The 72089-nt window shown below is 39.6% G+C and overlaps 2 protein-coding genes across 2 annotated transcripts; both read right to left on the bottom strand.

The window, feature by feature from the left end:
• Nucleotides 1-39910: 39910 nt before the first annotated feature.
• On the bottom strand, nucleotides 39911-49536 carry LOC148097922 (CD63 antigen-like). Its single transcript, XM_087831069.1, has 7 exons — nucleotides 49432-49536; nucleotides 49229-49303; nucleotides 42939-43034; nucleotides 41568-41669; nucleotides 41073-41105; nucleotides 40898-40981; nucleotides 39911-39997 (listed from the first exon to the last, which is right to left on the bottom strand). The coding sequence occupies exons 1-7, from the start codon at nucleotides 49534-49536 to the stop codon at nucleotides 39911-39913; spliced, it is 582 nt and encodes a 193-aa protein (XP_087687195.1).
• Nucleotides 47843-48696, bottom strand: LOC148097923 (uncharacterized). Its single transcript, XM_087831009.1, has 2 exons — nucleotides 48583-48696; nucleotides 47843-48448 (listed from the first exon to the last, which is right to left on the bottom strand). The coding sequence occupies exons 1-2, from the start codon at nucleotides 48694-48696 to the stop codon at nucleotides 47843-47845; spliced, it is 720 nt and encodes a 239-aa protein (XP_087687135.1).
• Nucleotides 49537-72089: the final 22553 nt, after the last annotated feature.

Genomic DNA, 72089 nt, shown 5'->3' with positions numbered 1-72089 from the left:
ACAATTTTGAGCTAAGTGTAAATAATGTTGTCACATACATCTTGTTGTTGGTGCGTGAAGAAATTACTATAAAAGCTCACAAACAACTGTGAAAGAAAGAAAACAGCAAAATTCAATTTGAAGTCTCTGGTCTTGAAAATAACAGCAGCCTCAACTTTACTTCTTCCTCTTGGCAAGAAGTTTTCATTCTACTTTGAAAAATGCGAAATGAACGGAGCAGTGGCGGTTTGTTGGATGTATTTCCTCTTTCCTTTTGAGTTTTGTACAGTAAAAATTGCAACAGGATCATCCCATATCGATCACCATGTCCTCGCTTCCCCTTATTTCTCCATCTTTCTCTTGGTGTTTCATCATGTCGACTTTGACGCTGACAGTAAGAAGACTGAACTGGATTTTAGATGACTGAACAGAAGACTGATGGAAAAGTTATTTAACACAAGATAAATAAGGTACTATTACCTTTGTGATACATAATGAGTCGTATAATTTTTCACAAAATGGCTCATGGCCTGGTTTCCCCTGGTGTTTTAATGATCCAGCTCCCTATAGATCCTGTGCTGAAACTGAACCAACAGCGAGGAGCCTCATTGATCACGGAGCTACGAGCCAGCAGCCCACTGAATTAACATATTCATTTCGGCTGGCATTTAGCTGGAGAGAGACAGATGGAGAGAGGGAGAGTGGACGGAGGGAGGGAGAATGGTTTTGAGTGAAAGCGATGGAGAAAGCAGTTGGAGAGTGCGTAGAGAGAAAGACAAGCAAGAAGTTTAATATTTCAGTGAAATTACATTTAATACAGTGGTGGAATTAAACGTTAAGAAGAACGACCCATTAAAACATTTTCATCTGCTGTCGTCCGTCTCTCTCTACACGGCTGAAACTGTAAAACCTTCAGCACTAATTCTACTACACGACTGTCAACACATAAAATTACACCGTTAAAAACTGCTGCCCCAACACATCCATCACAGGAGCTGCTACAGCTGCAAAAACAGAGGTCTGTTTTATTCATTGTATGGAAGAAAGATCTGTTATTCACTCTGAGCACTAGTTTTAACCACAGAGTGTTGACAGCGGTGCCTTCCTTATGTGAAGAGTGAAGCCAAAGCAGTGTATTAGCAAGCAGAGAGCATTCACATATCTGACTATTTGTACATACAAGTGTATTATGCTTTTTTTTTTTCCACTAGTACCTGCTCGACTCGAATCGACTCGTCTCGGTTTAGGTCATTTTCCGTTACAACTGGGTAACACCTCAATGTGCATTAGGTGATTATAGCAACACATCCAAAAGTCAGTGACATTCTTTGTATGTGACACAACACACAACAAAGGAGAAATTTGAGGTTATGATCTATTGGCTTTTTGTCAGACTTTTTGTGCAGTCATTTCACTCATTATAAGGTTTCAAAAATGGCGGTTTTGATTTTTGTGAAGGAGTCGACCTCATGACTCATCAAATGATGCCAGTGACTGGCCAATTGGTGGCATGCAGATCAACACAACCCCATCCAAGCAGGTATTAAAAAATTAGCAGGTAACAGGTACTACTACCTTATGGAAAACCCTAAACGCTGATTTAAGGTGAGGCGAGTAGGTTCTAGTGGAAATGAGGGATTAGAAAATAACAGCAGCATGTTCATGAAGACTTGTTACTTTCACATCTTCTTTAACACATCGTGATGTTTATTTTGTTGATAATGTTCCCATTTATGGTGAAATAGATCTAATTAAAGGGCTATGATTTGCCCACCTTAAATCATGGTATGATTTAGGCAAACAATACCTGTCTTGCCTTTGAACAATTCATGTCATATGATCCCACAGTGCCCTCTGTTTTCATACCACGGTAACGGAAGCTGTAGGATTATTATATATGTTTGTTTTTTTTTATCTGTAACCCATAGGCTATCATCCTTCCCAATTCAAACTGTGGATTTTACATTGTAGTTACATCTTAACCATTAAGCCTCTGGACCCCCCCCCCCCCCCCCCCAATCTGTGGTGATATTTAATGAAAAAATTATCTCTGGATAAATGGAGTGAGATGAGGTGACAGAGTGATGGATACAGTCTCATCACACCCCCTTCCAGGTTTTACCTCAAGCAAAGAAAAACAGAAAAAAGAACAGTCACTTAATGCTTATATTCACTCACTGTTGAAAACAAAGAATATTTTTAATTGCTAACAAATGAGCTCTGAGAACGAATCGGCAGTATGTTGTTTTGTCCCTCAGTGAGCAATAAAAATCTTGAATCCTTTGAGGATTCAAAGTTAATAAAGTTCAAAGGTCTACAAAAAATCCCCAATAACTACTGAAGAAGTTGTTTTTTTCCCTTTAAACACAACTCTGAATAAACAGCCAGAAAATGAATGGACGTTTTAAATGAAGCAATGCAGTTTCTTTTAGGAAGACACTGTTAATGAATCAGTATCGATAAGATCATATGAATTCCTGATTGGATGAATTTTACCCACAGGGATCAAGGAGAGACTTAGTTAGGCTCACTGCCTGTGTCACCAACATTAATCAAAGTTTTGTTTAAGGAGACTTTGAAGAAGGTTACTTTCACCTGCAAGGTAATTAATAAACACACACGGTGCTTACTCTTTCGTCTTCATAGCAACCATTCTGAAGGCAGCAGGTTTCTAGTATTGATTGTGTGTGCTTGTTAAGAGATATTTCTGTACAGTGACTCAATCCTCTGAAAATTATGAAACAACTTCCATGAATATCATTGATCTGACTGTAGGTGCTTTGTTATTAATCTTTTCCAATCCTTTTTTTCCAACAGGAAAAAAGATTTTACCTCCAAGCATGACTTGGAGGTAAAGCCAAGCAATTAGTAGATGGATTGGTTCTAGAATAATCCAGTTAGTTGTAGAATAAGTTCTAGAATAAAGAATAAAATAAAGTCACACCAAAATGTGTATTGGAAGAAAAGAAGTACATAACATGATGCAGATCCAAAAGTAGAGGAAATAGCTGTTTGGGCTATAGAGGATTACTATCAACCTGACCTGAAATGTTTGACCCTCCGATGTCGTTCCTGGGATGTTAGAGCCACTCGTCCAGCTTTCGGGGTCACTGCACCGAGTGCTCTGATTACCATTAGGCCCACGTGAAAAGTGAATTGCAATCATCAAAATGGGAGAAAAGTAAATTGTGCACTAAAAGTTCAAGTTGATTGAATATTTAATCATATCACTACAAAACAAAAATAACAATTTTCTTTCAGATAAATCTTTGATTCAGCCACTGTCTGCTTGCTGAGGAAGACAGTTATTGAGATGGGAAGTATGTGTTTTCATTAGGGTTGTTTGGTGGAATTCCATAACATCACCGACTGGATAAAAGCAAATATCTGACCAACTTCTGGTAATTGTGCACATGCATTTAGGGGCATAGGGCCATATACATAAATCAGTGACAGTTACTATAATTACATGTACAAAGCACAGCAAATCTGGTGGCTAAAGAGATACATTTGTCATATCAACATTATCCCTGCATTTCTTCTTACAATCCCCAGATCATAAAAAATACTTACCTCAATAAAAACTTTGCTATATTGTGAATCCCTGAGTGTGAAAATTTGAACATCTGCTTAGAGTTTAGGAGTGTGAAAAGTAGTCAGATTCAATGATCTGTTTACTCAGCCTGGACTTCCTGAATTGTATTTTATGTCTCACTGGTACCAAAAGCACAGCGGCTCCACCAACGCAGCATTGTTTTAATGGTGGTTTGATTTGGGTATGAATGCTGGCTTACTGGAGGATTTTGTAAATGGAGCACTGCACTGAGAGCTCATTTTCAGGAACTGCAGGGACCTCCTTCTTGCTGAGAGCAATGAGTGAATATTATTTGAAGTGTGCCAGGAACTCAGCACAGTTTTAGGCTCATTTTTTTTCTGAACCATTCATCTGAAGTCAAACTACTTCTTTCTCACCTCTGCAGTAGCTCCTATTTCAGACTACTGTTTTTACCTGCAGCCACTACTGACAGGATATTACAAAAAAAAAAAAAAGTTTTCCTGTGCTTTTTCAGTTCTTCCATATTGATGGAAGGTTTCCTGGTGGTTTTTATTCTAAATTCCTGGGAGTATTTATTTTAAAGTTTGAAACTTTTAAATTTAAGCTGTTTTGGAGAGTCCATTGTGAAACTTTGAGCAAATACAAAAGCAGAAAAAAAGTTAGATGTCACAAGCGAAAGAGAAAGGAAATGGATGATCTGCTGCCCCTGATCCAACATGGTTGTTTTCAAACTTTATCTGGCATCCCTCATCCCAGTAAGGATGCTTCAGGAAGTGGCTGCTTTCCGTTTGTGTCACTGGCTCGGCCAAAACGCTCACATTCAGGCATCAAACGGGACAGCACAAAGCACAGGTTCACATTATGTTTGACAGTAATAAACTGCAAATACATAACTCTGCACAGTGAGATAGCAATAAGGAAAACACAGTATCTGAGTGGTGGGACACTTCACTCCCTGCTCCTATTACCTGCGAAGAATACGTGGATAGATTAGCGTGAACAGCACAACTGGCAGATTCACACATATTCTTAAAAAATGTCTCTCAAGATAAAGCTGCAAACAGCAAGATGTTGGTTCTGCTCACGCCCACCTGCAGCAATTTGTTTCACACCTGCTGCTCCTTCTCCTGCTGGATGTCAGTTTAGAGAAATGAGTGTTGAAGTGAGAAATCTTGAAGGCGTAAGGTTCTCTAATCAACCTTCAACTGTTTATTCTGTCTATGGAGATTTTTTATTTTATTTTTGGGTTTCAAATTTAACGTTTTAACTTTTTTTTTCTCAAAATAAGAAAAAAACAAAAAGTAGACTGTTTAAAAAAAACTTCTGACATTTGACATCTGTTTGGCTAACAGCCCAGAAATGCTTAATGTGAACCCCCCCCCCCCCCCCCCCCAAAAAAAAAGGACAGAAATAAAAAATATATTAAAAAAGATCAGCAGTGAGAAACCAAGAGACTGATTCAATTACACCTAACCTCTTGTCTCTGAGGGTTGTCACGGTAACAAGGCCACTTGTTCATGAAAATTGCAGGCTAAACATGGATTCGTAACCCACACACACACATGCACACACATACACACACAAACACAGGCTTGGCACACACAAACACTCCCACTCAGGCTACTGTGAACAAAAGCTCAGGGGGAAGCAGCTGAGATGAAGCTTTCATGATTCCTGTGTGGGAAAAAAAATTGTAGTCTTTTTTGTGAGTGATATCCACACACACACACACACACATACACACACACACACACACACACAAAGCTATAACATATAACAAATACACACAGCGACATAAACACACACTCATAGAAGCCCAAACAGAACAGATCCTGTGGGCTTTTATTAGTAGACTATTGAAGGCTGAAGAGGCTGAAGGCTGATACACCCCTCCAGTGAATGGGGTGTGTCTGTGCACTCTTCTAAAACTACCTTTGTGAGGACCAGCTTTAGTTTTAAACCCTAATAGTGGGGACATTTTGGCCATTTCCCACTTTTTGGGGGGGCTTGTTTTCTACATGGATTAGAATGAGAGCCTGTCGCTCCCATGCTACGAGACTACTACAACATAGCAACTCAGTCTTTCAAAGTTATTTCAATTCATGAAATTCACACATAGGGAGTAGGCGGTACTTTTTAAGATGGCTGAAAACCCCAAATCTTAACTGTTCCAGATGTTCTCTGCTTGGAGAGGCATCACTCTTCAGCATCACTTTTTAACATACAGAGTCTGACATAGAGGCGATTAGACTGCAGCCAAAACTGCTTTGCCTGTGCCTTCATTGTCACAGGATGATTTAACCATGGCACCCAAGAAGCTAGACACAACTGAGAAAGTTTTAACTAGAGATGGACCGATCTGATATCACGTATCGGTATCAGTCCGATACTGACCTAAATTACTGGATCGGATATCGGAGAGAAATAAAAAATGTAATCCGATCCATTAAATATAAAAAAAGCACCTGACAAAACTAGCGACACAGCATAACCCAGCTCATGACCTTAGCACGTCGGAGCAGTGTGCGTCTCGTGATAGAGCGGCTGTGGCGTGCAAGACCTGTCAGTAGTCTGGTTGAGCATTTGGAGCCTCGCTACGTGCTTCCAAACCGGCATTTCATCTCGGAGAAAGCTATCCCAGAGAAGTAAAGCAAATGTGTAAGTTCATCTCTAAATGTTCGTAAAGCATTCCCACCTTAAGCTTAACAACCGATATATGGAGCGACTCTCTCTCTCTCCCTTCCTCTCCTGCTGTTACTTCAATCATGAAACTGATGTCGCGACTCTATTGTTTGTTTATCGCCCACTTTGCACCAGAAAGACGAAACCAGCAGATAAACAACAGCAGCACGTTTAAGTGTGATAAGCTGTTGTTAGAATTTATTTAATATTACTTTCTACACCAGGATCCTTTTCTACGTAGCTGACAGCTGATAACTGTGCAGGGGTGGGTCTAACAAAGTTTTGCTAGGGGGCCAGGTAGGGCATTAACAGGGAAAGGGGGGCACAAAAACATACTTTTCTTTCTAATTGTCTCATGTCTAGCTTTTAATAAATAATTATCTGAATCTTACAACCAAAGTTTTCATCTGATGTAAAATGTATAGAAATCCATTATTGTATATAGTAACTATTAAGTCAAATTTATAACCTAGAAAGCTACAATACTTTTTCCTTTGCAATTCAGTTGAAGAAAGATGTTGAATCTATTTAATTATTGTAGAAAAATTATTGACTTCTGTGCATTTTTTTTTTACATGTGCTTTAAATTAAAGTTGATTACGTCAATTAAGCATTATGAGGGTGGGGGATGGTTCCCTATTTGTTTTTTGTTTTTCTGTTTTTTTTTCTGGGAGTTGGCAACCCTATTAGTTAGGTTGTTTAATATTTCCACTAAGTACTCTTTAAAATACCAGAATAAGGAGGATGGTGTAGGTTTAAGTTTATTAGATTGATCAGTATTGCTGAACTATGAAATATTTTGGGAGCAGTGCATTTTTGGCATACAGGTATAACAGAATAGCTTTAGTGTGTTTTTTTTTTTAACTTGAGTATAAACTTATACAAAATGCAGCAAGATATTTAATTTTTTTTTTTATTGATTATGAAATACCCTATATCGGATTCATATCGGTATCGGCAGATATCCAAATCTATGATATCGGCATCAGTATTGATATTGGATATAAAAAAGTGGTATTGTGCCATCCATCCATTCGCTTCCGCTTATCCTTTTCAGGGTCGCGGGGGGCGCTGGAGCCTATCCCAGCTGTCATAGGGCGAGAGGCAGGGTACACCCTGGACAGGTCGCCAGTCTGTCACAGGGCCAACACACAGGGACAGACAACCATTCGCACTCACACATTCACTCGCATACATTGAAAAATGCACTGGTATTCCCTGCACCGGTAATTAAATAAAACATGATGGTTCCCAAGTTGGGAGAGAAACAGTGTTGTTTGCACAAATGGAGTTTCTACTTTCCATTCAAGATGAAAGATGACTGACTAGAATTCAGTGACTGCTATGCACTCTGATGTCTCTAGCCCTTTAGCATTCTGCTCAACCAATTGGTAGAGCACATTTTCAGGCCCTATATCTAACTGGGGCTTTCACTGAAATTGACCTACATTGTTAGGTCTTTTCTACCAATTGGTTTACATCTGTAATCCCAAATAAATCCACCAGAAGGCACTGTGAATGGAAACTGTTGGCTCTTCTTATACCTCTCCCAACCAGGAAGCCAGAAACAAAAAACCATCCAACATATTTTGAGTGTTTTTGATTAAACTAAGTTAGGAAGATATCATTTTTTGATATATGATAGTGTTAGAGGACTTACTAAACAGTTGTATGTCACTTGACAGCATTAAAAAAGTGGTCAACCAATTTGATTTGATTTGTCCCTTTATGGTGCTAATGCTAACATAACCTAAATGTTATTAAAATTGATTATTTGCCATAAAATCAGACCACTAGACCCATTTTCTTTATCCATTGCTGTTGATAAATCACATTAAGTGTTAGCACAGCAAGAATATGCTAAAATAATTTCCTCAGTAAGTCATTTCTGAGTTAATATTAGTAAATATTGTAAAAATCAAGAATAACACGTGGAAATCACAAATGTCACAACTGATTACCTTTTAACCAAATTACAGTAGCTGGTAAATTAATATTAATAATGATAATTTTATGTTTAACAAGTACTATATGGATGCTAAATAATTATATAGCTAAAAATCACATGGTCCTGTGGCATGATACTCATGATACCATTCATCTTTAACCGCAGTGTGTTTGAGGTCATGGTTTTATATGAAGCTACAAGGGCTGGCACTCTCCACTAGTATATTGCCAACAAACCAGATGAGTGGGGCTTTAAATTGTTCTGCCAAGCAAGTTCATCTGGCATCATCCACGACTTGCTGCTGTATCACTGAAGGGAGCATTCTTCATTCTTCTTGTTATTAATTTAATTATAATTTGGCACTATATTCAATTTTTTCAACTGTATTATCTATTGTACTTGTATTTGCATGACCTTTCATACTTTTACCATTAAGTGACATCTCAACTGTTTGGTAGAGATCAATATTTTAAAAACTACAAGGTCTACTGAAAAAAAATATATTGATTGTGGTTATTACTCACCCAAATAAATAAGAAATGCAAACAAAAAAAATTTTCATTGCTTGGTGTGGACCTCAAAGGGCTAGTGGCAAAGATGCAACATAAGGAAGTTTGCATTATTCATTAGATAGTTGTCTGATTTAGAATCAGAGGAGCAATGGTTGTGAATATTGCAAGTTTTTTATGTAAATAGCTTTTGATGCAGCCTGAAGCCAAAACAGAGGGGAATCTGTGCTCTTAGGAAGTTGGATCTAGAGAAATCTAAACAAAAAAGATCACAGCCATGTTAGAAAAAAAATAATAAACATATTTTTAAAAAATTAGTCATAGTGAAAGCACTGTGTTGACCAGTGTCCTCAGAAAGTTGAAAGTCTTTGCATACATACAAATCGTTTGTTTGATTGGATTGAGCAATACTCAGAAAAATGGGAAAGTCTAAGGAACTATGTGAAGATCTAAGGAGTATTTACATAAGGTGACAAGGTCTCTTGGGAGTCATGCAGATTTCAAGATTGCCAGTTCAAACAACTAAATGCAATTACAAGTTATTAAAATGTGTCACTTTACCAAGGTGTGGAAGAAGACCCAAACACTCACCCTCAGATAAGAGGAAACTAGTTAGGGTGTTTTTTTAACAACCTAGAACCACCAAGGCTCAGGCCTGCCATGATCTGGAAACTGCTGGAACAGTACCATTACTATGCATAGTGAAAAGAGTTTTAGATCATCATGGATTGAGAGGAAACTGACCAAGAAAAATCAACACCTTTGAGCTTGACTGAAGTTTGTAGCTGCTGACATGGAAAAGCTTTCTGAAGAAATATTTTACAGACAGAAAACACAGTCTGACTTATTTGGCCACAATGACAAGAGGTATATTTGGAGAAGTAAAGGTAAGGCTTTCAAACCTAAGAACACTGTATCGACTGTTAACCATGGTGGTGGTAGTATTATTTTTATTATTTTTTTCTATACAGGGGATGGAATATAGAAAGAGGAGGACTACCTCCAAATTCTTCACCTCAAATCAGGAACTAGATGGTTGAAAATTGGACACAGTTGGTGTTCCAACCAGACAATTATTCAAAACACATTAAAACGGTTTTTGGAATGGATAAAAGGGCTAACAGTAAGCTTCCTTTTCAAACCTCCAAGTTTAGGTGTACTGAAAATGTGTTGATTTTCTTCATAAGTCAGGTCAATGCCAAGAAGCCATCCAACTAAAATTAACTCTGACCATGCTACTAACAGAAGTGGTCAGATATCCAGCCAGAATTTTGCCAGAAGCTTGTTGATGAATACAAAAATTGTGTGGCTTAGCTTCAACTTGCTAAGGGATTTAATCAATTAATGGGGATTTGTGTATATATTTGAGCCTGTATTGTCATGGTCCAGGTGAGTGACTGTATTTTTTCATAGAGCTGGAGTTTCCACATCTGGGCGGAGCTACTCCATTCAGCTGTCTGTCCGCACCTGTCGGTAATTTGACTGCCAGTATTTAGGACCAGTCCACTCAACGAGTCCTCGCTAGAGCTTCAGCGAACCTGTGTTGGTGTTAGGCTGCCAAGTTCTCATGGTTTTTCATAGTTATTGTTCTCGCTTATCTTGTGTCTTCTTGGCAACTTCACAGGCATGGTTTATCTTTAAAAGGTAATTAAAAATATATGTTGTACCAACATTCCACCCTGGAAAGAAAAGCTTAAAGAAATCATTAAAAGCCCCAAATTACCATGACATTCACGTCCACGATGCTTTGATGGTAACTTGAGACCTCATCTGTAGATTTCTCTTTCCATTAAGAATGATCCAAAACAGATATGTCTTTTCAGAACTGTAACCCACTTATAGCAACAACGCTATAGCAATAAACATATTGGGGGATCTGCAGATACCACTGGAACCTGAATTTATAACCTAATATGGTGCATCCATACTGTTGCTATGGCTACCTACAGTTTAATAAACGCTTAGTGCTGATTTAGAAGAGTAGTTGAACTTCTGACCAGACCCTCCTGGGGGTCTCCACATCTTGATTTATCAGACAGTGAAATTCAGTGATATTACACTGTACATCCACCTGCTCCTGCATTTTACCGTCTGCCTGTAAGCTCTGATATCCATCAACTTCATTGCCATGTGGACAGAAAAAGGAAATCCAGACACAGATTATTGCCTTTTCCTCAAAGAAGGCAGGAAAATAACATGGTCAAAGTTATCAGTTTGTTCGTTTTCTCGTGCCAAAAAAAGAGACGGTCTTAGTTGTAACTCTCCTCAGACTGTAAACAAAGGCTCTGACTGGGTGATTGACACTCCTCATTCATCTCTGTAATTCTATTACACTACTGCCATTTAAAAAAAATTACTTTGCCTTAATCTTTTTGAGTGTGTGTTGTGGCTTCCAAAAGCAGAGCTTGCCTTGAGGTATTAACCAAGTCAGGCCTCATTACACACACACACACACACACACACACACACACACACACACACACACACACACTCACACACCTTTCCCCCCTCTCTCTTTTCTTTCACCTCTGATTCAATTTCTCATTCCGTCGTTCTCTCAACCATGAAATCTGTTCAGTCTTTGATTTTCAGTGTGTACAGTGAAAGTGTACACACCCCTTGAGATGGCAGTTTATTCGTATGGAAAACAGTTCTAAAGACATATTATATATAAACGTGAAAAACAAACAAGGGGAACCACCGGGAACAACCATGAGACTTCAGATAACTGACTGAGGACAAACAAAAACAACAGCATCGCCCACTCAGCATAGCCCACAGTACATGTCAAAAACAGTGGCCTCGGTTTAACAATGAAAGATTTATTGCACACAGGAGAATCAAACCAGACTACAAAACAATGAAAAGTCAAGCACAGTAATCCTGCTTTCAACACAAAAGGGAAAAGCCCTGTCATGTCTCAGCACGCGCATAGGAAGTTGGTTCCTGTCAGCCTCAGCAGGTTTTAACTTTAATGCAGAGACCAAGAAAACATCCGAAATGTCTCAAATCAACATAGATTTACACACACACAGCACTTCAGTGGCAGCAACTACATCTGCAGCAAAGGGGGCAGTTGGTGATGCGTTCCAAAGTTGAGTGCAATGATCACTGAAAATAACCTAGCCTTGGTGTCATTAGCTCTAAGGAAAATTGTAAAGGGATTTATGTCCCTGTAAGTTCATACATAAAATGTATACTCAATAGGTCTGTTTATTAGATCTCAGTTGAACTTCCCTTTCCATCAGAATAAAGAAGTTTAACTACAAATTAACTACCTTTTGTAAAAAAAAAAAAAAAAAAAAAAAAAAAAGGAAATTTCTATTGTAAATGAGAAAAACAGGAACTTTTCTTTCATACAATTTTTAAAACTTTGTTACTTGATTATTTTGGTGTAGAATGTATAGGCATGGGGGAAGTCTTCATCAGTTGTAAAACTTCTGAAAATACTGTTTAAAAGTCCAATGTAAAGTCCAAAGTCCTTTACATTTTTCAATAACTGGAATCTTTGCTGGGCTAATTGACAACCCATTCTAGACTTTAAGGTGCCACATCACGATTCAAGTCTGTTTCGCCAAATAAAAAAGAAATTAGGAAAATATCTTCACTGTTAGGTAAACAATTTTCTCAGTTATTTTAATTAATTGAAAAGTATCACTGTATATTAGCACCACAGTGGCCACTGATGAAGATAGAAGAAGCTTTAAATGATTTGTGAGAGTAAAAATAGCCAAGACTTTTGTGGAACGAGAATTTGCAGATGCTCTTTTTTGCAGTTTATACATGAAAAACTGTTCAATAAAGTACAATGGACTGGCTGTGGCTCAGTTGGTAGAGCAGATCAGCTACTGTCTGGAAGGTTGGCTTCCCCAGTCTGCATGACAAGTATCCTTGGGCAAGATACTAACCCCAAGTTGCTCTCCGATGCGTCCATCGGAGTGTGAATGTGTGTGAATGTTGGTTAGATTGCAGTGGGTGTGAATGGGTGAATGAGGCATGTTGTATACAGCGCTTTGAGTACTCCGGGAGAGTAGAAAAGTGCTATATAAGAATCAGTCCATTTACCATGAACCAGAGACATTATCTCATCTTACTTGAGATAAGGAGAAATTAATTTGACTGATGCTCAGTGGTCCAAAGTCCTCTGTTCAGTTTATTGGAAATCAAGTTCCTAGAATCTTTAAGAAAAGGGCAGAGGTGCAGAATCCAAGGTGTTTGAAGTCCATTGTGAAGTTTCTCCAGTCAGTGATGATTTAAGGTGTCGTGCGATCTGCTAGTCTTGGTGGTAGAAGGTGGACTATGTCCAAAGTCAATGCAGTGTCCACCAGAAGATTTTCAATCAGAAACAAACACTTCATACTTCCATCTGTTGACAGTGTTTGTTGAGATTTCATTTTTGTTTCAGGACCTAACACATCAGGACTTGCAGCCCCAAAACTGTAGGTGATTTGTAGACATGCTAATACTGTGCTTGCCTGGCTAGCCAACTAGCCCTCTGAACACCACAGAGAAACAACCAACACAACAATACAGATGAGCTGAAGCCTAGAGCAGTGGTGGAAGCAGGCTAAGTGCAGTACTACTCATTCTCTCTCACTACTTCCCCCAGGGTCTCCCCTTGAGAATTCTGGAGTCTTCCTAGGCCCCATGAGATGTATAATCCCTCCAGTTGGTCATGCCTTAAATACATCCACAGGGAGGCATTTTTTTAATATAATGGCCCCACTTCCTACATTTTTGCCATTTTAATTATATTTACTTCAAACAATTTGTAAAAAGGAAAGTCATTTCAGTTAGTATATGTAGTATATAAATGATCCAGTATTTTGCTAATCTTCCTTGCATTATACATGCAATAAGCAAGTATAGCATTTTTTTTTTTAAAAAGTAACTCAAATGTGTTTACTCTTCTTCTCAGTGGTGCAGTTGTTTCCTCTTCCTGGATAAAATATCAAATAAGCTTAAGAACACAAATAATTAGATCTGCAGTGGCCTCTCTAAAGTGATCCCACAAACATATATTTTATGATATATGCAGGACAAAGACCCAAACACTAAAGGCCATCTCGGCTGACTGGAAGCACACTTTTAATTCAGTAAGTAGATAGTCCAAACCAGGGGCCACCAACCTTTTTGAAACTGAGAACTACTTCTTGGGTACTGAATAATGTGAAGGGCAGTTTGATACACACTTCTGAAATAACAAATTTCCTCAATTTACCTTTAATTAATAATTAATGACATTCATCTATATAAAGACACTGATTAACGTAATGACTTCTCGCCATAATTATAAACAATGCTTTAACAAGGTAGGAAATAGATACATTTCAATATGTAACTTTATGTCTATAAATCTCTGCAAGTATTTACATTTTCAAATGATAACATTTTCACTTGCCACTAACAATTTTTATCAAGTACATGTTTACACAGATTATCAATTATGTAACAAACAAAAATCAACTTTCAGATTTTACTGAACTTGTCACCAAAACTGCAGCATTTTAAAACAGATTATCATATGTTACATTTAACGAGGGGATCACACTCCTCAGCCTCCCCGGGAAAGTCTATGCCAGGGTGCTGGAAAGGAGAGTTCGTCCGCTAGTCGAACCTCTGATGCAGGAGGAACAATGCGGTTTTCGTCCTGGTCGCGGAACACTGGACCAGCTCTTTATCCTCTCGAGGATACTTGAGGGTGCATGGGAGTTTGCCCAACCAGTCTACATGTGTTTTGTGGACTTGGAGAAGGCATTCGACCGTGTCCCTCGGGGTGTCCTGTGGGAGGTGTTGCGGGAGTATGGGGTGTCTGGCCCATTGCTACGGGCCATTCGATCCCTATACAACCGTTGCAAGAGCTTGGTTCGCATTGCCGGCAATAAGTCGGACTCGTTCCCGGTGGGTGATGGGCTCCGCCAGGGCTGCCCTTTGTCACCGGTTCTGTTCATAATTTTTATGGACAGGATTTCTAGGCGCAGCCAAGTGGCGGAGGGCTTTCGCTTTGGTGGCCTCAGGATCTCATCTCTGATCTTTGCGGATGATGTGGTTCTGTTGGCTTCATCGGGTGAGGGCCTCCAGCTCGCACTGGAGCGGTTCGCAGCCGAGTGTGACGCAGCGGGAATGAGGATCAGCACCTCCAAATCTGAGGCCATGGTTCTCAGCCGGAAAAGGGTGGAGTGCCCACTCCGGGTCGGGGATGAGGTCCTGCCCCAAGTGGAGGAGTTCAAGTATCTCGGGGTCTTGTTCGCGAGTGATGGGAGAAGGGAGCCGGAGATCGACAGACGGATTGGGGCTGCAGCTGCAGTAATGCAGACGCTGCACCGGTCCGTCGTGGTGAAGAGGGAGCTGAGTGTAAAAGCGAAGCTCTCAATTTACCGGTCGATCTACGTCCCTACCCTCACCTATGGCCACGAGCTGTGGGTAGTGACCGAAAGGACGAGATCGCGGATACAAGCGGCGGAAATGAGCTTCCTCCGAAGGGTGGCTGGCATCTCCCTTAGAGATAGGGTGAGAAGTTCGGCCATCCGGGAGGGGCTCAGAGTAGAGCCGCTGCTGCTCCACATCGAAAGGAGCCAGCTGAGGTGGTTTGGGCATCTGGTAAGGATGCCCCCTGGGCGCCTCCTGGGTGAGGTGTTCCAGGCATGTCCCACCGGGAGGAGGCCCCGGGGCAGACCCAGGACACGCTGGAGAGATTATATCTCTCGGCTGGCCTGGGAACGCCTTGGTGTTCCCCCGGATGAGCTGGAGGAGGTGGCTGGGGAGAGGGAGGTCTGGGCCTCTTTGCTTAGGCTGCTGCCCCCGCGACCCGGCCCCGGACAAAGCGGATGAAGATGGATGGATGGATGGATGGATGGACATTTAACGAACACATTTGTTTTTCAATAATTATTTTCAGCTTTGCCATGACACTGCCATGTTGCCACTGAGAACATCTGATATTGCTTTCTTTGTCTGTTAGTGGGAACCCTGGTATTGCATGCTGTTCACCAGTGTGTTGTAATCTGGGGTATAATTTGACACTGCAGCTTTACTTACTGCAACACAACGATAGGTTGAACCAAACAGGCTGGCGACCTTTATACCTTCTGTGCATATACTACTACTTTTCTGTGTCAATGACACACCGAATGTTTGCTACACCCTGATAGGCTTTGAAGTGTAGGTCTTTTATCCAGTGTTACAATTTCCACTTGTCCAGTATCCAAGCTGAATATTGCACTTAGTTGCTCAGCAATGTATGTTGTGTCCATGTTAATGAAAAGATTGGAATTGAATGACACACATGCCTCATGCTGATCAAGATGACAAAACCTGTTCTCAAACTTGCCCAAGTCAATTTATGACTTGAGAGTAGTGATGTTCGTTCAATACTCAAGAATCTCTTTACTGACTCGTGAATCATAATTTACAAGACCAACTGACTCATTCACTGACTCATCCCTGTTACTGTTAGCAAACTCATTTCACTAGTAGAAATATATCTAGCTTATAATTAAAATTGTGGGAAAAAAACAACAGCCAGTTTCTTAGCAAAAATATATCTGCTCTAGACTGGAAGAAAAAACCCTGAGTAGAAAGTTCACATCAGGACAATTACTCATCAGTTCACAGTAGCATCGCTCTGCTAACATGCTAACAGCACATTTGAGTTACTCACCACCTCCCTTCCTGTGCTGAATCGTAGCATGCGTCGCTACCCAATCCGTACCAGAAACCCAATCAGTACCACGCATGCGCAAATCTTACGTCACTTCCTCTCTTTGCCAACATTGCGACAGTTATGTATTTGAATGACACGGTTAGCGCCCAGTTAGCTCCTAGCATTTCTCAACAGCTCTGCCTCCTTTTCGACTGCCCGGGACATTTAAACCATGGATAATATGTCTACAAACAAATTCATGCTTTTCTCCTCAACAGAGAGGTTTAAGGCCCGGATGGCTTGGGGATAGAAGCTCCTCTTGAGTCTCTCTGTCCTTGCTCGGATGATGCGGAACCTTCTACCGGATTGCAGAAGTTGGAACAGTTTGTTGCCAGGATGGGACGGGTCCTTCAGTATCTGCGCTGCTCTAGTCCAACATCTCCTGGTGTAGGTGACCTGAAGCGGGGGGGAGAACAATCTTGCAGCAGCGTTCTGCTGTACGGATCACTCTCTGGAGAGCTTTTTGGTCCTTAACACAGCTGTTTTCAAACCAGCATGTGATGTTCTGTGTGAGGATGCTCTCCACAGGACCTGTATAGAAAATCCCGAGGATCTCTGGAGAGACCCTGAACTTCCTCAGTTGTCGTAGGTGGTACAGGCGCTGCCTAGCCTTTTTGGTCTGGACCTGAATGTGGGCAGACCATGTCAGGTCTAAGGAGATGCGGACACCGAGATACTTGAAGGACTGCACCCTCTCCACTGGAGCTCCATTGATGATAATGGGCTTGTAGTCTCTGTGCTGACTCCTTCTGAAGTCCACCACCAGCTCCTTGGTCTTGCCGATGTTCAGCTGGAGATGGTTGTCCTGGCATCATGATGCCAGATTCTTCACTTCATCCATGTAGGCCGCCTCATTGTTGTTGGAGATGGCACCCAACACCACTGTGTTGTCAGCAAATTTCACAATGGTGTTGGAGCCATGGGTGGCCACACAGTCTGAAGTGTAGAGGGAGTAGAGCAGTGGCGAGAGGACACATCCCTGTGCTGCTCCTGTGTTGATGGTGATGCTGTTAGAGACGCATCTACCCACCCTCACCACCTGAGTTCTGCCAGTGAGCAAGTCCAACACCCATGCACACAGAAAGCTGTTGAGTCCCAGATCCCTCAGCTTTGTGATCAGTCTGCTGGTCACTATTGTGTTAAATGCTGAACTGTAATCAACAAACAGCATTCTCACATATCATCACTATTCCAACAATCCTCTCCACACAGATAAGCATAAACACACTCGACTATCACTAAATCAAATTTAACACACATTTGTAATGACGCTACTTCAGTTTGCAATAGGGTTCATTCGCTCGGTCAGCAGGTGGCAGTATCCTTGTACACTGGGGAGTAAACTGCCATTAAACGAAACAGAAGAAAGAGAAAACATCTGCACATGCGCGGTACAGATCGCGTAGACCCGATTTGTACAGTCCGACTTTGCACATGCGCAGTAAGGATCAGGGAGTCCTGATCCATAACTATCTTTTTATTTTTTGTTTTTGTCTACATTATATTGAAATGTTTCATTATTTTAAACATTTTAAGAGATACTTACTATTCTTAACATCTTAGCGGATACTCTGATCATCAACTATCATAAAATGCTTCAAGCAGAAGTAGTGGCCTTTTGCACATGTGTGGTACCGATCGGGTTTCTGGTACGGATCGGGTAGTGACCTAATGAACGAATCACTCACTCACTCACTCTTCCCCTCCCTCCTAGCTCACAGTTTCTTCTTCTTCGTCTTGGTTGGCAACCAATGTTGCATGTCGCATTACCGCCCCCTGGCACACAGCTAAGTGAACATTTAGATAAAAAAAATATAAATTTGACACATTTGAAGAAAATACTAATAAAGTAAAATAAAATAAAATAAATGTTTCCTTTAGAAATCTTAATTGTGTTGCTCTTTATTGCTCTATAAAAATAGTTGGGGTTTTTTTCAATCACTCATCTTAGCAGTAGGATATACATGAAAAGAGAAACAAATTAAGTTTGAGTGAAAATGCAAATTTTTTGCACTCTCTGGGCAACTGACTCAGTGACTCAAATGACTCAAACAAAACAAAGCGTTTTCTCTTCTCAATTTGTATTACTTCAGCGTTAAGTGTCTTTAACCTCTGACAAAAGCAACCCTTTAGCTGTCAGTAGCTGGTCGGTTGTTTCTGCTGTTAAAATGACTTTGTTCAGCGGCATTTCTACCGCGAGCAGAACTGCTTTTTTTTTTTTTTTTTTTGCTATTTAGTTATTTAAGTACTTAAATGGGCTCTCTTTGAAACAAAGTGCAATTGATTGATTATTGTTATGTGCTGCCTTGAATTCGGCTATGCTGTTTGTTAGACAGTTACTTTTTTTTGTTGCCGTTCTGTATATGTTTGTAGCAAATACCAATTAAATTATTTTACAGATGAAGCTATGTAGCTAACCAATTAACAATTTAAATATTGTACTGTTGTGAAATGTGATAATGCAATGATAATAATGATGATGATGATGATGATGAGATTCATACTGTTGTATAGAAATATAGAATAATTGATTTGTTTACCGGTAAACTGAATTGAAATTGATATACTAACTGACATTTTTCTGGGCTACAGGTCAGGGTTTTTTTTGTTACACTGAAAACTGATCTTCTTCATATTCAGGTGGCAAGCTGGTAGGACCCTTCTTTCTTTTCTCTTTTCCCCCCTTTTGACATTTTTGGATTACGGACATAATTTTTCTTACCCCTCATGCAACTGAACCCTAAGGAGGAATAAAAGAAGCTTCAAAAAAGGACTAAAAGGACTCTGAACAAAAGACTCTTGTATAGAGAATTCAAGCATTAATTCATTCATTAATTGTGGTGGATTTATTCATGCTGTGTTTTGTATTTATTATTTTTGTTCCACTTCCCCTTTGCTCCATTTATTCAATATATTTTTGGATTTCCTTAACAAACTTTCTGTTTTTGGTCTCATCCTTCACACCATCTGGGCTCCATAAAGAACTTTTCTTCTGTGCGTCAGTCAGTTAAACTCACCCATTGCAATAAAACTAGCCCTTAAATAACTTTGCGTTACACGTGGGGAGCCAGCCAGGAGCCTGATGTGTGAATAAATGTTTTTTGTGTTATTTAATTGAATATTGGGTATTTTCTGTTTTGAAAAGGTCTGCAATAAGAAAAACATGAAGTTTATTCAGGAAAGTGGTGTCAATGTTGCACATTCTGTCATTGTTTCTGGTGTCACAAACACTGATAAAGATGACGACATTCTTGATTATTGGAAACAATACAATCATATAAAAAAAGATTATATTTGTGGATGATCCTAATAGTGTGTTTTACAAAAACCTGATCATTGAATATGTTGATAGTTATGTGTTAACCGCTCTCAATCCATCTTTCCCATATACTCACCAGTCAGAGAAGTACTCTGCTTTGACTTTTTGCCTAAAATCTCTTGCCACGGAATCCACAGTCACAGCAAGGGTCCAGACCCCTGCAAATTATCTCAGCAAGCGCAAGCAACTTGCATGCCACAGTGGCAGGGATTTTGCAGATATTCTGAAAGAAATAATGGGGCAAATCAGTGAGCATCTAGAAGTAATGGAACAAAACAGTGACTTATCATAGAGTGTATCACTACTACATAACTTTCTGCACCGATTCCATTGTTCCAGCTCAGACTGTTCATTGTTACCAAATAACAAGCCGTGGGTGACTAAGGACATCAAAGCCCTCCTCAACAACAAGAAGAGGGCTTTCAGAGGGGGCAATAAAGAGTAGGTGAGGAAGGTCCAGGTGTTACTAAAGGACAAGATCAGAGAGGCTAAGGACAATTACAGGAGGAAGCTGGAGTGGAAACTGAAAATGATTTGTAAGGCCAGTAATGTTGTGAGGATGGAGCTGGACTCCCTCAAGGTGGTGTCGGAGAGGCGGATGCTGTCCAAAATAAAGACAATGTTGGATAACACCTCCCACCCACTCCATGACATGCTGGTCAGTCACAGGAGCACATTCAGGGGAAGACTGAGATTACCGAAAAAAACGACACAGGAAATCATTCCTGCCTGTGGCCATCTCCCTGTACAACTCATCCACTTAACACACTGTTTACTGCAACAGCTACACCCTTCTTGCACGTGTTCTTTTTCAGCTATTTATTAATAAGTGACTTTTATGTATATATATGCCTGTATATATTGTGCTATTCTTAGTTAGTGTATTGTCTGTCTTTGTTAATGTTTGTTTATAACGGAGCACTGTAACGAAAAATAATTTCCCCTAGGGATCAATAAAGTATTCTGATTCTGATTCTTAGAAGAGGGAGCCTCAATCCAAATTGTAGCGCCTGCACCGTCTCTGCCTGCCCAGCAGGTGTCATTGTCTGGACACTCTGCAATCTCTGAGATGGCTACCAGCAATCCCTCACCTGACCGACAGGGGTCACTGCCACATCCACAAAGATTTTCACTGTCACAGATTGAACTGAACCCCCCAGAAATACAAAAAGTAGTGATGGAGCACATTGCAAAAACAGATGCTGTACCTGCATTCAGACTTCGTCCTTTCTCTGGGAAAGTTCCCAAACCAGCCAATGAAACAGATTATGAGACCTGGAGGTCTCACATTGAACTGCTGTTAGCAGATCCCAATTTAGCACCTCTACACATCACCTGTCAGATCCTCGAAAGTTTGCTACCACCTGCAGCAGATGACGTGAAAGGACTGGGCTTGAACACAATTCCATCCATCTATTTGGAAGTGTTGGATTCTGCTTTTGCCACCATACAGGATGGAGATGAGTTGTTTGCTCAATTTCTGAATACATTGCAAGATCCAGGTGAGAAACCCTCTGCTTTTTTGCAACATTTACAACTTACACTAAACACTGATGAAAAGAGGTGGTGTCTTGTCTTCAGACTTCAACAAACATTTATTGAAGCAGTTTTGTCGAGGATGCTGGGATAGTGCTCTCATAAACAAGCTACAGCTGGAGAACTTGAGGAGTGATCCCTCATGTTTTGCAGAGCTCCTCCTACTGCTGTAGGCTGCAGTTGACCCACGTCCCAGTTACAAGTAAAATGGACAATCCATCACACTGCCTAAAGGACTCATTCGAACCAGAAGTACAGCACAGGTCACGATCGGAGGGACGATATTCAACTGCCTGTTAGAAACTGGGTCCCATCTCTCACTCCTTCCACCACAATTATCTTTATGACCAAGAGATACCACCTCTGGAAAATCTCCTGGAGATAGAAGCAAATGGCCAAGCTGTTCCATACCTTGGTTATGTGGCGAAAACCGTCACTTTCCCTCCCAACTTTTTGGGTTCCTCTACAGCTGTTGATACACTTGCTCTGGTGGTGCCCAATGTCCAGTCAGCTCGACAGCCATCTTTACTGATTGGGACAAACACTGGACCTGTTCTTCCAGAAGTCCGTTAAATACCTGGGGCATGTTGTATCAAAGGACAGTGTGCAGACAGGCACAGATAGATCGAGACCCTTATAACCTGGCCAGTTCCGAAGAATCTTAAAGACCTCCGCTCTTTCCTGGGTTTCGCAGGATATTACCGCAGGTTCATCCAAAGCTACTCCAACATCGTCATCATCATTTGCATGACCTTACTCCTGGATATCCTTCATCACAGTGGAAACTTAGAGCCACCATCAAGCGGGACCAATATCTGGATCCTAAGGAACCACTTGCCAGTCGCTGGACTCCTGCATGCCAACAAGCCTTTGCCACCATTATCAGAAAACTCACCACAGCACCAGTACTTGCTTTCGCAATCCCAAGACTTATTTTCTCCATACAGATGGTAGTGCTACTGGGCTAGGAACTATCCTGTACCAGGAGCAACAAGGACAAAACTAGGTGATTGCCTACGCAAGTCGCGATCTGTGGAGGTGTGAGTCAAAGTACCCAGCTCACAAATTGGAATTTCTGGCTCTTAAGTGGGCTGTTACAGAAAAGGTTCTCTCTACAGCACCAACTTCACTGTCATTACTGACAGCAAGCCACTTACTTACCTACTCACCTCTGCCAAACTGGATGCCACCAGTTATCGTTGGCTTTCTGCTCTTTCCACGTTCTCATTTAAATTCATGTACAGATCCGGTAAGCAGAATCTAGATGACCAAACGACCAAATGTACCAAAAGGAAAAGGAGAGAATCCTCCAATTTGCCCAACATCATTTGGATGAGTCTTTCTTTTTCCATCGAACAGCACATGGTCAAAGCAATTTGTGACCGTCACCTTGTTTATTGCACCACTTAAAAGACTTCCACCACCGCACTCACCCAGTCACTGACTGTCCATGCCGACAGTTTGCCTGACAGCTTCGTCAATGACACTCAGTTTGCTTCTGTTGTTTCTCAGCTGACAAACGCTGAAATTGCTGAGGGACAAAGAGAAGACCTGACCCTGAAGGCATTGCTGCTAGAGACTGGCAAGAGTCCACCTCCCACCTTGTGGGATGAACTCCCAGAACTGCTCCTTCTACTCTGAGACCAACATCGCCTGGAGCTTCAAAACACCATTCTTGTGAGAAAGAGGCAAGTTGGGTACCAGCTCTATTACCAGCTTGTTTTACCTCAGAAATTCAGAGCTGAAGTACTGTCAAAATTGCATGACAAGATGGGTCATTTGGGCATTGAACGTACACTCGACCTTTGTTCGTCGAAGATTCTATTGGCTGAAAATGGCCAGTGATGTATGCAACAAAGTGAAAACCTGTGAAAGATGCATCAAGCAGAAAACCTTACCTGTGAGAACATCAACTTGGACCAGGAAACCACAAGACCAGTTACAATACTCTAAGCTTGTTCAACCCATCTTGAAGAGTATTCGGGTACTGGTCCATGGCTTAACCACCGCCTTCACTCATGAAGACGGGACAATAATAAACAGCAGTCACTGCTCCCTGAACCTCAAGTGCATGTTGGTAAGATGCCGGCTAACAGTAGTGATCATCACGGCCGTGTACAATCCACCCAACCCCAATGTAAACACAGCGCTCTCTATCCTGCTGAACACCATTAATGAACAGCAGCGGGCCCACCCTGACGGTGTCACATAGTTCCAGGTGACTTTAATAAGGCTGACATAAAGACTGTATTCCCAAAGTTCTATCAGCATGTAAAACCTCCCTCCAGGGAAGAGAACACTCTAGATCAGGGGTGTCAAACCTCAAGACACACTTTAGGTCGTGGGCCAAACAAGATAAACATTTATTGAACACATTAAAACAATGTGTTTTAAACATAAATATGAATACAGACAGGAATATAATTCCAGAATAAATAAACTTAAAAAAATAAACTTTACCTTTAAATATTTTGCTCTCCATAAAAATATATTCTGTCAAAATTATGCAAGTTAGAAATATGAACATGCTGCCAAATACCCTAGAAAAAAAATGAAAACATACACAAGTTCAAGTTCAAGTTCATATTTTATTCGCCACATGCAGGTTTGCCCTGCAGTGGAATGAACCCACCCACCGACCTTACACACACGACACAGACATCACATGGGGATACAAGTAAAAGAACGGTTGCATTACAGAAAACCACTGAAATGTACAGTACAATGGGAAAGTACAAGAGGAAAAAAAGAGACCTCTACTCATGCTGGGCTCCCATGGGAGGACAGCATGAAAACAGGAAACAACAAAAGTCCTCTGCACAGAAAGCACATAAATGTCCACAGTGCAACATTATAGAGCATGTGACCAGCAACAGGGTTGGGTAGGGGCTGAGGAGTAATCCTAGACAAACACAGCAGCCATCCTGCCACGCGCCGTCTCTCCAGCGCGGGCCCAGACCCGCCGTGTTCTCCAGGAGGGGACAAGCATCGAAGGCGTTTGGAAGGGGAGGGGGGGATGAGTGAGTGCTTATCAGTGTAAGTGTATGTGTGTGCGTGTCCATAGTTCAGCTGAGACAGTGTCCTTCGCCCTGCCAGGATAAGTAAACAGTCTGCCAGCCAACCCAGGTGGCCTTGAATGGGAAGAACAGTCTAAACACAGACGTTATCAGGGAGTTTTTGTTCGGCTCCAGCCTTGAGCTCACAGCTGGCGGCGAAGGGATAGCCGCATTATGATGGTGGTTTTCTTTTGTGCAAACATCTCATAAGAATTCCAAAGCTGTTCTTAACACTCCGACACTGGTCTCTCCATCTCCCGTTGGAGAGCTGTGAGCTTCTCCATGATGTTATCAAACTTGCGTTCCGTGGTCTTGTCATTCTTGTGCTCAGAGAGCAGATTCTGAGACCTCACGACCGCAGTGAGCTGCTCCATGATGTAATCCAATGTACGCTCGGAGGTCTTATTCTGAGTATTCACTGCAGCCGTAAGCTTCTCCAAGATCTTATCCATGCTGCACTCAGTGAGCCCATTCCGAGAAGTCGTGCCTCGTCCCATCGTTTCAATCCCAGCGGGCAGCCTTGGGGGGGTTTGAACAGCCGGTTCCGCTCTCGTAATTCTTCGATAAGCCAGGGCCAAGCCAGCTCCGATCAGCAAGAACCCTGTTATCATGGTTCCGAATAGGTAGATATCTTCAGCGTCCTCAATCGACAGTCCCGCCAGGCAGACAATCCTCCATTTCTGCCACCCGTCCATCGTGTATCCGGCAGGGAAAGTACCTCTAGGGCACTCGGGCTCTCCCGAGCCCAGACTTCTCGTTGAGAAAAGGATGTCAATAGCATTCAGAGACCAGTTGATCAAATCCATAATTCTCTTTAGGTTTTAGAGAACAGACTGTGAGAGAGTGTTCCAGGGAAAAGTAATACAAAAAACACGAGACAAGACAAGGACACAAGAGGCTAAGCACGGAAGATAAGGGAAAGGAGGAGAGGAGAAAAGTGCGACCGCCTTCGCCAAGAGCCAAACGAGGAAGTGTTTGACAAGGTTTGAGCCGCATGTAGACTGGGCTGGGGCATGGAACTAATAAATTCTGCGGGCCATTCAGTGTCGTACTTTCCCTTGAGTGTCCCATTAGAATGCAGCTCCATCTGAATCTGAACAGGTGCAGTTTCCATGTCAACTGTAAACGGGTTGTGAAGCAGCTCAAAATTCTCATTTTGTGCTTCAAAGTCACCAAAGCGCCATGCGAACGCTGAGTTTATCAGCAAAGTGCGCATTTGGGAACACTTGTGCTGACTTGGTTCAACATTACTTGGCAACAGTGAAAGTGAGGCAAGTTGCACTGGTGCTTTTGTGACAGCTTAACTTAAAATGCCTTCACCGCATCATACATGCCATGTCCATGAACTGACAGATTTCCTTGCTGAGCTCAAAAACTCTACTGAGAAGGTTTCATCAACTCAGCCAATGGACCTCTGTATGATAAGGAATGTCAGCAAACTCTGAATCTATTTCCCACATAAAAGACTGAAATTGACGGTGATTTAAACCTTTAGCTCAGATCAAACTTATGGTTTGCATTACAGTGATCATTACATGCTCCATTTTTAGGACTTTACCACACAGCATTTCCTGGTGTATGATGCAGTATGCTATTAACTCACCGGTACAGTTCTCCTGTATCTTTACTCGCATCCTGCCGACTAGTCCACTTTTTTTCACCACACAACACCGGTCGGTGCTCCATCTCTTGTAAGTCAAACAAGTTTGTCCCGGGGCAGTTTCATGTCGGTTACACTTTGACATACGTTTCTGCTCAGGCTCACATTTGCCAAAATCTGCGTTTTGTCTGGACGTCGCACACCTTCATCATGCAGCTCTTCAGAAACTCTCCTTCGGTAAATGGCCGGGCTGATTTGGTTATCTCCTCTGCTACAATAAAACTTACTTTCACAACAGCTTCACTTTGTGATTTTGCTCTGGTGAAAAACTTCTGCTGAAATGTCAGATTCTTCTTTAGCTCTTCTATTTTCTGTAGTTTCTGCTCTGCATTTAGGTTTTTCAGCTTATCCTGGTGTTCTGTCTCGTAGTGCCGTCGTAAATTAAATTCCTTAATTACAGCCACATTAGCTCCACTAATAAAACACACGGGTTTACCAGCAATATCTGTAAACATATATTCAGCCTCCCGCCGGTGCCGAAAGGCTCTGTTTTCAGAGTCAACTTTTCTCTTTGCCATTGTGAAGGGCTAGCTTCGCAATAACAGAAGTTTGGCTTCATTTCCTTTTTTATGGTATACTTTTCAATTTTATATATTTTTCTCTAAATACTGTTCATATGTATATAGTGCTGCAGAAATTGTGCGCCCTTCCCTCCCCTCCTTTCACATGTTTGCACTGAGTAAGAGATTCTCTGTGTCTCATTGTACATCTGTATAGTGACAGTAAAGGCATCCTATTCTATTCTATTCTATTCTATTCTATTCTATTCTATTCTATTATAGTCTATATTTCCATTCTTTAAGCATAGTTTTTGCAATTGTCATCATTGCTTCATTGAAAACCTCTCCATATAAAAATGCTTTCTTTTTCTTAATCAAGAAATATGTAGCCCTAAACGAGGCTTTGGTTGTTTTTTTCAGTCTTGACCTGTGTTTAACTCGCAAGATTTTTCCGCTCACAGTTAGCATGGACCGCATGAGTCACCTGCGGGCGTCTCATGCTGTCCTTGCAGGCGACCTGGTGCCCGTGGGCTCCATGTTGGTGACCTCTGGTCCAAACCAAACACCAAAGCCTGTACATACATGCTAGGTGTTTTCCTGCAACTTAACAAAGAAATACTTTGACAAGAAGGAAGGAGATACTTAAATGGACTATAGCTTATCTCCAACATGAGCTCTCTGATTTTGGAGTAACATTAAGTGATTTTTTTTTTTTAATAAAGAACACTTTTTAGCATTGTACACCAAACTAATTAAAGACCCTTAAACGTCATTTCCAGCATGACATACAGCCTGCTATCAAAAAACAGGTGGACAAATAAAACACTAAAAAAAAAAAGATGAACAAAATGTGTACTTACTTTTGTTGAAAATTGTTTTATTCTCTCTGGTGGAAGTTAGATAAAAAATAGTACTGTTATTTCCATGCCTGTCCATGAAATATGAATAAACAGCCAAGTGCTGTTTAGCTTAGCATACTAAGGTAAATGAGCAGACAGAAACAGAGGCTGCAGCCTAACTGATCAATTCTTAGCTGCTGGACTGAGATTGGTATTCACTTAGCTTTAACATCAATTTGGCTTCTTAATATTAGCATGCTGTCTGTGCAGCTACTTGTAAAGAGCAAAAAAAAGTTGTCTTAACAGCATAATGTAGTTGTTTCTGGCCTGGATGCAGTTTGCACTACCATTGTTATTTGTCTCTAAAGTCACCTTGAAAAATGTCTCCATAAAAGGATATTGTCAGCTGCTCCTTTATTTCCCAAGGGGCTAACAGTATGTGGATTTTTTGACTTGGCACTGATTTTATACCAATGCCTTTCCTGATGCAACCCTCCTATTTCTTTGGCCTTTGTTCCAATAAATAGCAATGAAGTTATATAGTGATTTTCTAGTGCTTTATTGGCACTTCTGAGCACTCCAAGCATTTTCTTACTACAAGCCTCATTCCCATATTCACACACACATTCATGCAAGCACCTTTTTCTTTCCCTAAGTGCTTGTAGCCCACCGACCCACCGTACGTCTGATTAGTGGACAACCCGGTCTAACTCCTGGTTCCTAAGGGCACTGTAGCTAATGACAAATGTGTGCCATAAAATAATATTGCCAGTTTATTAGCCGATATAAAATAATATAATTACATAAATTAAAAAACACAAATAGAGTGCACTGACTAATGCTACACAAACAATACTAAATTCTAAAATATTACATTTGTGCTTTAACCTACTTTACCATTTTTTATTATTACTGCTAATGACAGACTATAAATAAGAAAATAAACAAACCCAAAAAGTCACAATAAATAAATAGTGATTTCCCCCTTCTGTCTCTCATGCTGTCATTATCGTTGATCTGTGTCAGCCAGCATAGCAGTTCGATAGCCACTAGGCTTTAGTACAAGGGCAATCTAAAGAACACTCATCCATTTAAAACCTATTACACATACACACATTCACACACAGACCCCTCACAAATAAAATCCATTACAGAGGTCGTTAAGTATATATAAGAGGTGTCAATGTCGTTATAAATTCAAAACATATTAAAGAAGTCATTAGGAAATCTGGGTCAGCACACAAACACACACACACAGATTATTAATATCATTCATGAATGAGAACGACAATCTGGGATTACCAAAGCCAGGTCTGTGGGTGTGATGAATGGACTGAGGTGTGTGTGTGTGTGTGTGTGTGTGTGTGTGTGTGTGTGTGTGTGTGTGTGTGTGTGTGTGTGTGTGTGTGTGCCCACTCAATCTGTGCTAGTTTAAAGTGAATTTTTGTTCAAACAAAGAAAAAAGTTTGTCTTTCACTGTTTCTGTCTGCAGCGTTAATACTCCTCTGTCATAATCACTGTACACACTGACTCTTAAACAAGTGTTTTAAATGCAAACTTTGAACACATGAACACACATTATAGTGTTATTGTCAGGTAATAGCTAAGGAGCGGACCCAAACGCAGGACTCTTCAAAGACGAAACAATGAGAGTATTTACAGTGAAAAATAACAGGCAACTAGTTAAAAGTCCAGACAGGCTGGTCTAGACTGAGAAACATGGAACACATTGTAAACCTTCATGTTGTGGGGAAGAGTTAATCGGACAGTCACTGGGTTAATCACAGGGTGGATTTCAAAAGGACCAATGAACCGGAGTGGTAGTTTCTTGGATTCTGTCTTAGGGAGAGGTACCTGGAGGAGAGCCAGAACCACTACAGATGAACCACATCTTAGAGGGGAATGAGTCAGCAAAATGCCCCTTTTTTCCACAGGTGAAACAATGACCCACTAGACGTCTTCTTCTCCGACCCGGGTGGCTGAGTTTGGTACCTCCTAGCTGCATGGGCTGCTCCTCTTTGTCTACTCGTGCTCCATTCCCTGCCATACTATGGGCAGAGTCCTCAACTAAGGATATGAACCTCCGTCGGTCCGCCGAGGTATGATCATCCAACCTAATATACATATTGATCGGAATATCCAAAGTCTTTGGTAATTCTTTAGTGGCCAACTCACGTCTTATTCCTTCATTCTGGTTGTTTAAGAAGGCTCCACGGAGTGCTTTTTCTTCCCAGCCAGTCTCTTTGGCCAAAGTCCATAAATCCATGGAGAAATTAGCCACACTTCTCCGGCCTTGCTTGAGTGTGAACATGCGGTGAGCATCAAAGTTTAGACAGGAAATCACAGTAACAGATTTCAGGGTTAATGTTTAACACAGCCTGTGGCCATTTCAATGCTCGCCCCATCAGCAATTCCACCATGACAGAGATTTTAGCGCAGTCTGTGGCATATGCTTGACTCTGCTGCCTGAACATAGAGCACATTGTGTTAAAAACCCTTCACTTTAATATAATTCCCCCAAGCGCTTTTCCACAGGGTGCTCCTGTGATTGAGGTGGAGGAGAGGGAGGGAGAGGACAGGCAGTAACCACACTTAGCAGAGGAAGTGGGAGTGGAATACTTTCCGTGCCCCCGTGAGAAGGTTGCAAGATACCTTTTATCTCCATAACTACGTGGAGCAGTGCGCTCTGTTCCTTGGTGATGTGTTGTAACATCTTCTCATGGCATTCCAGTAAATCCGCCTGTAGTAAAAGCTTCCTAGATTCCTAGTAACACAATGATTTAACTAGGCTATCCTTTTCGATAGCAAGGTTTTTCAAACAATCATTCTCAGCCATACTGTTGAGTTTAACTCAACGATCCAGCACCGACTGCAGCTCCGCCACACTGTTAAGTAGGACCCCCCCCCCCCCCCGATGATGATAATCAGCTGCAGCTGATAAACGAGTGGCAGGTTAGGGTGACTCCAGTGCGGGAAATCTTTCACATCAAATAACCACCCGGCACCCAAACTTCTGGGTACGTGAGCATCCACATAAAACACACATGACAGAGAGACAGAGAAGGGAGGGGAGAAAAACAAACACCACACCCGGACACATGTATGGCTTAAGAAACCAGAAACTTTTACCTTTTCAATCAAATGTCTGTTACTTATCTTTGGGTAAACTAAATAGATAAAAATAGATAAATAGATAAAACTAAATAGATAGAACTTTGATATACTAGTTAACTAGTTGGTTCCTAGAACACTTCTTTAATGTTAAGAGATGTTAAGAGATGTTACAAGATGGCGCGGCCACGTCCAGACACCTTCCTGACCACTCGGTTACATTTCACTGTGTGTTATACTTGTATAACTATGCATGTGACAAATAAAGAACCTTGAACCTTGAACCTTGACGAGATTACCAGGGAGCTCCCACTGAGTGTTCAATTTTACTCTTTTTTTTTTTTTTTTGTCTTTTTGTTTTTATTTTGGTCAAATTGAGGCCCCAAGTTGAGAACTACTTGAATTCTTTGTGGCCTGATTTTGGATTAGGTTTATGGTTGGGATTACAGTCCAGCATTTCCCAAAACTAACAAGTAGTTCTTGAAACAAAGCTTTCTTTCACTTCCTTCTTGAAGTCCAAATATTGCGTGTTTAAGACACTAGTATTGGCTGGTACTTCTCTGAGCATGTCACTCTTGTCCGATTTCAGAAATGAAGTTGGGACGGGTCTAGTTATTACTTGAATGGGAGAATACTAGGTGCAGTTTGCTTTTTCTCCCACAGAGATTGATTATCCTGTTAATAGTACTACATCCTCACTGCATATGATCTTGCATAACCCAAGGTTTATTTTTAGCACTGCAGCCTGGCTGACAAAGACTCAGAGCTCTGTTGAGCCACATATTCCTTTTGCTTTAACTAGTAGTAGACCTTACACATATTTTCACAATAACATTTAACATTACAAATTTAACATTACAAATAACATTTAACATTAGTCAGAATAGTGAACATTTTCTAAACTATTCTATTTATTTTATGTTTTACTTTGACAATCACAGTCTTTGATTATATACTGTTTAATTCACTTTTATTGTCATTTTGCTTGATTGCCTTCAACTGTGTTTAGTTTCTCTCTTTTCTTGTTACCTTGATATTTATGACATCTCATTAAAAAAATTTAAAAAATGATGCCCCAAAAGCTTAAATGAACTGAGTAACCTAGGATAACAACAACACATGCTGCCTTCCAAAAATTAAACTTCTTCAGTGCCCTTGGTTGAAATAGTTGAAGTCATTTTGGCCTGAATCACATCTAGAGCCATTAGAATGAATCATGCATTGGGCACAGTAGCAGAAGATGAGTCGCAGGACTAATTGCACTTGGTGGTTTTTACATGTATTTAAAAAAAATGTAGTAGAATCAAGACCCATGCCCTTGGAAAAAAATAGCATTTGTTGTAACCGTGGTATTTTGTTATTCACGTTTCCTGGCATGTCATGAAAGTGAGTAAGAATGAACATAACAGCGGCCCTGAAACTGAAGCAGCTAAATAGAAGGCTGTCATTCCTCTTATTATTTGCAGCTTCCATTTTTTCCTACTGTCAGAAGTGAAATGTAGCCAATGAAAAGGTTGCAAGTTTGTTCAAGGTAAAACTTTTCCTCTACTTCAGTTTCAAATATTTTGTGCAATGAGTCAGTCCCTTCTCTTAGCTGAGTGCTCTCTCTTGTTGTGCCTGAACTGTTACTGCTACATTGCTTTTTCCATTGTCAACATTTTCTGACATTTAGAGCCTTGCATGTACTTGCCAATCACCCAAGCTTTATGGGTCAACCCTTAATTTCATTATTCATTCATTGCCTTAAGCCATTGTCTCACATTAATTGTATAAAATCCTTGCTTTTGATTCTGTAATCGTATTAATAGAAAAATATCTGTGAAAAGAAGTGACTAATTCAAAAGTGGATAAGTCATGTTTAAACATTTTTATTACTTTGGGAGAATGCAGTGAGAGATTTGCAGCTAGGCTCCAAAATCATCACTCACTTAAAGTATGAACCTGAAAATGAGTAAATCAACACACAGCACTGCATTTCAGTATAACAGAGGGGCTGACTGGAAACTTTGATGCCTAAATAGTAAAATTCGGTGTATTACATCTTCCAAGAGTTGTCTGACTGAACTAGCTCACAGGTTTTATTCCATTTTTGGTATTTTCTTTAAAAAGATGAAATCACAACATGAAGAATCTTTATAACCTATGAGTGTCACGCTAGAGAACAAATTCTATTAACTGCAAAATATGAGTGATGTGAAGCATACAATTAGACTTGTGTGCCATGTTAAGAGGTATTAGACTCAGTTTTTTAACTGCTTTTTTTTATGTTGAAGAATGTGGATTTGGCTTACAGTTTAAATTACTATCCAAACCTTTAATCTGCACTGGTAATAATAATAATAATAATGGATTGGATTTATATAGCGCTTTTCAAGGCACCCAAAGCGCTTTACAATGCTACTATTCATTCACACACTGGTGGAGGCAAGCTACGGTTGTAGCCACAGCTGCCCTGGGGCAGCCTGACAGAAGCGAGGCTGCCATATTGCGCCATCGGCCCCTCTGGCCAACACCAGTAGGCGGTAGGGTAAAGTGTCTTGCCCAAGGACACAACGACCAGGACAGAGAGCCCGGGGATCAAACCGGCGACCTTCCGGTTACAGATACGCTTCCCAACCCCCTGAGCCACGGTCGCCCCAAGGTGTGGCCAATCAAGCCCATTTGACTGCAGATGGTTCATTGATGAAAAAAGCTTCAAGACTGTTGGTTTTGGGTTCTCTTTACACACTGTATGCTTTCTGCCTTTTAAACTTTCTCACTCCATTGCCTCTCTTCATTTACTTGGTACCTTATCAAAAACCTATGACACCATTGATTTTGATATTCTTTGAAAAGCAAATTTGTAGTGTACCCTAAATTATCCTTAAATCCAATTTTATTTTTTGCCAAAGCAAAAAAAAATTGATCAGACTTTTTAGACAGTCCATGAAATTCCTGGGGATACATCATATATCGACTGGACTGGACTGTATTTTTGTGAATCTCTGCCAGCTTCGGCCAGCATTCTCTATTTTCTGTTCCTCACACTCATTACGATCTATAATTGATGTTCATAATTGATGATTTGTATTTATGGATGAATATTCATTGTTATTTTGAGTGCAATAAAACATAATTAATTTAGATGTTCTTGTATATTATCTAAAGGCATCCATGGCATAAGCATTTCCAATGACCTTCTTTGTATTGTATTGTATTGTATGTTATATTGTTACTTTTCAAAAACTATTGTTAATCATGAGCATGCATGTTTTCCAAAACAATGTCAAATCTGGATTTATATGATCACAGAACAGTTTGCTAATTTGTCTCAATCTTTTACATAAGCTTTGGCCAAAGAAGATGACAGTGTTTCTGCATCATGCTCACATGTCGTATCTTCTCTGCATGATGGAGCTTTAACCTGCATGTGTAGACAGAACAGTGAGCCTTGGCCTGAAGATCATAAGCATCCAATACTGATTTTCAGCCTTAATCCTTGCATGCAGAGATTTCTTCAGATTCTTTTGATGACATTATGTACTGTAGATCAGGAGTTCTTAACCTTTTTTTTTTTTTTTTTTTTACCTCTGGGCCTAACTTTTCCACTACAAAGTGGCTGGGAGCCCATAGATATTAACACTGTATTGAATAAATTGTTGTTGCTTTTGGTTTGATTTATATTTAATAACTAAATCAAATCTACTTCATTTTAACAGCTAAAACCTTGTCAAATAAATGACATGATGCAGTGTAATAATCACAAAGACATTTATGTGTCTGTGTGAACAAGCACATAAAACAAAACAGGTTAACAATTCATGGAACAAATCAAACTGCAAGTAGAAATTGAAAGGCTCAAGTCAGACTTAATACCACAAAATAATTGATAATTCAATTTTACAACAGCAAAAAAGACAAGAAAAAAGGGAAAATAGAAATTGCTTAAATAAAAGAATAAACTGTTATAAAATTTAAATAAAGTGCAAATGAAAACATAGCCGTATAATCTGTGAGTGAATCTAAAAGTTACTTCAGCAGTAAACCTTTTTTCACTGGCAGAACCAGAAGTTACTCTTTATATTTGAGAAAAATTAACAACAGCAAACACCATCAAATCCAGTCTGGGTAGAATGGGGGAAAGGCTCCCTCTCACAGTAGCTTCCAGTGTTGCTCTGAGTCTGTTCTCTGGTCTTGGTTGTGGCCACAATGGAAAATCCTGATTCACACAGATATGTAGTTGTGAATGGGAGGAGTTTCACAGCTCTCAGTGCCAGACATGGGTACTCCTTGGAGACAGGAATCCATAAGGAGCCCAGTTCCAGTTTGCCCTGCTGCAAATTTAAAGTGCTATCGGTGGAAAATTCCAGAACGTGGGATTCCAGATGTGAGAGCAAAGCAACATCATTTTCAGTGGGATCCACAAAAAATGGGTCCAAAATCCACGCGTGTCCTTCTCTCGGCTCCTCAGGGAAATATTCATCTAATTTTTCTGCCAGTTGTGAAAGGTGTTGACAGACACCTGAAGGGAGTTTTCAAAGAAGTGAGACTTTTCCTGGGGCCTCTTAGCCCACAAAGCAAGTTCCTCTTGAAGGCTTCAACTCTGCCTGCAACAAAAAACATGTTACTGTTTCTAACTTGAAGTGAGATGTTCAGCTGGTTCAGCAGTGAAAAAATGTCACAGAGGTAGGCAAGCTTAGCTGTGAACTTTGAGTTGGCATAATAATGTGACAAGATGTGACAAGATGATATTTTTTATACTGAAAAACTTAGATTTTTATGTATGTTACAGATTTATTATTTCCTTTGTCCTCTGATTGCAAAGAGTAGACAGTATTTTTTTAAAAGAGCAAAAAAAGACAAAGATTGTGATGACAGTGAGTGAGGGTCATCAATAATCATGACATGCGTAGGAGTAAACTAAATAAATGTCCTATCAATGCAGCTGAATTTGACATCTTACTGTGACTGAAAAAGATAAGAACAATGTTTTTTTATGTCTTTCTATCACAATTAATAAAGATAGACAATTGAGTGGCCTCAACATTAGAACTGACCTAATTCACATCAGCCATAAACCGGGCTGCACTGCAGACATGCAGCATTTAGTTTGACTGTGCTGCCATCTAGTGGCAGCAGCTGTTTTATTCTAAAGTACAAAATATGATCAAAAGTACATGATTTATTTTTTTATTTTTCATTTTTCTTTCTACAGCAACATTTAATTTTAATTTATTTAAAATTCCATTTATTTTATTTAGAAATAGAATAATAATTAAAATAAGATAATAAATAAGGGAAAGCTTTTATATGATAGAAAAACAATAGATTTTTGATGAGGTAAGTGTGCTTTGTTGTTGTTTTTTAAACTATACAACCTTCCATTAAAACAGCAGCAAGTTAATGTCTGAATGAGCTTTCAAGATGCTTAAAATGGATTTTATGCCATTATACTGGCTTTAATTCGTTGAGTGTTTGTGTAGGGTTTTTATTTATTTTGTTTATATATATATATATATATATATACACACACATACATACATACATACATACACACACACACACACACACACACACACACACACCCTGGATCACCTGTTGAGGAAAAAAAGAGAAAACATGCAAAAAAGAGAGCAATATAATAAACAACACCATCTTGATAATCTATGTGTATATAACAGTAAATACTAAATATTGAATATTATTGATCACCAGGGCACAAATTGCTTTGAGGTAGCAGCCAAGAAAGGCGTAGTGTGTGTCTGTGTACACCTGTGAGCATGAGTGCACTTGTATTCAAAAGGTTTCTTCTTGTAACGATCTGCTAGAGAGTGTGGGGAGCCATAGCCCCGTCCCCCAGGGCATGAAGCAGGCATGGAGGAGATCCAGGCTCCAGATGTCCAGAGAGCCCCAGAGCGCAAGAGTCCAAGGAAGGCCAACGGAAGGGCAACCATGCCACCCTCCCGGAAAGAGCTGAGGAGAGCCCCAGACAAGGGGTCACCACTTTCACACTCGTTTTGCTATCTGGTGAAAGTCAGCTGCTGGTATGGTTATCATGACAGTATTTATCCACTTTCTCTATTAATCATTGCTTTCTGCTTTAGGTTAAGTCATGTGGTTTTCGGACACAAAATGATCCCTATGAGTGTCACCTGTTCCAGTAAAACACCAAGAGATAATCTTAATAACATAAAATGGTGATAAAAATTTAAAAAGTAAAATGCAACACTGCTTTTAATAAGACAAGGAATAAATGCTGCCGAAAAAGTTTTACTCTTGTGATTTATTGCAAAGAGCAGTAAAATAAACATTTGAATTTAAGTCATTATTTTATCAACGAGTGCACTCTCAGTGCTGCTGTTTATCTCTAAGGTGATGGCTGCACATTAGAGCTCTGAAACTTTGGTGGTTTCAGACCATTTTAAACCAAAACTCTGAACAAAACCTGCCATTACCATGGTGATTTAACCAGGGAAAAAGAAAGAGACACTTTCATGACACAAAAAAACAGTTTTAAACTGTTTTAAACTCTGGATGTGATAAAAGCAGTTTTTAGTTGCAGCAGCAGGCAAGGAAAGACACAGATGGAGATGAGCACTGGTTTGTTAGATAAAAAGAGGCAGTTCCGCTGATTTGATTGGTGTTAAACAACCGTAACATCCAGTCTCTGTGCTTGTACTCTGTGACAGATCCCTTTTAGAACGGTATTAAATTATCTTTGGATTAAAATTTCCCTTCTCCACTTTAACCACATTAGTCCTCCAGTCATATTCCATCACTATCATTGTAGACACGTTTCTGCTGTCTCACAATCCTCAGTGTTTCTTGCCTTCAGCTATCACCTGACCTCTCTGTGCACACCTGTTTCCAGTCTTCTAATTAGTCCCTGAACATATGAACCACCATCATTTTCTCTCTTCTTTGTCAAATTGCCAGCCCTGGGACTTTCAACCCATTCCTCCAGTTGCCAGTTTTTTGGATCTTTTTGCACTCCTGTTTTGGGTCAAACTGCTGTTTGGTTTTTTTTTGGATTTTTGGTTTTGCTTGTTTGTTTTGTTTGTTTTTTTAAAAAAAAATAAATAAAAAAGCTTTGATCTTTGTTTTAATACATTCTCTCTCTGGGTGGTGTGGTGTGCCAGAGACAAGCGTCAACCTCTTAAAAACTGCACTTCCTCTAAAAACAACTTGATGTTCCAAAAATGAGTATGCGATGTGTGAGTTAATTAGGTATCACTGAAAACACAACTTAGAAAAATAATACATAAAATGATACAAAGGTGTAACCACAAGATAACCAAAATACAAATAAATAACCAGGATCCCAGATTATGGTGCCTTGAAATATGACAAAAATTCACAATTTAACCTTTAAGCTTAAATCCACTAAAATAATATTAAGAAACACCTATGATTATGAAAGTCACATTTTTACCGAACAAACATCTCTATCCTATGACAGAGAAATACAGAAAACCACAAGCTGCTGGCCCATGGCTTCCCTGACAAATGAGCAGAATGCACACCAGACATTCCTTTCACCCGCTGCTAGGGACCAGGCTAACTTACCATGCTAGCGTTACAGTTATACTAGGGGTGGGCAACTCCAGGCCTCAAGGGCCGGTGTCCCTGCAGGTTTTAGATGTGTCCTTGAACCAACACAGCTGATTTAAATGGCCAAATTAGCTCCTCAACATGTCCTGAAGTTCTCCAGAGGCCTGGTAACAAACTAATCATGTGATTCAGGTGTGTTGATCCAAGGTGAGATCTAAAACCTGCAGGACATCGGCCCTCGAGGCCTGGAATTGCCCACCCCTGAGTTATACCCTGGAGATAAAATTGTTAAAAACTTCAGTTAGCGAACTCAGATCAATACTCACACTGGATGAATCAAAAATTTAACAGAATAAAATACAGCAGTTCGGTCATATTCATATCAAAACTAATGGCCTTAAGAAACTTTTATTCAGTTAAGAGCAACGTGACATGCTACAGTACTGCGACTGGAGCACACATGCATGCTCCCACATCATCACACAGCATACAACCATATACACAAACACACACAGACTCAGTACATGTAGGCAGGAGGTTACAACCCAAAATAAATTATTTAAGAAAAACCAGGTGCTTCAACACAACTGCTACACTTCCAGAATTGGTATTATCAGCCTCACTTGTTAACAGCAGTGGCCCTCTCGATGAAGCGCTTGTTAGTAACCAGTCGTCAATAATTAGAAGCCTGGATAGTGTCCCCAAGGGTGTGTTGTATTTTAAGGGGTAGAGTAACTTTAATACTGAAAATTTTCTGTTACTGTTTCGCGAAGGGTTAAAAAATGAAAGCCCACAATTTAGATTTGGCAGAAAGTTTTATTAAATCAATTTGGTTAAGAGCAAAGAAAAGGAAAAATTTATGATTATAACAATAACAAAATAATAATCGTCATTTCACCTGAATCTTATGTGTCTAATTAGCCTGCTCTGAGCTAACAATGATTTTGTTCTCATCTTTAGGAGGAGGGAGGTTAGAGGAGAAATGGGCAAATCCATGGCTGAAGATGTATCTTCTCCCATTGCTTTGTGTTAATTTGAGTGGTGGTTTGATCCCTCTTAACGTCTCTCTGCTGGAATTTCCAATCATTGACTTCTGATATCTGATTTTCTGACTGTTCATCCTGAAGAACTTCCAGGAACTAACCCAGAACATCTACAGGTTTTCCAATTTATGTTCTGTCATGTGTCCACTCGTCTCCATCTTCCAACCTTAGATATCCAGTCACTGTGTTTGCATAAGATCCACTGATACATAGCCACTCCCTATCATCCTCTCTATCATCAATCTTTCACTCACTTTTAACTAAGGTTACTAAGGTTATTTTGTTTCACGTCTTCCTTTTTTTTTTTTTTTTTTACCTTTTTTACCTCAAGTAGATTTGCCTTTAGCCCTTTCTGAAGAAGAACATTGATTTAGGCACAATCCCTTTTAAACCAGCCAATCACAATTTACTCTCTCTATCCATTCTCTACCCAGTCTGTCAGTTAGGCCTTTTTTTTATAATCACCATTATATTTTGTTACTCTTATTCTTATTCATCATTTTGGGCCAATAAACATTTTATATTCCAATAATTATGTTATGATCAGTATTTGTGTTCGTAAAACCAGACGACTGAGTGGTTCTTGAACTTTAATAGTTTTAGTATTTTTCATATATTTTCAACTACTCCACACTCCTAAGGCTTACGAAACTGCATCTTTTATATATAATATGCCCCATATAAGAGGACTAGAATACTGCATACTATCAAATAACACACACCAAAAAATGTTTTGCTTTTTAAGTTATGCTTTGTACAGCTGGGAGAAAAAGTCTACGAGGTAGCGGTGTAATCCTGCAAAACACCACAACCTCAACCTCAACATTTTTCTCCTGCTTCTCTTTCTCTCAAGGCACAAATCCTGACCATCGAGTCTTCTTTTTATACCCAAACCCAGTGCAATGGTTAAAGGTAAGAGGACCTGCATTTGTAGTTCCTTTCATTTATCTTCCATGGCAATGAATTCATCAGCATTGTTACGTTTGACCTGACGGATCATGCAGATGGCCATGAGCAGGGCCAGCAGCTATAAAGACAGATAGATGAACATGGGGTTAGTTCACGAACAGACAGGCTATACAATTGAAAAAGGTGCAGTTTAACAACACTAAAGCCCACTGAGAAGGAAAATGAATGCTATTGCTCCAACACTGGAATGAATAGCTTTTACTCTGGAGCTTGTTGCTAGTAATGCGATGGAGGACACACCACCTGTATCAACTTACTATACAATATAGTTAATACACTAGGGCAGACCTTCCCAAAGTGTGGGGCCCGCCCCCTAGGGGGCGCCCTTTCTCACTTTCTCTCTTCCCCTCTGTTTTTCTTTCCCCCCTTCTCTTTCTCTTACTCCCTTTCCTTTCGGGGGATAGGAAAGGGAGAAAGAGTCATGTCTGTCCCGTCTGTAACAACTGAAAATAAAATAAAATAAATATTAATAACAAAGGTCAATCAAATGGACCAATACGGCAAGGCCGTGATGATCCACTTGGTAAAGTATATCTGTTGGGCATCTTTTTTGGCATTCAGACAATAATTCTGATGGCTAAAAAACCAAACGAGACAGGCAAAAAAAAAGAAGAAGAAGAAGAAGAAGAAATTAAATATGAAATCTGCCAGTTTCAATGAATAGCTCTTTGGGAATCATGTTGTTGGTTCAAAACTACAATTTTATGTCAATGAAATTGTTATCTTTGGCATTTTCCATACATTAAACTAAAGAAATGGAAAAAAATCAAATTTTAAAGAAATGTGGGTCTCATTTCCTGTTCATTGAGATTCTAAAGATGCCATAGAAAGACTGATTTTGTGTTATATGTTAAAGATGGCCATGGTGATTTTTACAAAATCTACAGAGAACCACATAGTCACGGTAACACACAGTAAAAACCAATGAAAATAAAGGAAAAACAACAGTGGAACTTACTGCTGTAACAGCAAATGCAAAGAAGAAGCTTATAATCATCTTGAAGATGTAGTCCAAGAACCAAAAAACATGCTCCCCACAGGCCTGCAGAAGGGAAGAAAATAATTACCTGTAAACACAACTGACTTAGATTGTATCATGTTTGAATTGACTGGTCGCTTGATTGACTAAATACCTTTGCATAGATTGTCTGCGGACCTCTTTTTCCCTGCAAGAAAGCAGAAACACAACATGAAAGCAAATAAAAACAGCCCATTTTAATTATCTGATACATTTTAGGAAATATAGTTTAACATAGAGTAGATCATAGGTATAACAGCAAACAATAGACTTTTTAAAAACCAAGAAAAAAACAATTCATTCTTGATGAATGTATGGCCACAAAATTCTTGAACTTTAATTTTTAAAAGTGACAATCTGACGCTGATTTTACACAGCAAAGACTTGATGGTGAAAAAGAGAGTGTTTACATTCACAACACCAGAGTCAATTTAACAGATGCTTCTGAAGAGATTATTCATTAGTCTGTCAAAATATTTAAAGTAACATGACTGACTACATTTAATAATTTAAACATGTCATGAGGATGAATTTTCCATGAAATTAAGTTTAAAGGTTTCCTCTTTTTTTTTCCAAGTCTGAGATTCTGGTTTTATTTTATAAAACTAACCTGAGGTCTGTATTTGCATTCAGTTGCATCTGATGTGCATTCACAGGAATCTGGGATTTCGTTGCCCCAGTCCTCAGTACTCCCTATTCCACAGCATTTGAACTGTTTACACATGTCAAAAACAAATAGACAAATTAAAAATTTCAACACAATTCTGCAATATTGTTCATTTTTGCAATATGTAAACGAATTAAGTCCAGAAAATTATTAAAGGTTTTCTATATAAGATGCAATCAAAAAGTTCCTTGACTACAAGCAAAAATGATCAGTGATCATGAGCATGAGTGTTGTTTCTTCTGTGTTAATGCAGTTGTGTGTATTTTTTCCATGAGGTCTCACGGCCAGCGACAAGTTCTTTTTTAACACTATGAGAAATGTGAGGGCAAGCATTCAAGCATTCACCCTAAAGAGCCATGGCATGTGCCATGATGAACCTGCTCACAATGTACAGGAATTCATCACAGAGTTGCAGATACCTGAGTGTGTCTTGTTAGAGCAGAACTTCCTCAGAATGATCAGAAAGAGCAGCAGCCATTAATCAGTTCAGAGGTGCCCAAGGAGACAACCTTGAAGTGTAGCTCAAGGCAGAATTTAAAATGAGTATGAGTTTTACCTTTTATAGAACTTTTTGATCACGTTTTATATAGTAGGGAGAAATAGTTATTTTATCCTCTGATTAAGAAGTCATCCTATACCCTTAGCATAAGATTGGCCCGACAGCATAATGTTTCCAGCTCCGTGCTTGACTGTTGAAATGGTGTTGTTTGGGTCATAATCAGTGTTTATCCTCCTCCCAACTAAATGAGAGTCTACAATTCATTTCTAATGGCTGGTCATTTTTGATTGAAAAAAACAGAAGTGTACAAATGTTTAATAACGCACACAAAATTGTATACAAACTAAAATAATTTATTTTGTGTGTTGAAATTCTCTTTGTGGACAACCCCTAAAATCTTAGGTCAGTCTAATCAAAAAGGATCAAACTCACTGTTTGATTGCACTCTCCTGGGGCTCTGTTGGTTTGTTTCATTCAGTGTTTCATTGCTCAACATTCTCGAACTCGTGACACTACATTTTTCAAAGATAAAACTTTTAAATTGGTAAAATTTGACTGGAATACAGCTTGAGATTGAATGTCTTTTGTTTTATTTTTCTGAATTTTTGGTTGACATTCTGTCTTAATCCATTCAAATTAAACTACCAAAAAATATAAAGTATTCATTTCTTTGTAAACGAGCAAATTAAGCAGGATATCAAAGAAGTATTTCCCCCATTGTATGTTTCTACTGGAATTCATATGTGTTGTGGAAAGAGTCCTGTCATATTTAAAAAAGAAAGGAAAAAAAGACTCCTCTCATAGAGGTACATTACAAGTTCCTGTAGCATGTCAAGCATGTGTCTAATGCCTGGTACTTCTATGTAGGGCTCCACTAGTTCACTGGATTTACTTAGGAAGGCAGCCTTTATCTTCAAATAAAAAGAACATCTTTAGTATCATGGTACAGAAATGAGAGAATATATCATCATCATGACAGACAGAGAAGTCACAAGTCTCAAGTAGCAGAGAAACAATAACTTTGACAACTTTATTTATAATTTTCCAATATGACAAAAGTACAGAAAAATATAACTCGAATTGCGATTACAAACACTGCCATTGTGAAACTGGTTACGCCACGCAGTGGCAAACCAGCTGAATGCAGAAAAAATGTGTAATCTATGGGCACATACAAAAAAAGTACTATCACGTGAACAAGGCAAAAAACAAAAAAACAAAAACCAAACAAACAAACAAACAAACAAAAGAACAGAAAAAACAAAACCCACCAAAAAAACCAAAACAAACAAAAATAAAATAAAATAAATACATAAATAAAAGGGGGGCTGCATTGTGCGCAGTTCTTTTTGGCTTGCTACAGATAGTAGGTGGCTTTAAAGAAAGAAAGAGAAAAAAAAAAAAAACCCAAACCCAGATAAAAGCAGTATTATATCATACTTCAGTAAATGACAACTTCTCCACATATTCAACAAAGGATGACCAGGTTTTGTAGTATTTACTTTGAGACCCTCTCAAACTGTATCTCAAATGCTCTATCTGCAAACACCTCATCACCTCTCTCACCCACTGAACAAACACTGGCAGACCTGAATCCTTCCATTTAAGAAGAATTAGCCTGCGTGCCAGGAGAGATGAGAAAGCCACTGCATTCATTTGATAAGAAGTTATCCCGTGTTGGTTTGGGAGTATACCAAAGACTGCTGTCATCGGATTAGGATCAATTGTTTTCCCACACACATATGAAAGAGCTTTAAAAACTAATTCCCAGAACCGGTTCAAATCAGAGCAGGTCCAGAACATATGGCTCATAGTGGCGGGTGATTGCTTGCACCTTGGACATCTATCATCGGAGGTACTGTATATTTTGGCTAGTTTAGCTTTGGTTAGGTACGCCCGGTGAAGAATTTTAAACTGTATTATACAATGTCGTATACAGATTGAGGATTCATGGATCCTGCTAACACTAAGGTCCCATAGGTCGTCTGGGATCTGGAGGTTTAAGTCCAGCTCCCAGGCATTTCTGGCTTTGGACACAGAGTCTGCCTTTATATGCTGCAATGTGCTATATATTTGAGAGATGTGGCCTCTAGCCATAGATCGAAATTGCAGACAGTCCTCAAGTGGACAGTCATTAGGTAGACTTGGATAAGAAGTGAAGTGTTTAACTGCAAAGCTACGCGCTTGTAAGTATCTAAAGAAGTGGTTCTTCGGGATTCCAAAATCTTTAGATAATGTTTCAAAAGATAGAAATGACCCTTTAACAAACAGATCAGAGAAGCAGATAATTCCTCTGCTGTACCAAACCTTGAACCCTGCATCGCTCTGAGCTGGTAAAAAAAGATGATTTGACGTAATAGGGGAGCAGACAAGTGACCGCCTCAGCCCGAAATGTCGTCGACACTGAAACCAGACATTGAGAGAGTTCTTAACCACAGGATTTTTAAAATTAACATTGCGACTGACTGGTAGACCTGAACACATTATTGCAACAGGGGATATGGTGAAATTGCCGTCTAGCTCCATAGTGGACCAAGGCGGCCCTCTGCCCTCCCTAAAAGCCCGCATCCAGGTGGATAGTTTCACAATATTGGCAGCCCAATAATAATACATAAAGTTTGGTAGGGCCAGGCCGCCTTCTGACTTAGAACACTGTAACAGGGATTTACGGATTCTTGGAACTTTTTTGTCCCAAATAAAAGATGATATGAGTCCGTCTAACTGGGTGAAAAAGGTTTTAGGAAGAAAAAGGGGTATCATCTGGAAGAGGTACATAAATCGAGGCAAGACTACCATTTTGATCGTGTTGACCCGTCCAGCAAGAGAGATGGGTAATACTGACCAGCGTGCCAAATCCGATTTTGTTTTCTCTAATAAAGGGGTAAAATTTCGTTTAAAAAGATCCTGATAAGTGTCTGTGATTTGAATACCCAAATAGGCGAATGAGGAGTGTTCCAGTCTAAACTGAAAGGCTGAGTAGTCAGCCTCCTTTGCCAGACTGTTACCAGGGAACAGTGTGCTTTTAGCAAGGTTCAATCTGTAACCAGACAGGCGGCCAAAGGATTCAATGAGGTCCAGAGCTAAAGGAATTGATGCCTCCGGGTCTGTAATATACAGAAGGAGATCATCTGCATACAAGGAGCACTTATGAATAGTGTTTCCCCTAGTGATCCCCCTTATTCTGGGGTCCATTCTCAATGCTGCCGCCAGTGGCTCTATTGACAAATTGAATAGCAGGGGGCTTAAGGGGCATCCCTGTCAGGTGCCTCTATGTAAGGAAAAGTATTCTGAAGTAGTGTTATTGGTGCGGACTGAAGACAGGGGCGCTGAGTACAGAGTCCTGATCCATGAAATAAAATTAGAACCGAAGCCAAATTTTTTCAAAATGTAGAACAAATATTGCCAATCCACACAGTCAAAAGCCTTCTCGGCATCTAGTGAGACTATTATCTCGGGGTGATCAACAGAGTGGTCAGAATATAGGATATTTAACAGCCGTCTGATATTGAAATATGACTGGCGGTTCACTATAAAGCCTGTTTGGTCCTCATGTATAATAGAAGGTACTACCTTCTCAATACGAAGTGCGAGAGCTTTTGTGAGGATCTTATAATCCACATTCAGTAGACTAATGGGGCGGTAGGATCCACATTTTTGAGGATCCTTGTCTTTTTTGAGTATTACAGAGATTGTGGCTTGGGACAGAGTATGTGGCAATGTGCTTGTTGCCTGAATTTCTGAAAAAACCTCAGACATTAGAGAAACTAACTTGCCGGCAAAGCGTTTATAGAAATCACACGAGAAGCCATCTGGGCCCGGTGCCTTGCCATTTCGCAAAGAATTAACTGCCTGCAATATTTCCGCAGAGGTAATAGGTCTTTCTAGTAGCTCACGTTGATCTGGGTTAATAGTGGGAGTATCTATGTTCCTCAAAAAGGAATCCAAGTCAGCCTCTGAATAATCAGTGCGGGAAGTATAGAGATCCTGATAAAATAGTTTGAAAGCAGCATTAATTCCATCAGGGTGTGTTACCACCTGACCGGAGTCTAACTGTATGTCGGGTATAGACTGAGCTGTGGCAGATTGATGAAGCTGATGCGAAAGATATCTACTTGCTTTTTCACCATGCTCGTATACATGATGTCTTGATCTAAGTAGGAGCTTCTCAGTTTCTTTAATTGAGAGAGTGTCAAATTCAGACTGCAGCAGTACCTTCTGCTTATATAAATCAGCGGTTGGACAGGTAGCATATTGCGTGTCAATGTTAGCTATGAGCTCTGTCAGCTCTCGAAGCCGTTCGTTTCGCTTTTTATTCTTATAAGATGAAAAGGAAATAATTTGGCCCCGCAAATATGCTTTTAGCGACTCCCAAATTATAGATTTTGAAACATCTGGAGTGTTATTTGTTTCTAGAAAAAGCTCGATGTGGTGTTCAATGAACTTGCAAAACTCCTCATCTGACATTAATGCTGAGTCAAATTTCCAGAACCGCTGCCTTGCGCATACATTTGGAAATGCGATATCAACCTGTACTGGTGCATGATCAGAAATTACAATTGCATGGTATTTACACATGGTGACCCTTGGGATAAGGAAATTATCCAGAAGAAAATAATCAATCCTGGAATACGAATGATGCACGGGAGAGAAGAAGGAATAGTATTTTGCTAAGGGCTCAGTGATACGCAGTGGATCTGAAATGCCATAGTTTTGAAGAAATGTATTCAGAACGGACACTGATCTGGAGGTCCCAGTAGACTGACGCGGCTTAGATCTGTCAAGGTTGGGATCGAATACCAGATTCAGATCCCCACCCATGATCAGGTGATGCGTATTTAAGTCTGGTAGCAGGCCAATTAGCTTTATAAAGAATTGTGGATTGTCCCAAGTTGGTGCATAAGTATTTACCAAGATAACTGGAGTGTTGTGGAGCTTACCAGTAACTATCAGAAAGCGACCATTCACATCACATTTTACATTTGAGGTGATGAAGGGAAAATTTTTCCTAACAAGAATGGCAACCCCCCGCGATTTAGAGTTAAATCCAGAATGGTAGACCTGGGAAACCCAACTTTGTGTCAGCCTATTGCTCTGCGTGGAACACAGATGTGTCTCCTGTAGAAAGACAATGTCCGGTTTGAAAGTTGACAGATGAGTAAATATCCTTTTACGTTTTTTAAAATTATTTAGGCCTTTCACATTCCATGTAATAAATTTAGTAGAATCAGGTGTAGTTGTAGCACTGTTGGTTACATTGTAAGCCATATTCACACTTTCAAGACAATCATGACAGGCAAGCCGAACAATAATTTGGGGTAAGTATACACACAGAACTGCAGCCAACAAGAGAAAAAAGAAATAGAAAATAAAAAAACAAAAGAACAAAAGTAAAAACCCATTGTAACTACAAACGTAACTCCCACAAACCGGGAGCAAGCTACGCCCTCCCCCCCAAAAGAGCTTATATTCAACATGTCTCTTCGCTCCCCAGAACAAAAGTTGCCCCTAGCAGGGAACGCCAACTATGATATAATGTTTAGACATCTGGCAGATTGGAAAGCCACACGTGACTTCTCTTGGTCGTTTACTTCGCTCAGTGATAAACAATTATATGCAGACCTATTAAATTATGAAAGTAGCAAAAGTACAAACCTCCATCTAAGGTGCAGTCTGTCAGTGAACAATAGTGTCAAAAAGCAATTGAGGTTCCACAGTCCACTCAGTCCGTGTCTTGATTCCCACACACAGCCAAGATGCGATTCTTGACGTATTCTTTAGCAGCCGTCGGATTGGTGAATATTTCCTCACCAAGAGGGGAAGAAATCCTTAGCTTCGCTGGGTATAGCATCCCGAATCTCACACCCCGACATCCGCGCAGTAGATCTTTAGCTTCTTTAAAGGCCCCCCATCTCTTTGCGACTGCAGATGGCAGGTCAGGGAAAATTAGGATTCTGTCACCATTATGCATCAGGGGACTATCTAACGTGGCCCTGCGAAGTACCTCCTCCTTTTCTTGAAAGTAGTGAAATTTGACAATAAGTGGCCTGGGTCTCTGGTCTCTCGCAGGGACGGGCTGGAGGCTGCGATGTGCCCGATCCAGAGTCGGAGCGGTATCCAGAGCCAAAACCTCCTTTAGTAGCTGGGCCACAGAGGTGACAGGGCGCGTCCCAGTCTCAAAGTGCTCCCTCACGCCAAGTATTCGAATGTTGCATCTGCGCTGTCTCCCCTCAAGGACTTCGGTCTTGTCCGAAAGAGCTGACACAACTTCTTTCAGGCTAGTTAGCCGGCTATGGTGGTCAGTGCAGGTAGTAGCTAGAGCATCAATCTTAGCACAAAGTTCAGTCCGCACTTCATCTATTTGGTCAGAAACATTGCTGCGAAGCGAATCGATCAGCTCATTAAGAGCTTGGCACTTGGTCTCGACTTTTGCTTCCAGCGTAGAAATTTTGGTTCTTCTACGTTCTTCTCCAAGTTAGCTATGGCAGCCATTAGCGCGGCCGTGTCCGGGGATGTAGCATTGCTATCAGTTGCCTTGGCTCCATCAGTCTTTCTGGTGTTTTTGGATCCTGACATTGTTGCAAAGTTCCCTTAGGTGATGCGCACGTTTGCAGTGATAACTCAGCTGACGACAGATAACGCGTTAGTGCCCAATGTCGCAGTATTTATTTGAAAAAATAGCGTATCCCCACAGAGCAACTCAGCCACGCGTCTTTACATGTCGCTGCTCCTACGTCCCTCCAGAGAAACAATAACTAAAACCTAAAGATACTATAGAAAATTGAAGAATAGAAACCAAATGGTGTGCATCAAACTACGTTTTGACTTTTTGGAGTTGATTGATTTCTCCAAAGAAATACAGCTTCTTTTTTTTTTTGTCACTAAGGTACTGAATAAATGAAAGAAAAACTATAATGACGAAAGAAACATCAAGGTAGTTGATCTCAAAGGTAGACAAAAAACAAGGTCATCAGACGATAAATGAGATTCTGACTATTCTAATATAGGGAGTATAATAACAAAGAGGAAGAGAGGACAACAGGATTAGGATAAGGAAAAGAAAATTCGCATCTGGACAGATCACTGGATAGGGAGAAGGACAGATGACCTGGTTTCTTCTGACAACTACAGTGATGCCACAGATTATCATGATGATCATTCCAGTCCCCACGAGACCTGCAAACTGTACATGAAGCAATATTTTAAAAATTAACACAATCATCACCTTGATCTTGTTGTTTTTATTGTGAAATTAAAAACACATGATAAAGAGGTATCAGCTCTTTATCTTGTTTGAACTCTTGTTCTTACTATTTTGATGGAAAGGTCTTTCTCACAGCAGGCAGCAAAGATTCCCAGGAAGGAGACACCGAGGACACCAAACGCAAACAGCCAAAACCAGCCGATGCTTGGCATGCCAAATGATAAGAGCTGGAAACAACGCCTTTGCCAGATTAAATTGGAACGTTTCTTTATTTGTTGAGATAAACCAAATACAACTAATGAATCTGAGTCTCCTCACTAATATCTAATAATATAGATCATGACTCAAGCATTTCAAAATCTGAACAAGGCCATACCAGGACCAACCTGCAACTTGCCACCCATATTCAGATAGTAAACATTAACAGGTCCCACGATCTACCAGTTTCATGGTGTTTCTCTCTGCCTGAAAACTGTCTGTTTCCATATAAACACTGCAAACATTTCTAGACGAGTGTTGCAAATTTCAGATACATAATTTGGAGAATGACTGATACTACCTGGCTCAGTGCTCACAATTGCAAATTAGCTGCTTTTTTTTTCTGAGCATTTGTTTCAGAGCATTACTGCACTCAGTTACATTTTAGTAACAATGCAATGATTACAATGACTTCATTATTTTTACCCTGTTTTTTGTTTTGTTTTGTTCCCCCATAATTCTGCTGCTGCCCAGAAGAATCTGATGAAGGCAAACTGATAGTATGACTAGTAGTGACCATTAGTGAGGGCATTATTCTCACCTACCACACACGATGAGATTTTGAGACTTTTACCTGACAAACAGTCATATTTCCAGTTGATGCCTTCGAGAAAGAATAAAAAATACTGGGCCAAGACAGCTGTTTTTATTCTTGGTGGGGAAGAAACTGAAAGCAAACTATAGTTACTATTAAACTATGCTATAAAATGTTGTGCCTTTTGTGAGAGCCTTCAATTTGTATGGCATAGTTCAGGGTTCGGGACCTATAGTTTTGCAGTTTTTGACTTTGAATTCTTGTTTATTATTGAACATTCTCTGTCTTGCGAATTTTGCAGTTTAGAAAGCTTTGAGGTTTTTCTTTTTCTGGGCTTATACTTATCACATGTATCTGGTCTTTAGGATTCTTAGTCTTTAGTTCATTTTACTGTAATGGTCTGGTTTTGCTCGTGTTTACAGTTTCTATTTTTATTTGTTACTTTGTGTTTTAGGTTATTCTAGCATTTTTGATATATTCCTTTATTTTGTTAAACTTTTATCTGCATGTTCAGTGGCTCCCTGTTTAATTACTTCCTGTTCCATTTTGTGAGTCATCCATCTCTTGTGCCTTGCTATTAATTTTATTTTCCTCCATGTTATTGTTGTCATTAATTTCAGATGTGTCTTATTACCACCCTGTGTGAAATTCCTTGATGATCTTGTGTGTATATTTGCAGCCCTGCTCTTCCCTTTGTTTTTGTCAGTGAAAACTTTGTATTTAGTTTCACTTTTCTTCCGATTTTGGCCAATGGTCTAAAGAAGAGGTTAATTTTTTATTAAAGTTTGCCTTTCAGTCTTTTCATTTCTGGCTTCTTCCCCCATCCTTACAATTTTTCCAATGTTCCAATGGTGGTAAGAAAAAGGTAGCCGGTTTGACTCAACCTAAAGAAATAGTCTTGCACTTTCAAGGTTGAACTATTTCTTTATTGCTGCAAAATAACAAATGTACATAACATCTAATTTTAGTTAAACCATAATTCAGGTTTGGGGTCCAATTTTCATTGAATGTTCTCAATGGAGATCATGCTAAACTTAATCTTAAGATAAGTGAGTGGGTATATCATAAAAAATAAATATACTGTGGATGTTTAAATCTTTAATAATTTTACTATTTTCCATTTTTTCTCTTTGTGATATTGTGAATAACCTGAAGACTAAAGTGCTGGTGGATTAAAGTGGATTCAACAGTCATGTACGGTATTGTTTTTTACCTGGGTTGCAAAGGAACTGAAGAGTAAAGTGAGCTGTGCTACCAGGAAAATCATTCCACATCCTATCAGCTGAGGAAACAGAGTCACAGTAGTTAGTGTTTAATAAAATTGGTACATGTTGTAAACATACACGCCAAAATGTATAGAGACCTAAGTGTGTCAACAAAACATGAAGTCCAGAGAACTAAACTTTAAAAATACAGTAAAATTTACACATTATATGAACAAAATAACGAGTGACTAGTGACCTGAAGTCAGTTGAAAAGGAGTCAGAAGAATGTATGGGTGTATCCTTGCCTTCCAGTAAAAAACTGCATTGTTCATAAAAGAAGATATGAGATATGTATATGTGATAATATTGAACTGTTAACTGAATAAAGTTGATGTGCAATAATTTAACATGATTCAGCCCGGGCGGCTGAGAGAGAAGTTGGGGGACATGCAGGTGGAAGCTCCACTGGTCCAGTGGATCAGTGGAGCTGACAGGCAGACCACAGTTTGTGAGACTGCAGAGCTGTGTGTCAGAAAAGCTGAACAGCAACATAGGAGCATCCTAGGGAACTGTTCTGTCCCCTTTCCTCTTCACCATCTATACAGCTGACTTTAAGTACATCACAAAAACTTGTCTCATCCAGAAATATTCTGATGACAGGGCCATTATTGGACGTGCAGAGATGGGACAGGAAGAGAAGTACAGAGGACTGATTGATCACTTTGTGTGGTGGTGTGAGGAGAATCACATGCAGCTGAATGTGGCTGGTGGTGGAGCTGGTGGTGGACTTGGGCAGAAACAGATCCCAACCCTCCCCTGTCCGCATTGGTGGGACTGATGTCAAAATAGTCACATCCTACAAATATTCTAGTGCAACTGTATCACAAGTCATCATACATCAAGGAACACAGCAATGTGTGGAGGTTTGACAACAATGTGAGGAGGAGAATGGAGGCCATAAAGACACATGAGATAGTAAGGCAGAAAAAGGACACATAGGAACACAGCTTAAAAAATAAACAAAAGAGATCTGGGGAAACAAAACTAATGCACATGAGATGAAGACCAAACAAATTAAAAATGAAGTGACAACAGAGACTAGACAAGACACAGGGAAGGTAACCAAATCCAAAAAACCTAAGTTGAAAGCTGAATCATCATCAAAAACCTAAAGCTCCAGCATATAACTAGGGATGGGTACCGGTATCGGTTCTGACATAAAAGGTAGTAACCAGACCGAAAAGCAGCGCACATTTTGGTGCTTTATTTCGGTGCTTTATTTCGGTGCTTTTTTTTCCCTGAGATGTCATACACTTTGGATTCTAGCCAATCATTTTACCTTCGCAAGCGTAGTAGGCGAGCCCAGGTACGTACGTTCTTTTAGAGCAGAGCTACAGATTAAAAACGCCCAAGGCGAAGCGGTCAAATTCTGGCTGTACTTCACAGCAAAAGATGCAAACTCAGCAGCCTGCAGCAAGTGGTTTAAGGTGATACTGAGCAAAGGAGGTAACTCCTCGAATCTGATGAAACACCTGGCAACGTATAGCATTTAGTTAAAAGCCGAGAAATGCACCGTATTTGATAGCTTGGTGCGAGACCTCACACCGTGCACATCTACTGCGGGTGGGTTGGCTGTTATCGGACCCAGAGTTAGCAACATCCCCCAAAAACCCAAAGAGGAGAGTCCTGGCCCCTAGCCCTGTCAGTGTAGCAGAAATGATGACGGATGATGATGGCAGCAGCAGCCGTTCTTCTCTGCGTGAGTAGCTTAATGCTGTTCGTGTGTAAGCTAACCACGTCATTAAATTAATGCATGTAAGGTGAACTAGCAAACACCGTCGTAGTTCCATGCGGCTGTCTTCTTGTTTGATGGCAGATACTCCCTTCACCCTGGCCAAAAAAGCTAAAATGACCAAAGAAAAAGTGGAAAACAGCTAAACATGAGAGGTTTTTGGACAAAGTTTGTGTTTTTTCCATTAATTAAGCACTGCTTCCAGCCAAGAGTGATACCATAAATCCCCTATAGCTGCAGAAAAGGCTAACATTGTTATCTTTTTACAAAAAACAGCTGAACATGAGAGGTTTTTGGACCAATTTTGTGTTCTCCATTCTTTAAGCACCGGTTCGAGCACCGTTTAAGCACCGGCACCGTTTCAAAAGTACCGGTTTGGTACTGGTATCAGATAAAACCTAAACGATACCCATCCCTACATATAACCCCAAGACATAATTACATGAACTGAAAAATGGGTAAGAAATCTCTGAAAGCAAGAGCAAAGAACAAAATAACTCAAAACAATGACCCAGAAGCCCTGACAAATACTCAGTTTACGCAAATGCACCTTAACTGGACATTGCTTTATTTTGTTTTGCTTTTACAACACAGAACAACCACAGAAAGACTTTTCAAATGAAACTATGACTGATGTGCTTCCTGCACACAAAAAACAACAAGATCTTTTTTTAAAAATGCATTCATTGTTTTACATGTCTTTACAAGCACAGGCAGGTGTCAGGTTAAATGCCATTTTGACTTGATTACTTTAATGTGAGGAGGTTTTGGCTTTAATTTGAACATAATAAAAATGAAGATTATTAAATAAACAATAAACTTGACAGTTAATAAAGAAGTTAGCTAGCTTGTAACTAAGACATTTTTTTGTTTCATATACTACCATACTGCTAGAAATTTACCTCCAATAAGATTTAAAGTAAGAGACTCCTTAATGTCATGTGGTGCATGAATCATGTCCATGAGCCTATGGTTATTCTTTGCTATAGCACACTGAAAATGCTTTAATGTCGTACTTGACAAAACCGTTATTTTCTTCCAGTTTGGCACCATCCAGATATTTAACTGGATGTTTCTGGAATTAAATTCAAGTTTTGACCTTAGTTGTTTTTTCTGTTTTTCTTTTTTTTTTTTTACTTTAACCAGTAAAATCTACTATCCTCAACAACTTCAGTCTCCACAAATTAATAAAGATTTCAGTATATTTTTTCAAATATTTCTGCACAGGATTACTACAATACAACATAACATCAAATAACATAAAAAAGATATGAGGCTTTTGAAAAAGAAATTTTGCTATTTATGTTGTACATAAAAAACCTGCAAGAAAAATATTAAATAATAATATATAATATATATTATATAATAAATATTAAAATATTACTTTTTTTTCATAAAGGACAATTTAAAACATCACCATCATGTCCTGACCTCTGAGTCAATTTGTTACAGCCTAACTCAGTGCGTGTGGCTTCACTTCAGTAGCTCCTCATGACAATGTGTCATTATGTTTGACCTGATAAATCATGAAGGCGGTAATGAGCAGGCCCAGCAACTATAAAGACAGGCAGATGAACAGGTGGTTAGTTCACAAAAGAGGCAGTTACATTTAAAAAAAAAAAAAGAAGTTGCAGCTCGATAATGGTGGTGGTGTGAGGAAGAGAATGCTGTAACTGCGACTCCTTCAACATTACAATGACTAGCTTTCCAATGAAGCTTGTTACTAGTTGTGAAGGATATGCGTCCTATATCAACTTGGTTTAAACAGAAGTAAAGTTTATACATTCAAGCAACATTCACAGTTCAAAGCATCACAGTGGAGGGGAGGGGGGTTGCCTCTCATTTCCGAAACTGTAGCAATCAGAATTATTGTCTGAAGGCCAAGAAAAATGCCCAACAGACTTTTTTTTTTTTTTACCAAGTCGATCATTACGGCTTTTGCTATATTGGTCCACTTCATTGTCGTAGTTTATTTGATCTTTATTATTTATTTAGTTATTTTACTTTTAAATTATTACAATCAGAATAGACCAGACTGATGAACAGGAAAGAGAAAGCCAAAAAAAAGAAGTTGGGAAGACAATTAACAGGAGGATCAGTTTTAAAGTTGTTCATTTTTGCTAGCTCAGTGTAGTTTCGCTTTTATCACATGTATTTATTTTTAGGATATGGATCAACATGCAAAGGCATTCTCAGCAAACACTGATATCTGTATTATTAATAGATAATGGTGAACAAGCAGATAGAGTGAAATATCACTAAATATTATTTTATTAAATATAGAAATTTCTTAAAAAGCACTAGTTACAAAGGAAAACAACACTGGCACTCACTGCTATGACAGCAAATCCAAAGCAGAAGCCCATAGTGATCTCGGTTTGGACGAACTCCCTACAGGACTGATAAAGTGGAGGGAAAATGGTCATTATCTGGTATATAACTGACAAGCAGACAGCAACACCAATTTCATGCAATAATAGGTCAAATGTAGACCTGGGAAGCAACGGGGTACAAATATTTTGTTGCTGTACTTAAGTAGAATATTCAGGAAGTTGACTTGATTATTTATGTTTCTGACTTTTTACTTTTACTCCCTACATTTTAAAGCAAATATCTGTACTTTCTACTCCTTACACTTTTAGAAAAGACATGACTTGAAACATAAGCCTGAAAAGTAATATACTAGAAGACAATCCTATTAGTGTGTCACTATGTTGTATGGTATCACATGCAAAGATGTAACAGACGCTAACCTACGTAATTTATGCACAATATATAGCGCCATAAATAGTTGGTTAAAGTTACTCCAGTGTGGGTGTTTTTTGTTTGTTTGTTTTTTAAATGAGTGCAGATTGCCATAAGTTGTGACTGCAGAGTTTTCTGCTCAATCCTTGTGCCAGAAGAGGCATGTTGTTTTGTTTGTTTGTTAAGCCACTTAAATGAACCTAACAACTGGTTTGTGGAGTGCCCTAATGGACACTAATTTTTGCTCAAAATGTCATTAATTTGTATGTAGGGGTGAGAAGAGAGCGATGGGTATCTACATTTTCTCCAGCCATCTGTAAAACACATGGAAAACTCTGCCATCGTTTGGGCCTGCTTTTCAGCCAATTATGTTAGGAATCTATTCCAAATTTATGAAATTATGAAGTTAATTATGAACGTAACATCATACATTTATACAGTCCAAAAGTTTAACTGCACTGTTGGGTCTTAACAAGGTTCCAAGTAGAGCTTCAACATGCAACATATAGAAATGAGAGTGAGACAAAACAAAAAAGTCAAGTGGAAGACCCAAAAAAATTTCACCAGCACTAAGCTGAGCACTGAGGATCCAGTTGGTTGTCTGTCAAAACACTGGACAATCCTCAACCCAAATTATGACCGCTACTGGTGCCAACTGGTGCAGTCAGCACCAGTAACCATCAGACGGCATCTGAGACTGAGGGGCATCTTTAACAGCCTCTTCTCCTTGAATGCCACAGAACTAACTGTTTGGACTTTGCAAGACAGCACCAAACATGGGAGATTGAAAGGTGGAAGAAAGCTTTATTCTCTGGTGAGAAGCATGGACAGTGGAGGGGGCACCATAATGGTCTGGGGTGCTTTTTCTTTTAGTGGAACAATGCAGCTTCAGGAAGTGGAGGGGCATCGAACGCCGCTGGTTATGTCCAGATTTTGCAGAGAGCATCCCCAATTGGGTTTTTCAACAGGACAACGTTACAGTATATAATAATGGATTGCATTTATATAGCGCTTTTCGAGACCCTCAAAGCACTTTACAATTCCACTATTCATTCACTCTCACATTCACATACTGGTGGAGGCAAGCTGCAGTTGTAGCCCTTGGGCAGACTGATAGAAGCAAGGCTGCCATATTGCGCCATCAGCCCCTCTGGCCATCACCGGTAGGTGAAGTGTCTTGCCCAAGGACACAACGACCAAGACAGACAGAGCCGGGGATTGAACTGGAAACCTTCCGGTTACAAGATAAGCTTCCCAACCCCCCTGAACCACCATAATTATAGAATCTCTGAAAAAATGTAAAAAGTATAGGTATACAATGTGACAAGCTTTAAATGAATGTGCCTCCACATTATTGCCCTTGATGGATTCAAAAGACATTGCCATCATTTTTAATGAAATACTAAATACTGTTTAGTGGCATTACTACTCGTGGTTGCATAGTTTACATCACAGATAACAGATATCCTTATGGTCAAAGACCGGCTAAGGACCAGCCAGGTGGATATTCTAAGTGGCTTTAACTACAAGGAACATTTGACATTCCAGTTCAATTTTTTAAAACCAACCTGAGGTTTTGATGTGCATTCATATCCTCTTGAAGACCCGCATTCACAGGAGTCAGGGTTTTGGTCGTGCCAGTCCTTAGCACTCATTATTCCACAGCATTTGAACTGTTAGCAAATGAGGGAGGGACTTTCATAAATGAAAATAATCAACAAAATTCTACACTACTGTGTTTTTATCACTATGATGGGTATAAAATCATTATCACTGCAAAACAATTAAATCCAGAAAATAGTGAATATCTGTCTTAGATGCAATCAAACATTTCTTTGAATGCAAGAGTGAAAATGCCATGCTGGATAGCAATGTGCATCTCTGGGGCCTTCCAGTGCTACTGCTAGGTATGGACAGACTTGACTTTTCAAACGTGAGACCTCAATCTGACCCAGAAACCAAACAGCAGTTTCCATTGGAAAAGCTGACAGAGTGAGAAAACATGACCAGGAGTGTGCTTGTCGTTTGTTTTATAATAATGCACTTGTGTAAGACTGGCAGCATCAATTTTTTCTGACCTGGTTTCTTTGAACAGCTGCAATGACGCCAAAGATCATCATGATGATCATTCCAATCCCCATGAGGCCTGCGAACTGTACATGGAACAATGCTTAGAACATTACCACATCATCATTTTGTTCTAGTTTTGTTCATTGTAAAATTAACAACAAAAAGATAAACAGGTATCACTTTCTTTGTTATCTTGTTTAATGTGGACTCTTGTACTTACTATTGTGAGCATGAAGACTTTCTCAGAACATGCAGCATATATTCCCAGGATGGAGACACCTAGAGCGACAATGGCAAACAGAAATATCCAGCCCAAACCTGGCATAACCATATTTGACATGTCCTCCGGGAAAATAGGGAAACAACACAAACAAAAATAAACAAAGCATAATTTCTTGGAATGAAAAACATTTTTCTGTCTTGAGTGTTTATATGCTAATGGGACAGATAAGTAGCCCTGAATATTGTATTTCTATTGTTATACATCAGAAAACTGTGAAGCTTTTATTTTGATATGTGCATAGACAGGAAGCAGGAAGTGCAGAGTACATTGGAAAAAGCATGGCTACACCTTTGAAATCTGTTGTGTTGAATCCAAAATAATCCTTCAGAGGAGTCCTTCAGAAAGCAATGGTGTTTTGTGACATTATTTTCTACCTGCAGTAAAACGTAGAAAATAATGTACTTCAGTAGTACAGTAGTAGTTCATAGCTTTTGAGCTAATGATACAAATGTACGCTCACCTGTTTATTTTTTGTTGTATTATTATTCAGATGTATATCTACACGATACTTATTTTGTAGTCTCCTATGTTACTGCTTAACTATAGTTACCTGCTGATTATATGACAATCCATTAAGAGTTTTGTTTTATGTGTTTTTCACTCCAGTTCAATGATGTCAGGTCAACATGATTGCTATGTTCGAAGTCATTAAAGGAGCAAGTATGCTCACCTTCCTGGCTCTTGAAAAGGAGTTTGGCTGGTTATTTATCTATGTTCACGCTCAGGGACTTCAACACACAGAGAGAACAGTACAAACACCAAAGACAATTGCCCCAGAAAACAGGTTTGTAGGTTAAGTTACATTTAAAATTGTTTAAAATATTTGAGGTGCTAGGTACTGGAGTCCAATAGAAATGGAAAGCATATTTAATTAGCTGAAATGAGCCAAAACATCACCCCATTATGACATAAGACATGGTTCATGACTAAATTGTCCTCAGTGCTCATGAATGCATTTCAGGGCATTTGTTTCAGAGCACTACTGAACTCTTTTAGACTATAACAACAACAAGTCATCATGACATAATGACTTTATCATTCATCCACTCCTCTTCTACCTCTTGTCCAACTCCTGGAGCCTATTCCAGCCACCTCCTGTGTACATCCTGGACAGGTCGCCAGCCTGTCCCTGGGCTAACACAGAGAGAAAGGCAAGTATTCCTGCTCATGATCATAATTTAAAATCACCAAGTAACCTAACCCCACTAACTGCATGTCTTTGGACTGCACAGACACGAGAAGAATATACACACTTGAGCAAGTATTTGCATATTTGGTCCTCAGCCGCTGTGGTAACTGCACTTTAGCAACGAGTGAAACCCCTGGAATGATAACAATACCTACGAGCTGTTTTAACATTTAGCTAAAGTGTGTACACGTGCACAGCGTTTATCAGCCAAAGAGCAGAGATTGCTCTCCACTAAGTAAAAGCTTTAAACACTGATGGATGACCTCAGAAGCAGTCTGTCATACATGACACTGATAATGATGTGAGCAATATTTGTGCATGTCTGCAATTTTTAATCAAAAAAACATCCAACTGCCCCGTAATATATATATTTTTTATATTACTTTACTAAAGAAAACATTGGCTTAAAAGTCTTATTATGTTTTAAAGTTTACACTCCTAATCTGTCTTTCATGTACGCATTTCACCAAAGACAAATGTACAACCAAGCAGAAATTGTTCAAGCCTCTGATGAGTTTGAACTATGTGCTTTATTGTCTTTCATTTCTCTTACGGTGTGCAGTAAGTAAAGAATGGTAGCCGTTGCTAACCATCGTTCATCACCCAAAAAAACTGAGCTTATAAACATTTCTCCAACCCCAGTTCCAAAAAGGTGGGAAACTTCCTAAAACCTAAATAAAAATAGAATGAAATGATTTTCTGACCTAGTAAACCCAAATCTTATTAACTATAAAATACAGAAAGCATATTAAACTGGAAAAAATGTATAATTTCAAGAGACATGTCTCAAAGAAGTTGAGAAATCTAAAAAGTACTATAAAGAGCAGACGTGCACCAATCTGCTAAAACTGTGTCTACAAACTGTGGAGCAATTTCAAAAAAATGCTCCTCAATTCAAAATTGTGACAAATATGAATATTTAATTATCTACATTACACAATATCATCAAAGATTCAGAGAATATGGAGAGCTGGAGATTTCCTCCTGTTAAAAGTGAGTTTTTCCTTCCCACTGTCACCATATGCTTGCTATTGAAAGTAAAAAAGCTCATAAGATCACCTGGAAGTGTTGCATAAAGACAAGACTACAGCATTATTATCACGGTACCATACGTTCTCTTTCTGGAGAGACTACGGTAGATAGTTGTGGCCTGATGGTAGATTCAAACTTAGGACCTGCTTGCTGTGAGGCAAGAAAATCTGATAAAGGCAAACTTAAAGCAAACTTACAGTGACTGACAACCCAAGAGAAATCACAACCGCAGAGAGCATTATTCTGGCATGCTGCAGAATGCAAAATAGAAAGCCTAGTTGTTTTCGTCTACCAACAGCTTTTTTTTTTTTGCTAAACTAAGACTGTCATATTAACTGTACAGACATGAGACAGGTATTAGAGGAGGGCAATTAAAAAAATTGTCTATCACTGATTGGCAGTCCACTTTTAATGGCGAATTAAGATAATTTCTATATGTGGTCATTTATATTTAGCAGCATGGCTCAGAGTAGCAGCTGAAAGCTTCACAAATGTTTGAAGAAGCAGTCTTCATGGCGATGGTTGATTTTCTACAACTGAGGCCACTGGAACAGGTTATTTCAATGATTTGAATAGGTTCAATTTTATTTATATAGTGCCAAATACCAACAACAGTTGTGTCAAGGTGCTTTATATCACAGGAGCTACAGTATCCAGTGCCATACATAGTGAGGAGGTAAGATCATTAACAAGATAATCAACGTCTGTTCGAGTAGTGTTCAGGTAGCTGCTCTGCTCTGTGTTGGTACAGGGCATTGAAGATGATAACAGTGGGTGAATTATATTCTTAAACTTAGTTACAGCACTTTCAGAAAGACATCTACTGTGATGACGTCTACTACCCACTGCTGTGTAATCAATTATTGTAAATTTAAATCAGGGAATGATCAGACAAGAGAGGGTTTTCAGGAAACACTGTTAAATGTTCAGTTTCTATGCCATATGTTAAAAAAAGATCTAAAGTGTGATTATAGTTGTGGGTGGGTTCTTTTACATTTTGGGAAAAGACAATTGAGTCAAATAACAGATTAAATGCTGTGTTGAGGCTGTCATTTTTAGCATCTATATGTAATGACACACTGAACTTAAAGATTAGGCTTGGACTGACTGGACATGAAAATGAATTAAAATAATAAAAGTAGTAAGTCAGACTGGAAAATCAAATACATAAAATGAAATAATACAAAAATTGAACATAAATAATTTCTTAAGTCAAAAATAAAGAATCAGGAGGCAAAAACAAAAACTCAAAAGGCTGATTTGAAGACCCAGGACAGTAATAAAGTATATAATCTCTCTGAGTTAAAGCATAGTTTGTGTTTTGATTTTGATTAAATGTTCAGTTCAGATTGTGTAAAATATTTTTTTTCAGAAATGCTTGTATTATATCTGTCACGTCACTGGGTTTGGTGACCCAGTGCTTGTGTTTTTGGCTTAAGTTATACTCTTTGAACTATGGTTTTCTGTTTGTATTATATTTATAGTTCCTGGTTTCTAGGTTTCTGTTCTCTGTGTGTTCTATGCTTAGTCTTATTTTTTCTTTCTTTATGTCTTCCCTGTGTTCTACGTGTAGTTACTTTTATCTCTGTGCTTCCTGTTCCCTCTGTTCCAGGGTCTGTCATGTTTCCACGTCTGTGTGTCAAATATGGGTCGTTATGTCTGATTTGTCCCAGCTGTGTTCCCACCCATTCCCCATCCTCTTGTTGTCCTGCCTGTGTATTTAAGCCATGTGTCTACCTTTGTTTGTTGTTGATTCGTCTGCTTGTCATCCTGCGTTTCATCTGTGTTTCTCTTGCTGCTGGTTCCTCTGTGTTTCAAGGTTTTTTTTCCCCTTTTCCTGGTTTTTTGTCTCAAGTTCCATGTTTCGGGTTAGCTTTCCCAGTTTAGGTTTATCTTAGTCTCTACCATTCTCTGCTTTTTTGTGGGTTTTGCCTCCCACTGTAAATAAAGCTCACGCTCAGTAATCAGTGCCTGCTCTTGAGTCCACACTCTTCACCTCAAGTCAAATCGTGACGCCATCATATATTAACTATTTTTTGGCTTTTTCAGTTTATTTAATATATTCAAATAATCTCTAGCTTGTTTCTAAATTGGTACAGGTGGATTCAAAGGACATGTTGTTGCTTCTTACCTGTGTGCTGTTGGCAGTGCGCTTTACTACCAAGGGAATAAGTGTACATCCCAGGATCTGAAGAAACAGAATCACAGTATGTTAGAAAATGTGATGAACTCGTTTGCTTATCTTTCAAACTATAAATTAATAAAACGGTAACTATCAAATTTGATTTTCATACAGAACACTTAAAACTGAACTTTACATTTTGCATGAAAAAAATGTTTAACATACATTTTCTAATGCTCATAACTTTTTAAGTTACGTGTCATACCATCAGTTAAGAAAGCACATGATTTTTCTTTTTATTCCTTGTGGTTGAGATCAGAGCTTTTATCATTCCAGCTATGTGACACTTGAGGGAGCAAGAGAGCTAAAAGAAATGGATCGCTTGCTGGCCCAAACACCCATACAAAAAGTGTCTCACATTTATTCAGACAGAACTCTTCAAACTAGATTACTAATCTATATAATATGATAATTTGTCTAAAACAAATTCCACAAACATGCAGATATTTCTATTTAGAATTTTGTATTTAAAGATTAAAAATAAATTAAAAAAATTATGGAAACTGTGAATATGTGTGTTACACCTAAAAAGGAAAAATGTCTCTTATAAAATTGTTTAAAAAATTAACAGATTATTCTCTTGAACAAAATCATGCTTTTCAATTAAGTTATTGTATGAAAGATGTGTTTTCTATAGTCATTGATTTGATTGCATACATTTTTATGAAGTTTTTTTTGTCTGACTGGAGAAATATATATTAAAAGCTAATCAAACACCTCATTTAATGCTTCAACCTCCATTGCCTTTTGGTTATTACATTACTACATTACTACATTATATTTTTTTATTTGATCGGGGTGTTATTTATACATTTAAAATCTATTTGCATCAAGAATAGAAAAAAAGGCTGTTTTTCTTTTCTTTGAAGTGACTTTGGCCTGTCTGTTTTTTGTTTGGTTTTCTTTTTCGGGGGGTTTCCTCTTTAAGCATACCAAAGCTAGTAAAAGCTGAAAATCTTTTTTCCATCTTTTTTTCTTCCCCCCCCCACCCAAAAAAAAAGATAAGTAAGAAAAACCACAGACACTGAAATAAAATCAGAAACACCAAAGTTTCCACTTACCGCAAAAAATGAGTTGGAGCCAATAAAAACACGCTTTAGTGGCAGATTAATTTTTCCCATTTTCACTTTGTAGAGGGTGACTAACAAGAGGTGAAGCAGAGTGGAGTGTGATGATGTGTAGCTTTGTGCACTCTGATAAACTCGCCTGAAAGTGAAAGTAACTACAGGAAAACACAAAAGTAAAGCACAACTGAAGACAAACCCTTACATGTGAACTTTACCCTTCATGAACTACAACCTGAAAACCGGAAACCATTTTCTTGTGTCATATATAGATTGTTTTTCTCGTGTTACTGCTTGATGCTGATGTGGCTTAAAGAAACCCTCGATTGTTTTTTAAGAGATTAATTCTTTATAAGACACCATATAATGCAAAGTTTGTTTTTTAACAAAATGACACCAAATGTTATTTAAATTTTTATTCAAATACCACCAAAAGAATCATGTTTAACAATCAACACAACTGATCTAACCACATTAAACAAAGAATGAGAAAACATCCAATGAAAAGTGAATATCCTGATGAAATATTTCTTAAGTTCATAGCTAGGATATGTGATAAACAAACATGCAGAGTTCAAAATAAAGTCTGTGGACAGTTAAGATACTATGTAGATCGGGGGCATCAGACTTAAAGCCCCATTCAATTCTATCTGGCCCGTGCGATTGTTTCATGAGTCAGTTATTAATGGCTCGTTAGTTAGTGGGAGCCTCTGTTCAGGCTTCAGACCCATTGAGAATCCATACAGGCATGGGTGGGCACACCATGCGAGCACATAATGTAAAAGAAGGAAGGGGGCAAATGTTCCACAGCAAGTGTAGAGTACAGGCCACATAGAAAGAGAGAGAAGGAGCTGGATTAAATGCAAGCGTGTCAGAAAAAGTTAAATAAAAAAAAAAAAACGTGCAAAAACGTAAAATGAGCATCTGTGTCACGATTTCCGGAGAGAGCGAGGAGTGGACCCAGATGCAGGCAAATGGAGCCAAAGGAGGATAATAACAAAAGGCGAGCCTTTATTGACGGCTGAACAAAGCTACAAACATGTGGAATAGTGAAAACTAACCCAAAACCTAAATTGGGAAAACTAAGAATAAAATAATACAAACATGAAACTAGAAACAAGAAACTAGAACTAGCAAACCTGGAAACTTTGACAAGCAGAGATAAGACTCTCAAAACACAAGACACGGTTAGACACTGAGGGAGGGAAAACATAATCACTAACAGCAAGGAACTAAACAACCTAACATCAGAGAACCTCACCTTAGAATATTCTTTTAACCCGAAAACAGTCCAATAGAGACTGAACAGTAACATAAACACAAGAACCTTAACTGATAAAATAAACTTCTACAAAGTGTCTTAAAAGGCTGAGAAGCAGAAATGTATGCATCTAGCACAGAGCAATGGCTCAGAGTCTGAGTTTTTAAATGACTCTCACAGGCCTGAATGTTCACTTGAAACCACTTATAATTATAATTCTTAACTTGTTTGATCTGCTGCTCACCACAAACAACTATAAGCAGACATTTTGGACTTTTAACTGTATTTGTATTAGTTTTACAGCTTTACTGATTTAAAAAAAAAAAAACTCTCTTGGGGCCATTCATACTACACAAACTAGTCACAAAGTCTGGGCAATGAGCTGCCAGAACGTTTTCTTTAATTTTACCCATTTATTTTTTACAATAAGTCCAAAATGTCATGCTGACAGATTTCTTTCTTTATCATGTAAAACAACTGTTAAACATGTGACTTCTTTACACAGACACAAAGGGGGAGTTTCAGTTTCACACACAGCCCACTCAAGATCAAAGTATGCTGTGTGTGGCATATAACGGTAAATGAGTTTGATTCCCTCTGGTGTAGATGATACAAAGTGACAGACTTCCTGTTCAGATCTGTCAAAATATTGTAGTAATGCCACACTGGTTTGCACCAAGAGTGCAACACACTGTGCCACATGCACAAATGCACATATTGCTATTGTTTTATTTATCTTCAGTTTATTTTATCTTCACCTTTCCTAAATAAATACCTGATCAAGGACACATTTTGTGCAAGATACAGTTATAGTGGCCCTTATTAATCTAATTAGAGTTTATTGGTATGCATATAGTAGTACAAACCCAGGCCCAGTCTCATTGTACTATACACTAGCTTCACAATAGCTACATGGGATCTGGGTTACAGTAACTTTCCACAAAATATCAATATGAGAACTGAATCTAGAACACAACTATCTGGCATCAGAAGAATCAATATTTTAGTATCAATACACACACAGCTATTAACGAAAAGAAATTACACAAAATTTGCTCTGTGGATGCACTGCTGAGAAAAGCCCTCAATTGTTCACATGATAGTGCGGGGCAAGGCCTCATATCAGTTTCACCCGAAACCTCTGGTGGTAACAACCCATGCCTTTTTTCACATCTTGACTCATGTGATGATGCACATAGGTAGGTCAATGACCCACTCAAGGGACAATTCCCACTACAGTTTAAATACCAGGGACTCTCCATCTTTTGGTCTTAGAACTGAAGAAGCTTCTTGAATGAGAGGTCAACAACCTTCAAAAAGTCACCTTCTTTTTATGCTCTTAAGAAACCTTCACTTTCACACTTCCTGCTATCCCTTTGTCACAAATCTTCTCTGACACATGTCTCCACGCACTTCACCCTGCCTGCACTTTCTTCTTCATCTCTGTTGTGGACTGGTCATTGGTTTGAATGGTTGATCTCAGGTATATAAACTTATCTATATTCACTAAAGTATCTCTATTCCTTGCATGTAGACCTTTCCACCTGTCTCCCTGTTATTCACACACAAGTATTGTAGGGTGATCGTGGCTCAAGAGTTGGCAGTTCGTCTTGTAATCAGAAGGTTGCCAGTTCGAGCCCTGGCTCGAACTGTCTCGGTCGTTGTGATCTTGGGCAAGACACTTCGCCTACCACCTACTGGTGATGGCTAGATGGTGCGATATAGCAGCCTTGCTGTAGCTTGCCTCCACTAGTGTGTGAGAGTGACTGAATAGTGGAATTGTAAAGCGCTTTGAGGGTCTTGAAAAGCGCTTTATAAATGCAATCCATTATTACTATTATTCTGTTTTGCTTCTACTGACTTTCATTCCACTTTCCTTTTTCAAGCACCTTGAGGCAACTGTTGTGATTCGGTGTTATATAAATAAAATAAAATTGAAGTTAACTGAATTCTCTCTAATGTATACCTCTACCTCTGCGAGTTACCTTCTATCTGCTTCCTACTGTCACTGCAATTCCCAGTCATCTGCAAACATGATAGCACATGGAGACACCTGCCTAACCTCATGTGTCAACATATGCATTATTAACCACTATGAGCAAGAAGGAGCTTTTTATTTATCAGTTGCCATGGTGAATCATGGCTCTGTTGATGATGACCTGCTTTCTCTACTCATTTATTCAACAAACTTTGAGTTTAAAAACTCAGAGTTTGTAAAACATGCTTCCTCGGCTCCAGTTCACAAGCAACCTGGCAAAGCTAAATACAATATAATGGTTATTTTGGAAATTGTGGGCCATTTAAATTAAAATACACAAAAAGCTGAACATGAGTTTTCTTGTCTGTTTTTTATCCTTCAAACACGTTCCCACATCAGCTTATGAAACCATCAAGGTGTTTCCAGACACAAACTCATGTTTTTGTGTCTCTGGAGGTTCTGTTAGATTAGGCATTAAAAACTAATTGGTTCTGTGACTACTAACTATCCTGTCAACAGGATAAATTAATGACACCGAAGGTGGTCCTTCTGCCAGTTCAGGGTCACCCACAGAAAAGATGTGGCATTCTCATGCTGCAAGTGGGTGCAAGCTTTCAATGTTTGTGTGTTGGACTTTTTTATGTGGTTTTTCATACTGTGAGCACACTGTGAGAGTTTAGAATCTGTAAGAGATACAGCTTTATCTGCTGCTCTGCATTTATAAAGAAAAGCTTCATGGCTAAACACAGCAATGTCTTCATAGAACCACTCATTATAAATTTAGTATGCAGGAGAGCACCTCTGAATGCACAAAAACATCCAGCATTGAAACATATGGGCAACAGCAGCAGAAAAACACAGTGCGTGCCACTGCTGTCAACTAAAAAAAGGAAACTAGAGCTACAGTTCACACAAGTTTACTAAACTTAAAGAATAAATGATCACAAAAACATTGGCTTGTCTGATGAGTTCCAATTTCTGCTGCAATATTTAGACAGTAGGGTGAGAATTACATGAAAACATGGATTCAAGGCTTCTTTAATGTCATTCGCATCATATGTTTACATGAGGTGGAATGAAAATATGTGCAAAGGGTCCTGGAGAGAAAGAAAGAACAATGAAGAAACAGAATCAAAACAACCTGAGTACCAGTATGGAGTATAGATATAGCAGCAAACTGGCATGATGTCCAACACTGATAAAGTGACGGTGTCAGTAAGTGTCAGTAGTGCTTAGGTGGTACAGTAACAGTTTTTGTCCATTATGCACAGAGAAGTCTCACAGCTTCTGGAATGACAATCATCTCCTTTGTCTTCTTCTCATTTAAACAGATATAATTTTTCCTGCACCAGTCCTCTAAGTGTTCCGAGTCCTTCTTGTAGCTGGTCTCATCATTGTTTGTGATGCATCCAACCACAGCTGTGTCGTCTGCAAACTTCAGCTTGAACAGGAGGGGACTTAGCGCACAGCCCTGAGGGGAGCCAGTGCTGAGGACAATGGAAGATGAGGAGACATTGTGGATCCTCACAAACTGCAGTCTGTTGGTCAGGAAGTCCAGAACCCAGTTACAAAGAGAAGAGCTCAGTCCAAGAGTCAGTAGTTTGTCTACTAGTGTTTGCAGGATCATAGTATTGAAAGCAGATGAGAAGTCCATGAAGAGCATACGGACGTAAGAATTCTTCTGCTCCAGGTGGGTGAGGGTGGTATGAACTACAGAAGAGATGGCATCTTCTGTGGATCGATTCCTCCAGTAGGCGTACTGGTGTGGGTCTGAAGTGACACTGATGGTGGCTTTGATGTGGGCCATAATCAGCCTCTCAAAGCATTTTGTGACAATCTGTGTGAGGGCTACAGACCAATAGTCATTTAGACCTGTCACAACAGAGCTCTTGGGTACTGGGATGATGGTCGCAGTCTTCATGCAGGTGGGGACCGCTGCCTGGATAAATGAGGAGTTAAAGATGTCTGGTCTGACAGAACCTCAGAGAGCTGATCAGCGCAGTTCCTCAACGCCCGCCCAAGGATGTTGTCTGGTCCGGCAGCTTTGCGGGGGTTAATCCTTTTGAGGCTCCTTTTCACTTCAGTTGCGGTCACACTGAGGGTTTCTTCTTCTGGTGGTCGGCAGAGTCTGATGCTGGGCGAGGGTGTGTTAGGGTCCTCAAAGCAGGCATAGAACCGGTTGACAGCCTCAGGCAGAGAAGGGTTTCTGGGGAATTGTGTATCCCTGGTTTTGTAGTCAGTGATGCGCTTGATACCCCTCCACATACTGCATGGATCCTGGGAAGAAAAAACTACCCTGAATCTTCTGCGTATATGTGGCTTTGGCTCTCTTGACGTCTACGGTCAGTTCTCTCCTAGCCCTCCTGAGTTTCTGTGCGTCACCAGACCTGAATGCAGCATCCCTGGCTTTCTGCAGGGAACGGACTTCTGCATTCAACCAAGGTTTCTGGTTTGAATAGCACATCACAGACTTGGTGGTGGTAACATCCTCCTCACACTTACTGATGTATGCTGAGGACAGCAGATGTATGCTCCTCCAAATCCAGCTTCTCCGTATATACAGCAGCATCCTGAAGACCTGCCAGTCTGTGCATTCAAAACAGTCCTGCAGTACAGAGTCACTATCATTGGGCCACACAGTGATGGTTTTCTGTGTCGGTTTGGAACGTCGTAGTGGGGGACGGTAGGCAGGGACCAGCATAATGCAGATGTGGTCAGAGACGCCGAGGTGGAGGTGGGGTACCCCTGATGTGCCTGTATCAGTGAATCACTCTGTGGTGGTGAAGTTTTCTTTGGTTGATCTAATATCATCTTAATGATTTGAATGCCATGCCCTATCTTGAAGAACATCAGATCTCTTAAAACACCGCAATAAGAATAGAATAATCCTTTAATCGTCCCACAAGGGGAAATTTGGTTATAACAGCAGCAAAAGTAAAAATAAGCAAAAATAATCACACATAAACTGCACACTGGAGCATCTCAAACTGAAATAAAATGCTACACAAACATTATTTAGCAACACTTGTGTTCCATTTACCAGATTATGATTTGCTGAGCAGGTGATTGGTATATTGGATGAGCAGCCATCACGTGAAATGTGAAAATGGATCAGAACCTCCAGTGATGAAGTGCCCAGTTACTATATCGAGGACTGATACTCTGTAATGTTTTATATAAATACATTTATATCTGTATGAATTTGATTTTTTTTTTCTTTGAAGCATGTTGCCATTTTGTGACTGCAGGAAAGTCAGCAGTGAACATTTGTCTTTAACCTCAAGCATGAGTTGAGGTTTTGGTAAACAACATGTCTGGCAGAAATTATTTTCACATCAGTTTCTGAACCACAAAGGGGACGAATGACATGAGAAGAAGATAAAAGCAGGTCAGTGAAAATTCTTGTAAATCTTTGTCTTTTTGCAAGTGGTTACTTAGAAATAGGTCATGGTGTCTGCACAACTCCCAGTCTGCAACCCATGCCTAGCAAGCCGCATGCAGCTCTTTTGCCCCTCAGCTGTGACTTCTGCAAGTTTTTGGTGAAAAAATAAAACCAGGAAAATTTTAAATGTGTGGTTGAGCGCCTGATTTTTTTCCTTTGCTTGTTTGTTTTTAACAGAATTGTACTCACAAACCCCTCCACCACAAGGTTTGCAATTCAAGGGGGGTTGTGTGTCCCAGGGATCCCAGTGACGATGTTGTCTGGGGGCTTCTACCCTTTATGGGGTATCCCATGGCAAATTGGTCCTGGGTCCGGGACCAGACAAAGAGCGATTAACAAATCTCCAATGAGCAGAAGATCAAGAGACTAGTTCACCTTGCCTGGAATAGGGTTACCAGGGCCTCGCCCTGGAGCCAGGCCTGGGGAGGATGACCAAGGATGAGCATCTGGTGGTCGGACCTTAGTCCGTGGGGCCCAGACAGGCACAGCCCAAAAAAGGGACATGGGCCCACACTCCTGTAGGCCCACCACCCACATCGGTCATGTGCAACGTTTGTTGGGCAGTGGCCATTGAGAGCTTGGGACCACTAGCAGTTTCTGACCTGATGATGTTAGAGCTTGGGAAGATGAATGTGGTTTCAGCAGGTCACATATACACCGAGGAGCTTGACCAGGTAGGACCCTTAGGCTAGTACTAAAATTTTAAAATGAAACCTAAAATTTACAGTCAACTAGTGAAGGGAGTCCAATACTGGAGTAATATGAGACTTTCTGTTGGTGCCTGTCTGCGTTTATGTGCCACATGACAGTTCAGAGTACATGGCCTTCTTGGAGTCCCTGGGCGGGGTGCTTGAGAGACTTCAACACTCACGTGGGCAAGACAGTGAGACCTGGAGGGGCGTGATTGGAAGGAACTGCCTGCCACATCTGAACCCTAGAATCTTGTTCTGTTACTGGACTTCTGTGCAAACCACAGTTTGTCCATAACAAACACCATGTTCGAACATAAGGGCGTCTATAAGTGCATGTGGCACCATGACACTCTAGGCCACAGGATGATGATCTATTTTGTAATTGTATCATCAGCTCTGTGGCCACATGTTCTGGGCACTTGGGTAAACAAAGGGGCTGAGCTGTCAACTGTTGGGTCAGGTGGCAGTGGAGGATGCTTGACAGACCTGGCGCACCCTATTAAGGGATTGTTAGGTGACAATATCACTCATCTGGAAAAAAAACCTCCAAATTAAAAAAAAATCATATTTTATACAAAACATCTTTTTTGCTCTCTTATTACTTTGTGTTCTGTTATGAAATATCATCAGTTACAATTTTCATTGCAGTACCACTGATTTTAGGGGGGTGTCAGCACTCCATGGGACACCAACTTGGAATGGGAAATTATTTTTCAATCGGTCAATCATTTTATTCACATAAATTTGCATTTCAAACTTGGCCTTTAGATTTCCTTTTAGGTATATTTTATTACCTTATTCCTGCATTCATGGATGTACCATTTGGAAGTTCGCTTTTTTTTTAAATTAACTTTTAATACAGCAGCTAATGGTTCTTTCTTGGATTTTTGGATGCATTTACTATTATTTTTGCAACATTGGCACATTCTATATTCTATTGAAATTTATAGTTTAACTAATTTCTTAGCCAAACCAAGGGAATCTCCATCTGATCAGTGTAATGTGGAGATTAGGAAAATTTAGGTGAAATGAACGAC

Source organism: Neolamprologus brichardi, chromosome 17, assembly GCF_056152115.1.
Source record: "Neolamprologus brichardi isolate AB-2024 chromosome 17, ASM5615211v1, whole genome shotgun sequence".
Taxonomy (NCBI): domain Eukaryota; kingdom Metazoa; phylum Chordata; class Actinopteri; order Cichliformes; family Cichlidae; genus Neolamprologus; species Neolamprologus brichardi.
This window is presented reverse-complemented; position numbering and strand designations above follow the sequence as displayed.

Excerpts from the sequence above, each read along its gene's own strand:
- LOC148097923 (XM_087831009.1), bottom strand. The coding sequence starts at position 48,696 with ATGTCAGGATCCAAAAACACCAGAAAGACTGATGGAGCCAAGGCAACT. Across the intron at positions 48,449-48,582 it reads TAGCTAACTTGGAGAAGAAC|ATTGATGCTCTAGCTACTAC; the intron begins GTAGAAGAACCA and ends CTTTGTGCTAAG.
- LOC148097922 (XM_087831069.1), bottom strand. The coding sequence starts at position 49,536 with ATGCCAAGCATCGGCTGGTTTTGGCTGTTTGCGTTTGGTGTCCTCGGT. Across the intron at positions 43,035-49,228 it reads TAGTTGTCAGAAGAAACCAG|ATAAAGGCTGCCTTCCTAAG; the intron begins GTCATCTGTCCT and ends TTTTATTTGAAG. Across the intron at positions 41,670-42,938 it reads TTGACATGCTACAGGAACTT|TTCAAATGCTGTGGAATAGG; the intron begins GTAATGTACCTC and ends ATGTGTAAACAG.